Genomic DNA, 71,199 nt, shown 5'->3' with positions numbered 1-71,199 from the left:
TTTCACTCCACAGCAGGCACACAGCCTTCATTACATGTTACATTTGCTTAATTCTAGTGATTACTCTACACTAGATCCACAAATATGTTTGTTTAACAGGCCAAAAAGATGAAAAATGCTCCACACAACTCTATTTATTCTCACTTACACTTTGGTTTGAATATAAATATTTTTGAAAAGTTATTATTTCTTTAATTTTGCCTTGGCTCCATCATTATAAGATAACATGGGCCTATGTCCTGCAGTATTTGCTGCTGTTTATTTATTTATTTATTTTTCTAATAGGAAAAGTGGAATCAGTTCTTATGTTTTTAGTACAAAAGGACAACTGACTAATTAAACATCCGTGATGCAAACCAATACAATGCATAATACAAATAGAGAAAGCCAAGGTTAAGCCACAAGTATAACATAGTCATTGGCACTAAAAGCACAGTGAATATAAAGATGGGAAAATGTTGTTTTTCCACTGAATTGCTTGGAAGTTACACACTGCTTGAAATGACTTGCAGTCTTATTTGTGTGTACTTTCCTTTTAAATGCAGACATGCATGCACAGCTTAACATCACACTATTTAAAATGACTAATATTACAGTTATTTCTTCTTTCTATGATTTCACTGTTGTTTCAAACAAAACACATTAAAATCCCATTAAGTTCTAGGGGAGTTTGTATCATTTGGTCATGTGACATATTACAAAGCGCAGTCCTATAGTTCAGTCACACTAAAGTACAAATAGGATTGCAACCAGGAAAAATGTGTGATACATTCAAGTGTTCATATTCAGTATTCCAGTGCAGCGACCACCACAGTCAGAAGGCGATCGCTGTCCTGCAACAACTGCCTCGCTATTGATGCTAAAAAGTTCTGTTTCAACTTATGCTGGACTGAATTTAAGTAGTTCTGTGTTTGCAGAAATAAAAATAAGATATGTTTACAGTTTTTTTCCATATCATTAAAAACATTATTAGAAACATCTCATTCACAGCTTGAGCCCATTCAGTCCCACATTAACAGCAGACTGATTCTGTCTTATTGATACCAATCAAGACAGAATCACAGCCTCTTCAAATTCATCCATCCCACAGGCTTAGGCTTCAGTTAACGTCCCTCTGTTCATAACAATGTTACCATTTGGATCAATCAATTATAAAAGTTCTTAAACGAAAATGTCAAAATGAATCCTTTGAAATGTAACCTCATGGTTTTAAAACTATGATTTTTAAGCAAACTCAACCCTGACCCCAGTAAATGCTCTTTGAAGTAAGACGTAGATGTCATTCAGATTCATGTATAGGTATTTAAGAAACGTCTTTGATGTTCAGCTTTGAGAAATTCTGTAGTTTGATTGATGAAAATAAACCAGATGTGATTTGGGGATTTGATCAAACAAACACAATATCGTCTTTATTATTGAGAACTATCTGGTATTCATGTGTACGTTTAGCAATGATGGCTAAAGCTGCTGTTTTTTCACACTGCTAACCACTTAAAAGAGCTTTTGATCAACACACATGCACACAAACACAACAGCTTCCATCTGCCTGTAAATCTCTATAATCATATCCAGACAACATGCGTATATGAATTCTTCTTCTGGCTTTGGAGAGAAACAGATGTTTGTGGTGACTTTAGCAAATAATCTCATTTCATTGCCAACTGACATGAAAGTCTCTGTTTTGCATTCTTTCTCTATTATTCTATTGGCTTTGCTGTATTTGGATTAATGGATGTTTTTGCTGCAGTTTGGGTAATTGCCTTTTGGATATCCTCTAGTGATAAGCAGACACAGTTGTTCAGATGTAGTCATGCCCAATCTATCACCCAGATCAAGCGGTAAATGACATCTGCAGTGTAGATGTGTCTAAGTTCAAAGCTGCGTGTCTTAGAGTGATAAACTCTTTGAAACACATACTCTGCACAGAGACCTCGAGAACCCCCTGCGACAGCGAGAGGCCGGCTCGACACACGCATCCTGCTTCCACAAAGGTTTCAGAGCTCCATCTATATCTGCCGTCATCACTGTGTGAAGATGAGAAGCAGGACACAGACGGACGGGAGATGAGGTATGAGCACAGAGGCTGTTCTAAGTCATAGGAAACGATGAATCTGCATCACTTTCAGCTTTGTTTGGGATAAACATTTGTAGTTTTCACCCTCCTTTCCCAAACAGGTCTCAGAAGTGATGTCAGCACGAGGGTGGGGAGACAAAAACTATTTTCCCAAGCAATTAGAGCAACTGCAGTGCATGGAAAGTCATGTCCGCTGGGCCTAAATGGGATTTGTTATATCCATGGCATTATTCCATGCAACAAAGAAGGAAAAAGGATAAAGTTACAGGATGTTTTATAAAAAGAAGCTCTGTAAAATACCAGTGCAGTGACAGGGGGAGACCCTGGGATTCACTGGAACTGGGTGTTCATCAAGCACGTACAACATTGTCTTGTTTCTCAGAGCCAAGAGCAGAAATCCCACACAGCCGGGTGTAAGCAGAATGACTGCATATTATTCCCATCAGTGTGTTCAGCAGATAGGAGCTGATACTGGACCACGACAGAGCTGTGCTTATATAACATGAAACTGTATCACAAGAGGGTGTACGCAGAATTTAACCATTAAGAACATCTTCTTATTTATTTCAGTTTCTTCTTATTTATATTCTTGTTCTTGAGGAAGGAATATCTCAACCCAGTCGCTGGTAACATGCTGCCCCCTGCTGCTGTGAGTGTTTTTATTACATTTCTCAAAGGATCATCAGTAAAAAACAAAAACTTCCGAAAGGAACGATGGAATTATTGTACCATTACATCCTAGCTAGAGACGTTTTATTCCCGATGTGGTGAAGATCGGTGACAAACTAGAAAACAAAACATTAGTTAGCTTTTAAAAATAGTCTAAAACATCTCGTAGGAACAGCTAAGGTACTCCTGCATACGCACAAAAACATAAACTATACACTATGTACCACGCACACTTATCATACTGGTTCAAACTGGGACATACTCATTGTGTTTCCTTGCAGGAATTTGTCAGAGGAGACCAGCGGTGAAGAACGTGAGGTCAAACTAACCATCTCACACGTGTCACACACCAGTGAAGACGAGCCTAATCCAGGACTCAGCAGTCCACAGCACATCACCAACTGATCACAACCTTCTGAGCCAGTTTAACCCCAAAAGAATCACCACATGACCAGCGCACACAAACACACCTAATGAGGTGGTGTAGTTTCTCCTCAGATATATATCAACGCTCTGCTCTGAGAGCCGGGTGACCTCTGATGCACGACGGTGTTTATGCACTGCAGGGACACCTGAGAAAATGTCAAACTAATGAGATCTCTGTGGACAACCGACATGCCAACATATACTGTTAGTGGAGCAGGAGTGTTGTTTCAAAATGAAACCTGGACAAATGACAGCTGTAGCGACAAACTAGAAAAACGTAGAATGTGGAAAACGGAGAGCGTGAGGATGAAGAGAACAGGACACGGCTAACAAACAACCAAAGAGTTTATTAGAGCGATAGAAACCACAGAGTTCACTGAAGTCCTGTGACGAGCTGATCAAGCACTTCCAGACTGCAAACAGTCCGTTTGAAGGCCGTGTTACTCAGGTGTGTTCACCTGTAACTACAGCTACATAGGTTTGTCAATGACTTTGTACATTTTATTTTGTTATGCTCCACATTCAGCTTTTCTTCCATCCACACGGATGTTGGACTGATTTAGGATTCATGATTATTCAGTTTACCTGATTATGTGTTTTGTGTTGTAATAACTGAGAAGCCATCAATGAATAGAAAGAAGAATTTGTGTATTATTTTGTCTCGTTAAAGACGTTTGTTTCTTAGTATATAAAACAAATAACTCATTTGTTTTACTTGTATTTATAATAACTATGTGTGATTTTTCTGCGTCAGCGGTCCTTCTGGAAACAAATGATCCAAAGTACACAGTCCATGGTTGTCTGCTGACAGGCAGTCCGCTATCAGCTACAGCTGCTGCTGTTGGTGCACCTGGTGGTTATTGTAGTCACTGTTCTAACTTTAAGGCTTTATAAACCCAAGTGGCCAAGTTACAGGTTATTGCTGTACTTTAGTCTTTTAACATGAGAGTCAATAGGGACTCAGTGATGTGTCAGAAAACAATGAAAAAGCCTGTTTTTCAGTCACTCTCCTCTCTAAAGCAGCAGCCTTCTGTCAGGACAAGCAGGATGAGCAGTGTTCGATCAGTCATTACTCACGTACCGTCAGTCCTTTCTTTCATTACAGCTAAAACAGCGTCTGCCAAGTTTCTCTCATGACTGTTTGCATCCATCCTGTAAATTACTGCCATCTCGTGGCTCAATAAAAAAGGCAACCCAAACATGCATTTTCACATCAAATCTCTTGATTGACTGAATATTCTCAGTTTAAAGTCCCAGTTATTCCAGCAGCAGTGGAAAACGAATGAGCTGGAGTTACATTTCTTTTTCGTTTGATTTGTTAATTGTACAAAGGAAAACTTCTTGGCTCAAGTTAAAGTTCTCCTTTTAAGGTGACAGTATGTTATTGCTATCGTCACTGCTGGTTGTTAGTGTTAAAGTGTCTTTTATTAAGGATTCAACAAATCAGCTGTAGGGTCTGACTTGTTCTGTAAGAGGTGTGTGATTCTTCTCATTGTGCTTTAAGCACACTGTAGAATAGAGCCAGGCCGAGGCGAGCTGCAGTGTTCGTCGTCCTGCGTGCAATCTGTCGCATCTGTGTCGCGTCTTCTTGCTGGCCTCCTGTCGGCAAACAGGTAGCAGATCATGCACCACACGCTGTGCTCTGGAGAGATCTGGGCACCACTGCTGCTGCGAAAGGGTCTCAGTGCACAGGAGCCTGTCAGCAGGAAGAAGAACAGCTGGGAGCGGCGCTCGCTGACATACAAGCAGAAACAAGGATTTAGAGCAGACGAGAGCCTGAGCTTTGGGCTCACAGGGATTACTTCTACATCAACTGATGCCATTACTGGAAACTTGTTTATATGAGCATCTACGTTCCCCTCTCTCCGACAGAAGATGGGAAGAAACTATAAACTTTTTTTAAAACAAAACTTTGCACATTAAATGAAAATTAAATGAGCACGACCTGATGTTTGGACTCTGTTACTTGTATACAGTCTCACTATTTGCTTTGTATCACTTTCATCTTGAACAGTCGTGGACTTTGTGACATCTGATCTACAATAAACATCAGCACTAAACGATGTTGTTTTGAATCCAAGCAACACTTTCATGCTCCTGCTGAGGAGTGAACATGATGATAAAATGGAACAACATTTTATAAGTTGTTAGGCTTGGATTACTTATTGGACTCAAACCATTACCAAGGAGGAAGTATGCAGCTACACTGAAGGAGAGGATGATGAGGAAGATGGTGCCTACACCCAGGTCTCCCACGGCACAGGCATTTGGACAAGCACAGAGGCTCTCCACCCAGATCTGCAGGGGCTCCCTGCTGCTCAGGCTCTGCTCTTGGTTGACAGACGTGGACTGATTTGGATTACAGTGGTAATGCACGACTGTCATTGGGAGCTTGTTGTGAGCTGAGACAGGAGAAGAAGAAGAAGAAGAAGGGGTTGGCTGTATGGCAGCACAGTAACAAACATCTGTATATGTTGGATTAGTGTGTTAGTGAGGCTCACCAAAGTAGGAGACAGACAGCAGCTTTAGTGTGTCGTTGTAGTAGAACTCGTTCCCTTCATGGTTTCCATAGTTGATATACTGGCTGATGTGTCCGCCGAGCCTGTGATCCCTGTTCACAGAAGAACAGCAGAGGGATTGAGGCAACTGCCACATTTGTAAAGCAGAAAAACTTGTTTTCTTCTAGTGATAAAATAATCTCAAATTCTCTGTTTTAAAAGCATATTTAATAAAATACAAAATAAACCCTGTAGCGGTGAATGTTGTCAGGATCACAGTTTCAAATTCTAAGCATCCTCACACTTCTTTGCTGGTGTTTTTTAAGTACGAATTCAGTTGGAGGAGTTTAAACGTGTCGTGTATGAATTATGATTTTAAAACTTCATTTTTTTAAACATGTACTTTTCAAAGAGTTTACTACATGTCCACTCAGTTGGACAACTGATGTGTATGGAGTGACACATCAGTGTCCAATGTAGTGGTAGCGCTGCAGAGATGATATCTCTCGCTGGCCGGGAACGCCGTGGTGTTCCCCGACAAGCCGGAGGAGGTGTGTGGGGAGAGGGAGGTCTGGGCTTCTCTGCGACCCTGCTCTGGATAGGAGGAAGGAGATGGATGGAGACTTCACAGTGGCTTTCATTCTTTATTAGTGTTTGCAAAGATCTTACCAGTTTTAGGTACTAACTTTAACTGCTTGTCATATCACATGTTAGTGAGTAAGGTAAAGAACTACTTTCACCTCTCATTGTTAGTACTTTGAGCTACTGCACTTTACAACTTTTCAGTTTACCTGTACTGAAATAATGCTACAGTGTCGACACACACACACACACACACACACACACACACACACACCACAGCAATCGAATGAAAGACTTCAAGTCTAACCTGACAACATTTATGGGGAAAAACCCACTGACCTTCATCACAAATGACCAAACATCACTTTAAGAGGATTGAGAGGAAACAGGTTGTTTAAATTATCAGATGGAGACTTTTGTGAATTCAGTAAAAAAAAGAAAATGACCAAAGAACGCCTGTCACATCAAACCCAAAGAGGCAACAATTAGTCTACAACTGCATATTTTCAATGGCGAGAAAAACACATCCCATTAAAGGGGGTAAAATATAAAGAAACGAGGGGTGGGTTGAGAATTTTGCACAATATTGTACATTCATCCCCGAGTAAGACTGAAGGAAAGAGATGACTTCTATAAGACTATAACGTCTCTCAGTAAATTCCTTTAACTGGGCTGGTTCTTCAGCCACGGGCCTTTTTGACTCCCAAACACCAAGAACACACACAGTGCTGTGATCTCAGTCAGCAGCTGCACAGCCTCTTGAGTCACGACATGGTGTAGATTTCAGGCGGGAGCGCTGGGGACACACTCCCCCAATATTTAGAACACATACATTTACAACAGATGAACTACGACAACAGTCCTCAGTGAGGAACAGGAGGGTGTGATGAGCAGCGTTTGGAGAGTTTTTCAAGGTTCTTTCAGCTATTAAAACACATTTACTATAGCTGAACATGCACATTCATGAAGACACGAGACAAGCCTGATGTTAGACCAGTCAGCTCAATGCGTAACCATCTCTGGAAGGATGAAAACACAACACAGCACAACAGAGTCAAACATGTTTACAAAATAGGACAATCAGGATAAAATTACCTGAGAAACCTGCAGAGAATTTTTAAAGCAATCCAGAACAGAAACCTCACAGCAGTTTTTCCCAGTTTATGTCAGCCAGTGCTAATTTTGTTTGAGCATGCGTTCCTTTAAAGACATCGATACCGATGTTGGAAAAGGTCAAGTGGTGCATTAACAACTAGAATGTGGGAAACTTGCTGTCTTACACTTAAAATATCCCGTGCGAGACGTGTAAGGCATCCGTGAGTGCTCCAGAGAAAACCTATGCTCACATTCACAAAGCAGGTCTACAACTACGGAAGAAAGATGTTTAACATTTAATGTTTTCTGAAAACTCAATAAGCTGTGAGCCACGGCCTTGTGTTTGTGTTTCCTTTACATAAATCAAGACGTTTCCTTCAAAAATGACTGCAGGGTGAAGGAAACGAAGTGTCTACAGTTCAACATTTCCTGGGATTGGATGCCAACACAGAGTCCAAAGGAAGCCTTAATCAATGGTGGAAACCACTGGAGTTTATCGAAATGTTTACCAGAGGTTAAAACAGTCAGGTGGGAACTGTTCACAGCTCAAATTCACAGAGAGAGACGTGCTGAGGCGAATACAGTCTCTACAGTTGGTGTGACATAAATCTACATGCTCGTTAGAGTAATGCGTCTGTTCTACCTGACAATGAGGCATGCTGCAACATCGGTGCAGTCACTTCCTGTGAAGTCATCTGGCAGGGAGAAATGCTGGCAGGGGCTGAAGGACAGGAGGACCTCTGTGTCCACCGGGACCACACTGCCTGCTGCCACGGGCTTCAAACGACCCAGGAAGCCGTCTGCATCTTCCATAGCCTTCAGGTTTATAACTCCGCTGCCATTCTCCATGATGCATTTGCAGCTGTTGACTCTGAAGCAGCCTGCCTTCTTAGCAGATCTCCCATGAGAGGAGGCAGTCGGGCAAAACAGGCCCAAACAAACAGATAGTGTGAGGAAGACAGCGTTGGGGATCATACTGGCGGTGTGAGCCGCAGCAGTGGACAGGGGCGAGTTATGTGCTGTGAGGTACCTCAAGCGTAGCTGACAGTATGGTGAGGGTAGAAAAGTAATTAGAGTAAAGGTGATTACCATTCCTCACATTCCTAAGACTCTCTAAGCTCAGATTAATGCCCCTGCATACACAGAAATACACACAGACAAGCCCGGCGTCCTCATGGAAGAACTCCATCATCACACATTAAAACCATTTTCCTAACTTGATGTACACAGTAGACCAGCACTGATACAGCGCATACTTTACAGGACCTGTGAAGGTGCTCTGGCTTCAGGAGATTAGCACCAATTAGTACTATTACAGGTGCTAATTATTAATATCGTAGGCTCTTTACAGTATGAAACGCCTTGAGGCAACTGTGGCTGTGATTTGGTTCTATATACATAAGATTTAACTGAATTAAACTGAACCTGTGAACAAGGTAGAGCTTCTATAGAGTTTGGATCTGTCAATCAAACACATCCAACAGATACAACAGATACTGTACAATACCCTGTGCAATACTTTTTGTAAATAGTCAACAGTGCAATAGACCTCAATATTTGAAATGTGCAATTCACTTGTATTTTTATTTTTATTCCTATTTATTCTATTTATCCCCTTTGTATATTTTATTTATATTTGTCTCTGTATTTATATATGTGTGTGTGTGTATATATATATATATATAATATTCTGTAACTTCTGTCGGTGCTGTGCTTTTTTGGAAATCGAATTTCCCAGAGGAACCCACCCGAGGGATTAATAAAGTTCTATCTTATCTTATCTTATATGCTGAGATCGATGGAATCTGTAGATAATATGGAGAGCTCGTCTTCATGTTCCTCAAACCCTTCCCGAATAATGTTTTCAGTACAGCAGGGTGTGTTATCCTCCTGAAAGAGGCTGCTTGCAACAGGGAACATCACTGCCATCAAGGGTTAGATAGTTGTTTAGATAAGCTGTACGTGTAAAGTCGCATCAGCATGAAAGACAGAACCCAAAGTACATGAAGCAGGCGGTCCGGGAGCTGCATGTCATCAATTTTTGCCTTTTGTATTAATTCTAAACCACTTCAGTCTGATATGAATTGGTGATTGTCTTTTCAGATCTATTTAAATGTGTGTGTGTGTTTGTTTGTGGCAGAAATCATCATGTTGCCCTAAAAAACACAAAGTTAAATGGTTGTATAACTTTAAATAGTTTAAGTTCATATATCGTGAGGCACTGTTTGCTGACTAATGGTATACATGTATGTCCCCAAACACCGTGTACCAGCTCCTGTTGTGAAAAACATGTTATTGGTTGCAGTGAGACTTCCAGCGTTGTGCCAGTTAACCCAGCACCATCACTGAGCTGCTGTTGGTAGACATGACAGATCTGATATTAAGCAGATGCTACGACTAAGTTGTTCGTAGTTGCCACAGTGCCTTTGAAATAAAGACTTCACAAATTCACAGCACGAGTCATTCAGTATTTGGGATGTTACTGCCCTGACTGTGCTGCCCTCTAGTGGTGTTTTTGGCTATACACAGGTCATTAGATTGATAAACACAGAATGACCCTTTGAATTGCTGCTGAAATTAACTTCAGGCATCTCCTTTTTGACTGACTGTAACAAAGACACTAAAGAGCAGGCACACACTTCTGAAACGTTACTATAACATAGAAACATGGCCTGGTTCATGTATGTATGTATTTAAGTGTTTATGGAGAAACAACACAAACAGTACGTTCCAAAGATTTTATTTTGTTACTAGAAAATGCCTCTAAGCTTTGACGGCATATTTGCGGACCGAGTAGAGGAGGTCTTTCTTCTGCTGTTTCTTGGTGCGCAGGCTCTCTTCGTGCTTGTTGAGCCGGCGGCGCAGAGCTCTGGTCTTCTTGGGTCTCAGATCCAGGGGCTTGTACTTCTTGCCCTGCAAAAACGGTTATGTTTCAGTCAAGCTAAAAAGCATAAATCACAATAAAAATCCATCTGCAAGCACGGATGTGTCATGTTTTAGAGAGCAAAATGTTTTGCGTGAGGGTTCACTGCAAACACAAGAACTCAGCATGGCTGCATCCGGATGCATTAATGCATCAGAGCATCACACTGTGCTTACACTGACTAAAACCTTACAACATGTAACTGAACAGAGTGACACAGGAGAAGTTTCTAAATGTTATTCTGGCTCATGTCAAAGCATCACAGCTTTTATACCCTGTGCTTATGTAATCTTGGTAATCTTGTTGTTAATAACAGTGATTACTTGTTTTAGTCAAACGACCGATTGGCTGTTATGAATTTAATTGATGTTGGTGGAAACAAACTTTATTTTATCAAATTGAAGTAACAAAAACATTTAATTAACTTGTTATTCTTACTGGTACGAAGAGCAGGCTAATCACAGCCGTGCCTTGTTTAGAATTCTTACTTCTTAATATCAAATACAGTCACAAGTAATTTTGGTAATCAGCTGCGATGCATCAGCAAGAACCGAAGGAGTTTGAAGCAGGCAGATGTGTGTGTTTTAACATGGGAACAGCTGGAGGGGCTCACCTTATAGAACTTCCTCAGATTCTCCTTCTGTGTCTGGTTGATTACAGTCAGGACTCTGGCGATGGACTTGCGAACAACACGGCTGTGAAAAAATAAACCGCAAAGTCAGCCGTGCAACCACTTAGGAAAGTGTCCAAGACAAGAGCACATTAGCTGTTTTAATGTACTTAAAAACACTGCAATGATTCTAACAAATGTCTTGTTGTGTATGTATTTCAGGTCAGGCAACAAAAACAGAGTGAACCACACATCAATATACAAACACGCTTTTAAAATACTGGACCAAAGTCAATGTTAAGGCAAAAATGAAGACTTAAAGACAAATCCATGGGTCTTTAAACAATCATTTTTGGTTATATTGTTTCTTCATTTGCTCTTCTTAGCTTTTAAGTCATTGTTCATATTCACTCTCAGGTATTTCAATTACACATTTTAATAGAACATTGCTTCCTAAACACATTAAAAAGGGACACGGCCAACAAATCAGCCAGAGCTAAAAGTCTGAGCAGTCACATGTTACTCAAATGACTCAACATCCATGTAAACTTCTGTTAAACTACATGCAAGTTTCTCTTTAGATGGGGTTACCTATAGCAAAGAAATGTATCCCCAGGACAACTCTTTCATAGTGTGTGCCAACTCTGAACTTGCTGACTTTATGGTCAATATTTATTCTGTACTTCTTCAAGTGACAGCAGTGAGCCATGGAATCCAAACCTATTAGCCTATTAGCTAGATTAACCCAGCGAAACAACAGCAAAACTAAACATTTCTCATTACAACTGTGGTTGGGAAAGTATTTACTCAAGTGCTATCGGATGCTAAGTGAATGACATCCCATGCATCCCTGACTACAAGTATCTGTATCTGACCGGTTAAGGATCATCTGGGTTGGTTTGGTTCAGTAGGATTTATGTTCAGTACTCACATCTTGGAGAGTTTGGAAGCAGCTCCACCAGTAACCTTGGCCACTCGCAGCTGGGACAACTCATTTTTCAGGTCGTCGAGCTGCTTCAGCAGCTCCTCCTTCTTCTTGCCCCGCAGATCTCTTGCCTTGATTTTGGCCTGAATGACAGAAAACAAGCAAACACGTTGTAAGGAGAGCATGGGCATTAACACGCCATCGGTTCGGCTAACACTCACAACGCAACACTATCTAACATTATCATCCGTACGTTACACATTCGCATTACTTAGGGGAAATATTCAAGCTACTTGCTACCAGTATTAACAAGGATACGTTATTTGTACCAAATGCTTCGGTTCAACTACGCAGCAGCAGTAGATACTTGTCGCTATTTTTTCCACTAGCTTCAGGTTAGCAACTGAGCTGAGCGCCGCTGGTCGGTACGAGCGCTCCGTAATAAATCATTTTATTCTACTCTGGTAGCGGCCTGCCTGTCAACATACGCACTAACAAGTACCCAAGAAGTTTATGAACGCATATAGGACGAAACAGACGGGTTTCTGCGGCTCTTAAAGACCAAAAATTGGGCAGTTAGTCGAAGAGTGAGAGTCCCCCACCATGTTCCTTTTCGCTGCTCCGTCGGAAAGGCCGGACGCACCGCGTGCTCACAAAAAGCAGTTTCCGGAGATTTTTTTCTTCGTCATTTCAGTTTCTCACCGTGCAAACAGCGCCACCGTGGCGCGGAGGACTGAACAACACACCCACCCACGCAGTACGATCGCTTCCAGTGGAACACCCCCCGGAAGCAAAACGGGTACAAACAAATGAAAAGAAACACTTTTATATAACTTTGATATAATCACAGACCAAATGAAGCCGCTAAACAAAAAAAGTACAACTGTATTATTATCATTTCCTGATCTCAGGACATGGGACGTGTGCAAAATCTTTGCATATCAGAGTTATATTGCCACAGTAGTGTCAGAAGTGTGGGGAAAAATCAGGTAACGTTGATTTTCTAACCAAATGTGCAGAATTTGAAACAAATGTAGGCAGGTGCTGTTTTTCAAACCCAACTAAACAGCCAAACTACTTCACACAGACGGCTCTAGACTACGTGATCCTGTAATTTACCTTTACGTTTATCTTTCTTGTTTACTGCTAGGAAAAAAAACCCTGACACATCGACCAAAACATATCAGCCTTCCCCGGTATAACTCCAAAACCATTATCTGCATGGTCATCAGGGGCACCTCCAGACCTTTTTCATAAGACTGGCCATATGGGGGCCACTAAAAATATTGGTGTGTCACACCAAAAACAGAATTTCCAGTTTTATTACACTGTAGTCAAATATAGGTTACTTGAAAAATATGGCAAAAAAGGGAGAAAGAATTATGTGCCTGGTTAATTTCCTACTAAAGTTGAAATCACTGAAAACGGGTACATATGAAAACCAAATAATAATAAATAACAGTTAATGCTGTTAATGAATTGTTACAAACATAGGACAGTCTTGCTGGGGGGGGTGTCAATCTGAATGGGGTCTGGATAATTTTAGATGACCAAAACTAGGCACTGTGAATCCACCTTAGTTTATAAATTGTGGGCACACGATTGGGCACTTCTAATCTGTGTGGGTTTGCATTTTTCTTTTCCAATTTCCATTTTCTTTAAAGGGATAACAAACAAGCAGAAAAAACACTGAAGCTTTATAAGTTCAAACCATCACTGCAGTTCCTCTAGGGTCCACTTCTGCTGCCGCTAAAAGGAAGTCAGACCATGAAGTGTCCCATTTTAAAATGCCAGTTTTACAGCATTGGAAAGCCTTTGGATTAACACCCCCATAACACATAGTTTTCATTTTTTCATAAATTGGTTATTGGAATACTGATTAGGGATGCACCGATACCGATACTGGTATCGGGTATCGGGGCCGATACTGTAAAATGTGTGTGCACTCATACTCGTAAAAGTTAACCGATACCATGAACCGATACTAACTTATTTCATTAATCAGAGGGTGGCTTGTCATTTTTGTTGTAGTTTTTTAGATTGGCCACTAGGGGGACATCCCGCGCTAAACAGGCACAGGGTTAGACGAGTCAGACTGGCAGCTCCAGATAAAAAAACACTGGAGGCTGCTGTAGCTAGGCTAAACAAAATGTCAGCAGTGTGGACCGGAACAACTTTAACTCAGGTTTTGGAAAAGCGATGAAAAATGTCAAGAGAAAATCCACGGGCAGTTAAAACAACAGAGGCTCTGACTCATTTTATCGCTCTGGATGACCAGCCAATGCCGGCCGTGGAAAACATAGGATTCTTCTCAGCACACTCGAGCTGCGATATGAAATTCCCAGCCGCCCACACATCAGGGAGATAATGGTGCCAAAACTCTCTAAAGAGGTAAAGACAAGCAGTGTGTGCGCGATGTCAGTCCTTGGTTTAACGGCACAGTGGACTGATGATCCACGGGCAGATGAGGAGTTTGTTCGTCAATGCCAAATGCTTTCGTTATTTTGTTTGTTTGTTTACAATATGGACACTCTGCAACAATTTAAAAGTTTATTTTATTCTCAAACCTAATTTGTATTTATTTTATTCCAAACAGAAGTGTTTATTTATTATTCTGAAAGCTCGAGACAGTGCCAATAGTTCAGTGATATTTTGTTAAATTACAATGTGGAGACTCTGCAATAATTTAACAGAAGTGCTTATTTTTCACTTGGAAGGTTTTTTGTGGTCATTTTTATTAAGATATTATTTATTATCGGCAGAGAATAAAATAAAAACTGTCTTCCAATTCATTGCATTTGTGTGTGTGTGTGTGGTAGAAGTATCGGTTTTTGTACTCTGTATCGGCAAGTACTCAGATCCAAGTATCGGTATCGTACTGGTTTGAAAAAATTGGTATCGTTGCATCCCTAATACTGATATAACAGTTAGCAGCATGCTAACAACTGTAGCTGGTGGCACTCTACCAACTGAACTACAAGGATCACAGAACTGGAGATATTTTAATGGATTATCTGTTGGATTTTATCTGGTCTGGTACAGATCAGCTTTTTCTTCAGTTTTGGTAAGGGAAGTTTTTGTATTTCATTATTGTTTTACTTGTTTAGTGTTCATGTGTCTATAAAAAAAAATGGTGAGGCCTCATAATAATAATAAACCAATGGGTGATATCATGGTGGCCACAGTTTGCAACACATAATTAAGAGTGTTTTATGATCTAAATAAAGTGGACATTCACAGCTGTTGAAAAGCCGATGTGAATAACCAGACCAACGCACAGCACCAGCTCCACCAACTTTCACACAACAAACACGTCTTTCTGAATGACTTTGAGCTACTCTGTACCAGTGGTGCCTCCCAGAGTCACAGAATAAAACAGTCATAGAAACATCACTGAGTCATTAAAAACAAAAGGCAGAAAAGCTCTTTGAGTGTTTAACACAGCAGAATCAACCAGGTTCAAAAGTGCATTCGTCATTTCTTTGATTCTCAGAGTATAAAAGCTGACGGAGTGTCCATAACCACGTCAGTCTGCTACCTGTAATAATAAAACATGATGGCAAATCTGCATTCAAAGATGTGCTCTTGCTTTCTCTATATACAAACAGATAAAACTTCAAATCACATGACTGACACTCAGGACAAGACACCGTTATGGACAGTGTGACGAGCTGGGGCAGAAACATGTATGGGCTCAGGTCTATGATAACGATAAATATTATAAACGGATCACTGTTGACATTCACTGATTTATAAAGTTTTCAATGCATACAGTATGTACAGATTTCTCTTTATAAACAGCCAAGTGGAATGTACTTTGATTTACATCAGCAAAGGCAGGTGAAGGCAGAGCCTTTCCTTCATCATTTACAGAGCATTCACCTTTTTTATCATATACAGCTGTGGTCAGTTTACAAACTCTCATTTTGGACTTCAGTGATTTCTTTCAGCCGTTCTTTTTCCAGGGTGGACTGATTATACAGTGTGTCTTTAACAACTTAAAAAAAAAAGAAGAAGAATTGGGTATTATTATTTTTGATTTTGAATTGTCTCCAAAGGGCAGTTGGCTTCATGTCAAGTTTGCAGACGTCTATTTCGGAGCGGGGTCTTCTTTCTCGGTCAGCACTCTCTCAGTCCATGTTGATGTAAAACTCACTTCATTGTGGATGCTGTTATTAGCAGCTGTTAGCAGTTCATAGCAGACCTGACCCTTGGTGGTTTCTGGGTTGCTCCTGAACATCCTAACCAGTGTGTCTCATTTCAGAATGACAGCTCGACTCTTCTTCCAGACATCGGTGAGGTGGTGAGACACTGGAATAACTTGTACTTATGTACAATTGTTGAACTGATGATCTTGAAAAGTGTAGTTGTTTAGGAATGGGTCCAATGGACATTCACAACTTGTGTAAATTCACAGTTCTCCTTCTGCGACCTTCACTGAGGTCCTTGGACTTCCCACTGTTCTTAGTAATGGATGATGCAGTGAGTGCTGTCAAACAAAAACTTTATGCTGACAGAGAGAAACTAACAATTTTTGTCAATAACAATCACCAACAGGTAGGGGTAGGGGTGTGTGTGTGTGTGTGTGTGTGTGTGTGTGTGTGTGTGTGTGTGTGTGTGTGTGTGTGTGTGTGTGTGTGTGTGTGTATTTGAGCCTGACTGTATCCTTGTCAACATGTTTCAATGATTCAACCCTGGGAAAAAAAAAAAACTAGTTCAAAGAAATACAAACCATAAATTACTTCACATTCATGTACACGATGAATGTATGAAAACTTTGACCACAGTTGTATTATTTCAGTTGAATTTATATACAGCCTATATTTTTCACACTGGTGTTAAAGGAGAGAGAAAAAGAAAAACAGCGCGTGGAGATCAGACTCAGAGAGTATCAAACAGCTTTCACATCAGTCTTCTTCCCCGGGCTGCCTCTGCGAATCAGAATGTGACTGCACCACACTGTGGCACATATTGGTATTACACGGGTGAGCTTACATCTTTAATCCACCACAGTACAGAGAGCAACTACAGTTCAACATGCATGGAAGCTGGAGCAAGGTCAGCATTGCCATCTATTAGGAAAATGTTGGATTATGATGATCATATTGGACATTAATCACATCCTTGATTTCTTTGATTGTTGCGTCCCAAAGTGTGGTTAGTTGCAGCCTAGACAGCAAAGCAGGTACTGCAGGTGGACCACAGGTCATTTAATTCACCTTTAAAGTTTGTCATTAAAAATGTTCAACAAATTATTAAAATCAAATTAAAAATAAATAAATAAAAGTATTGATTAATTAGAGAGATTTCTATATTGACCAGTTTTTGAACTGGTTGTGTTTTCTCGGTCTCTGGGTGACTCAGTTGACTAAAAACCTCATCAGTGGCAGAGAAATGGAAGAAGAACTATTAATGGAGGATCAACAGCAAGAGAAGCAAAATGAATCCATTGAACCCAAACACCTGGGCCCAGGTTTGCTCTGCTCGGGGGCGAAAGACACTGTGTTGATTAAAGATGTAATCAAAGGTTTGTGTGACCCACAGAAGACTTTCAGTTTCCAATGCAGCATTCTTCAATGTGAGAACAGCTGGTCCTCTGACACCAGTGTGAACCATTTATATACCATTAAATAGACTCATTGATACTAAAGCCAACTGTACGGGTCAGTAAAGTGACCCGTTTTCATTAAATAAGCCCTCTGATTTAAAATGAAGTGATAAACAACAAGTTAACCCCAAACGAGACAACCCCAAAAACAACAGAGCGTTACTCCTGTGTGATGTCTCACATAGTAACTCACTTTTTGCTGACAAAAAAACCCATCAGATTAGTGTCATATGATTGAAGAAAACTCAAAAACGTCATTTTAAAAATCACCACTGATTATGAGTAAGCCTTCGTCCCTAAATGATGATGCGCAGCCCCTCCTCTGTCCTCACATCAGTACCTCCCACAGAGCCAGGGAAAAACCGGGAGGCTGGAGTCCTGCTCAGTGATGGGAGCTAGACAGGAAGGAGGTGCTCTGTCTTTTTCTCAGTCTCTCCATCACTTCAGCTCTTTCTGCTGTAAAATCAGCTCCAATGAGCTGATCCTGAGATAGAAGGGCGGACGATTCCCTTTGGAGAAGGCTTCGATCCAAACCAGGACATCTACAACACAAACGGGACAGTAATCATTAGCACAGACCGAGTATAAGGCAGCAAAGGTGACGACATGATAATACACGTGATGACATTTGGCTGTGTCGGGAGGTTGGTCTGCTCTATAAAGGCAAAGCACAGTGACTACCACAGACTGTATAGAGGAGATGGAGGTAGCTGCCATGTCTCCAGTCCCTCAGTCCAGTGACTGAGTCCGGAAAGGTTTTCCCACAGAGATTTGTACAGATGTCTTTTTGCAAAGAATCCGCCCACCTTGTACTCCAGAGTTTGCTTCAGCATGTCCTCTTCTTCTCGAGTGAAGTTCAGCAGCACAGATACAGCTCTTATCAGCTGGTATGCCTGTCAGAGCAAAACAAGCAGCGCACCTTCAGTCTGAGTGTGGAGCACAGCTGGGCTCTGACATGCAGTCAACACAAACCAGACTCTTGCAGAGCCACACGTTACCTCTGCCTCTCTGGATGACATGAACTTGAGGACGACGTGCTTGAGATACTCAAAATTAATTTCTCTCGAGTCATTGAGGTCCGAGGTGTTGGTCACTGTGGTGTTGGAGGTCGGGGGACTCGGGGTGGATGCAGGTGCAGGGTCAGGACAAACCCTCTCCGGTTTTTCTGCTCTGCTTTCAGGTAGCTTCTCCCTCCCTTCAGCTTCTGACTCAGGTTTTAATTTCTACAGAGCACGAAGAGAGAAAAGCACTCAAAGAATCAAATCATTCTGCATTTACACCCGATAAGCAGGCAGAATCCAATCAATAACAAATTTGACAATTAAGAAAGAACTTGATTGTTTTAGGTTACAGCAACAGTACAGGTTTGTGTTTCTTTGGAACCTGAGGCCTGTACGACACAGGACTCTGGCTTATCCAAGCACCTTCAGGGTTCACGCCTTACTAATTTGCCGTAATAACTTGTTCTGTGAAGCTAACGCGCTCTGGAGAAGTCATTCTTTACTCTGAAACCCTTAAACAGCACCGAGTCTGCAGCTGAGAGACTGAAACCTAAAACAGGCTGGAGCAGGTTATGTTCAGAGTTCTGTATTAAAAATCATCTGGACGTCGTTTGTTTACAGAATGTGCACGATCCTCTGCTGGGCTACGATCTGTGTGCACAGCCTAAGTGTGCTCTACCTAAACATATGAATGAAGCAATGTCACATGACCGTACGTGTTTTACTCCAGTGATTTGGAAAATGTATAAAATGTTATAATTCATTCTGATCTGCTGCTGTGGGACAGTAAGCTTTAATGCCACACTTCACTTCAGACATATTTCATACTTTTTATGGCTACAACTGACTTTACATTAATGGCAATCTTATGACAATAGGAAAGATCAGCACTGAACATTCATTGTCTTACCAGTTCTTTCTGCAAAGTCCTCTTCAGTTCTGCCAGTCTCTGCTGCAGCTGCTTTATGGTCTGCAAACATCATCAGAGAGTTTTATGTGTGGCGGTGAGTTTACCTGCCTTCATGCATGTAGTTTTTTTCATTCATAGCTAGAGGACCAAATGTGAGTTGCCAAAAAGCCTCTGACCCTGTTCTTGTCGCTGAGCTCTTGCTCCAGCTCTCTGTTGACTTTCTGGATGTGATCCAGGTCATCCACGGTCACGCTGCCGTTCTGATCCTCCTCACAGACTACACTATGACTGTGGAGCTGCTCGGTCAGGGTTTCCACCTCCACTTCCAGGTAGGAGATCTAGACAGTTCACACCAAGCATGCACTGTTAATTCAGTCTGATTAAAGTACTCAGTCCGTCTCAGTTTAACAAGAAACCCCATCAAGATAAAATAGTTCATGAGTGTGAATGCCTGGAAGTCACCTGCACACCGATCACATTATAAAATACAGCACAAGTATGTTCAAAGATGTCTGAGCGTGTGCAGGTGCTGACCCGAGCCTGGCAGCTGTCCAGCTGCTGAGTCTGTGTGAGCAGCTCCTCCTTCAGGCTGGTGACCTGGGAGTCTTTGTCCAGCTGCACCTGCTCCAGCTGGGCTCTCAGCCGCTCAGCCTCCTCCTGCACCTCCACCAGGGATGCCTGTCGCCCCTGCACCTCTGCAACGCAAACACAATATTTTGGAGACACAAAGAGCTTTAAACTCTTATTGTTCTAAAGCTCTTTATTAAGCGCCATCTCTTTAAAGATCTTTAGTGCACACGCGTGTACCATTCTGCAGGGATCTGATGTCCTCCTCTCTGAGTGCTAGCTTCTCAGTGACAGCGGTCACTTCCTGCTGTGAGCTCTGTAGAGCCGCACTCAGCTCTGCAACCTGACATCAAGCACAACACGCACACAAACAGTGAGGTGATGTACACACAGAGTTACCACATTATTTCAGCAGAGGTTTGTGTTTGAGTTTATCCACTGACCTGTGTTTGCAGGCCCTCCTTCTGTCGTCTGGTTTCTTCCAGAGCTTTGGCGATTTCTGTGCTCAGCGTCTGTCGGCTGTTTAGCTCCACCTGGGAAACACAGACAGACCAAAAATGTGGGCTACAAATAACCTCTGCTCACTTCAAAAATCATTCAATAAAATAAACTTTAAAGTTGTATTTTTCGTCTGACAGAGTGAAAAACCTGCGCCATTAAACAAATGATTACAACTTATGACTCAAGACGCACTAACGAGGCAAATGTGCCGAAGAATGTGAACACTGGTAATATTAGTGAGTAATACACGGAGTAACAGCGCAACAGAACGGTGAGCAGAAGCCTGCGCCAAGGCAGCCAGACAAAACAGCAACAGAAACACACGTGCGCTCATGAACATTATATGAAAATCTATTCCACGTGATACCTACAGATTTCTATCGACAGAAATAATAAAAATGAATTTATGACACAGACTAGGCTCAGAGTTTGGTAATACAGCCAGGTGTCCAAACCAGCCAGCAGCCTGTGAGCCTGCACGGCGGCCTCTTACTGCTGAGGGGCAAAAAAAAAAACCCTCATTTATTCAGCGGAGATGACAAATAATGTGAACGGCTCCATCATGAAGAATATGGAGGTTTCGAACCAACAGAAATAAGCTGTGTTTGTTGTAAAACAACTTTTTACTGTGTTGGAATTTTCTGATTGTTTCTCTTGTGCTCCATTTTCTGGACTGGACCGTTTCTGTGGTTGTTCAGCTTCTCTTTGTCCCAGTAGTTTTCATTTTGTCCCCCAACACCCCCACAATTGTCCCTGTTTAAATCAAATACATGTTCATATTCTTGAATAAAACAACCCAGCAGTGTGTTGTGGTTCTTACCCTGCACTGCTCCAGTTCTTCTGTCCGCTGCTTCAGAACAGAGTCCACCTCATTCACCTGCTTGTCCAGATCAGCCTGCCACATGTGCACATCACAACAAGCACTGATTAAAGTTGGCGGTTGGACGAATATATCATTTTTACGAGAGTGATTTATTTATTTGCCCATGAATAAGTTTGCTAATAATGTTGGTTGAATCTAAGAGAGGCAGTCAACAGAAAAACAGCTGTTTCAACTGCACCCTCCTCAGAGTGCGCCCAAACGCAGCGATGCATTTCAAAATGTCACACAATGGTGGGAAGGGAAACAAAGAGAAACGGGCTTCTTTTTTCCACTCTAAAAACGTCAAAAAGTAAGTTCAAAATCAAGTCTTTCATCTCAATAAATGATTCATGCAGAAAGTAGCTATAGCAACACTAAAACAAACAATAAAATAAAATATTCCCTCCAGACAAAACGTATAAATTCTAAACGCTCAAATCAAATGATTATCGTTGCTCCGCCCATCCAAAGTCTGCGCCCGAGTGAGTATATCCCACGTCGTCAGTTATCGGACTGACGACTGGAAACCTCATTACTGATTAATCCCTCTTTTGGAAATTCCATATGAAAAACATCATGTTCAGTCTGGGGTCTGCAGGTACAGATCAGACACTGGTTTATCAAACAGAATAAAAACAAATGACAGGAGGAAACATACCAGCCGGGTCTGTAGTGTCTGTTTGTCCTTCTGTAAAGAGGCGACACAGTCCTCCAGTCGGCTCATCTTCTCCCGACTCTGCTGCTCTAACAAAGACAGCTGCTGGTCCAGAAAGGCTTTCTCTGCACTCCGCTCTCCCTCCTGAGCACACGGACAAAAGTATGTTTGGACAAGCACGCTTTACCTTCACTGCAATCATGCTGAAAGTCCATGTTTTCCCTCCAAGAAACAAAAAACTGAGCACAAACATGATCAGACTTTGAAAGAGCACACTGTAGCCTTCAGTAAATAATATCAGGCTCCTTTCTAAAGGCTCAAACTGTGCTTGGAGTGGCACTCACCAGTTTCTCCATGTTCTGCTGCTTCTCTGCGATCTGCTGCTGTGCACTGCTCAGCCTCTCACTGCTCTCTACAACCTGCTGCTCCAGCTGAGCAATCTGAAAACCACAATTCAATCAATATGATATGAATGAATACTCATCGAGGCTTCAGCATACCAAATGTCACCATGTAAAGTCTTTTCGATTTCACTTTGCAATCTCAGATTAGAATCCTTTTATCTGCATTATTCCTCGGAGCCGGGTGTTTGTTGTCTCATCGCTTACTTGTGTGTCTGTCCTCTCTCTGTAGGCCCTGGACGAGTCGTCTTTGTGTCGCAGAAGAGTCTGCAGCTCAGTAATGGTGACACTCATCCTCGACACCTAAGGCCACAAAAAACACAACACTTAAGGTTGTTTTTTTTTTTTATATCTTCTTTTGTTCAAAGTAACGCGAGGAATGAAAACCAGAAAACAGGAGTAAATAAACATGCAGCTGTTTTAAAAAGAGGAAAATGCCACAGAAAGCAACAGAAATGAAGAAAAAAAACAACAACAACTTCATTACTAAAGTAAGAAGTTAAACATTTTAAAAAAACACAGCTTACACTGTTAGGCCCACTTCGATCTTATGTCCCCTCTAAAGTGACACAGTGCTGACTACATCAGACTATTACATTACATTGATTTACACAGGGTATGTGTATTTGGCCCCATACAATGTTCTCCATCGCGTATGAATGTGCTGTTTTACCTGAGTCTCCAGAGAGCTGACGGTATCAGCGTGGTCTGTCCGGACAGCCAGCAGCTCTGCTCTCGTCCCGTCCAGACTTTGCTCCAGACTAGACTTCTGGAAAGACAACAAAAAAATGAATAAACTTATATTTGTGCTTCTAATTTCTTTTTCTCATTAGGAAGCCTGACTATAAAGACATCTGTGGGCCCATGAAACACAACAACACCTCAGTGAGCATGTCAACTGCCAGCCATGCGCTACTGTCATAAAGTAGACCCAAGACTTGTTCTTAACCTCCTGCAGCAGCTCCTGTAGGTGCTCATCCTGGCTCAGGTTCCCCTGCAGTCGTCTCTCCAACGATGTTGCCTTCTTCTGAAGCTCCACCAACAAGCGCTCCTTGTCCTCCACCGTCACAGCCGCCTGATGATGGAGCAACAAGCCAACGACAGGTAAAGAACATTTGGTTTAAAAGACTGAAACAAGTGGAACAAACTAATGTGACCCATTATAAAAGAAGATTCAATTTGTTTACACGTCAACAACAACGTAAACGTGGATCAATAACAGGTTTTTGGGAGTTTTGTGAATTTAGTTCAAAATAAAAAAAGTTTGTCGAAGCATTTTTTGCAGGAACGAACAGCCTGAAGTCTTCTTGGACTCCAACTGAGCCGCTCCAGAATTTTCCCTGAGTCACGCAGTTGATTGTGCTTCAGGTCACTGCCTTAAACACTGAGCAAAGCTTTTCCTGCAGGATGTTGTTGCATCCGTGTTTCCCTCCGCTCCAACTGGTGTCCCAGTTTGTGTCACATGTACACAACCCCGCAGCATCATGTTGCCACTACTAGGTTGTGCTGAGCGTTTACTTTATGCCACACATACTGGTTGAAACTCTTTCATCACACCAGAAGACTGTGCATCTCATAGATACTACAGAAGCTTCTCAGACGAGCGGTGAAACGTCTTCAGGGAACTTGAAGAAGTCCGGTCGCTCTCATAGATGGACTTTGGCACCTTTTGACAAACTGTGCTGAAACTCTTAGTGAAGAAAAGGTTTTTCTGGTTTCTTCGCTGTAAATGTCCGATTGGCGGAGTGACGCACTAACAGCTGTGCTGCTGTTTATTTAGATGGATAGTCCAGGTTTATATTATTTTTAGTAAATAAAAATTAGTCTTGTTTTTGCTTTTCCACTGTAAAATGATGACGTAAAAAACGAGTATGAGCTATGAGCCAAAATGCAGAGGGTTCGAAAAATGATAACACATTATTTAAGCCCAGTTAGACACAGACTGTCGATGTTTAGCTGCAGGGCGTTACAGCTTTACTGCCCTCACGTTCTGACCTTTTGCTGCTGCAGCTTCAGAGCATCATGTTCTGTCTGTAATTCATGGAGGGACTTCTCCAACGTGGAAACCATACTCTGTGACTGAAAAACAAAGGCAACAAACAACAAGTGAATAAGCAGTTTTGGAGAGGATGGTGGTGGTAGTGTAGTGTGCTCAGTGCTGACCTTCTGGAAGTCTTCAGAGACCTGCTGGATGACTGACTGCAGCTCCTGGCATCGTCCCTCTAGCTCGCCGACCTTCTTGTCAGCCTCCTCTCTGAGCAGCAGCAGCTCTTCTCTACATGGAGCCAATAAATGCTCTTTGAATTACAGCGTCATGTCACAAAATAAATCACAGTCCCACAACAAATCCAAGCTCACTTCTAGAACAAGCAACTAAATGTTGAAAATGCTGACTCCCTCCACAAAAACCGAATGTTGCATTTTCCATACCGCTCTATCTCCAGCTCAGAGTTGAGTCTGCAGCTCTCCTCGTGCTGCCGTTCCAGAGTCTGGAGCTTCCCCCGAGCCTCGGCCAGTCCTCGCTTTGCCGACTGAATATCGGCCTCCTTATGCTGAAGTTCCCGCTCTTGCTGGCTCAGCAGTTCTTCCTTCCTCAGCAGCTGATAAACAGAATCCAACCATCATACCACATCGTAAAGTGTTTTCAAACCAATGTAGAGACTCGCCAGTCCTGCACTAAGGTACAATCAGTGTACGACTACATAACTGACTGCCATTTTTCCTTAATCGCAAAATGTCAGGAAGAAGCTGGCACACCACATGTACGCACCATGTGTTTAACTTTAGCGAGCTCCTGCTGCTGAAAGCCCTCCAGTTCATCCAGGTCGTCCCTTTTTTGAAAGAGTGCTAAGCTTTGTTCCATCATCTCCTCTAGCCGAGCTGACAGGGCAGCCTTCTCCTAAACAAACACACCTTTGAGGTAAATATCGTTTCTCACATGCACCATTTATTGGATTCATGCAGGTGTACAGAATCTTAAGATTATGGATATGACCCCGGTTCACTGATGGCCTCACCAAGAGCTCAAATACCAATACACTACCCCCCCCCCCCCGGCTGGCTACACTCCTGTCAGGACAGGGCCCACCTCGATACCTGGCAGACAGAGTCAAAACAAGCTCCTGCAGGAAGCCTGCACTGCGTAGTAACCTTCCAAGCCATCCAGTCGTGGTTTCATTTCTTAGGTTACATGTGAGGATATGGTGTAGGGTTACGAGTGACTTCTGGTTACATCATAAGTCACAATGCAGATTTCCTGCTGCAGTAATTCAAACATTAGAGGGACTTTCACCTGCTCTGTAGATGCTGTAGACACACCCAACTGGTAAAACCTAGCAAATGTGTGGGGTAAGACAGTTATGCAGAAACCTCTCAGAAACTCCCTTTAAGAGAAACCATGAGGCTGCCAGACACCTGCTAGTAAAAGCAGCTGCTCCTGCTATCCAAGGGAAAGACGATGTTTAGACACAGGCCTCGTGTGGTTTAGTCCAGGACACAGGTAACTGGTCCTCGTCTAAAACCCCGAGTCCTGTCCAGGTAAACCTACAATGCATGGACTGGACACAAGGTATGCAACATAAAACCAACATGGCAGGCTGTAATAGTGGCCAAATACACCTCGAAGGTGTAGAATGCCTTACTCTCTTCTACCTGAAGAAATGATGGGATCACGGCCATGAAGCACTGAAATGGGATGGCCTATGATTCAAATACGTTATGCTCATACAGAGTCCTGTAAGACCACGCTCTAGCACACAGAAGCTATAGCCATGATTAGCATTTAGGCTGAGTGTTACAAACAGTTAAAGAGCTTGTGAAGCCACCAGGTTAAAGCACTGAGAAGAATATTAGTGTTTTTCAGTTAACTTGGAGTAAAAAGTAATTGTACTTTTTTTTTTTAAAGATGTATTTCTTCCTGATAGAAATGCCAGTGGCACCTTAGCATCAGCTACAGGACAGCACTGCTACCTCTGGTGAGCCAATTTACAACTGAAATACTGGGAACAAAGAAGCAGTGGCAGAGTCTTTAGCCCAATAGTATACTTGTCACCAAGAGGTGTTTGAATAACATCTGAGGCTATGACACTATTATATAACACTGCTCTGGCCACTCCTGACACGAGTGTCACTGAGCAAGTGTAAAGGAGCCGGTGTGACGGTATTTGAGATTTTGTTGAGGTCACGCAGCCGGCGTCCCCCACAGTGAAACACAAGACAAATACCATGAAAGAACCAACTGTAAAGGTCTCTAGTATTACTATGCAGCTTCTTTTCTCCCCACAAGGAAAATTTCTCCTTTATCTTCTTTGTGATGGATATACACCAAACGCTGCACATTGTTAGCAATAACTCAGCATATTACAAAGTAATGGTATTCTAGTAGGAATGTAATGACTGAAACTCTGAGGAATATGAGTGTTAAAGAATGATAATTTGCCCAACTGCTGGTGTAATGTATTTTTCACTCTTCTTATTTTGTGACCAGTTTAACATTCATTCCAATCAGTGAACAGCACAGAAATATCAGCTCCCCCAAACAAACTGCTGGGCTTTATCGTTCTTGACCTGAAACAACTGCTCCCATAAACCCACCAGAGAAGTGTTTACTGAGGTCAAACGGACAAGAAGCCAAGGTCCAGTTTGCCATAGATCTTTACAACTGGACGTTTTCCTCTACTAGAGCGAAGACGTTACCGCCGTCAAGCCACGAGAAAGAATGCAGGCTAAGGGAATTCTGCACTGGGTCCAACCTTTAAACCTACAGACCACGTCCATCTTTTATATTTTTGTGGGGAGATTTTGCAATCTTCAAATTAAAGAATTATATTTGTTCTACATGTTTTAAAAGAAATGTAACTTACTTTGTCTGAATTGGCCATTTTCTCCATCCACTCCTGCAGGAGGAGGATAGAAAGTGTTCAGAACAAATCAGACCAGGCAATAAGTGAGACAGAACGCATCTTTACCTGATCTTTTTTCTCCAGCGCTAAAGCCATCCCCTCTGCCATTTTGGCTCTGCTGACCTGATGAGAGTCATTCTGTTCCTGAAGTTTCTTTATGGATGCTGAGCAGTGAGAGAGGGAGAAAGAGACAGACAGGACACAGAAAGGTTTGTATGTACCAAGCAGAACAGAAATGTTAAACAGCACAGAGAGCGGCGCCGTTAGTAGCTGTGAAAAGTTGGAGTCAGTTTAACAAGTGTTTTCATCCCAGAAGCAAAAACAGGCAGAGACGAGCAACGCGCGACACGTGGCAGAAACAGAAAGGTAGTAAAGATCCTAACACAACAAAGCCACCCTGAAGAAATGACGTCGTCTAGACTAAAAGCTTAGAACCCCCAGAAACTGCAGAGTTCAACTCACATTACTACAACACAAGACAAATAATCTTAGAGCAGCAAGTCCATCTTACTATGAAGGAAAACTATGCAGCAAGCAGGGAGGGACGGCAGAGAGGCCGCAGTGGGGCTTTAAATCGAGAGGTTTCAGGGAGAACTTTGAGAGAATAGGTGATAGTTTCAGTGCTAAAGATGAAATGTTTAACTCTTCCAAGATTCACTCATTAAGGATGTTGTTGACTGGATGTTCCAATAAGCTCTCATCTAACCAGTTCCTCATTTGCCACACGACCCCTGGTGCTACTGTCAGAAGGTTTACATCACTTATCTCCCTGAACTAGTCCATTATTTTTGTGAGGGACAGATATCCTTGTTTTCAAAAAAGATGTTTACCTAACGTTTAGGCAAATTAGTCAATATTATAGTACTATATATTAAATGTATTTTATTTTATCCATTCACTTTGCTTTTAATTTGAATGGTTAGTTGCTGCAAGCCAGCTCCATTGCTTTGCATCTCGTGTTTTCCTACCAACTGGTTGGTGGCCATGTTGCTGTTGTGGTTGTCCTCAATATCATGTCAGAGGATTCTCCAAATCTACCACCCTTGATAGCAGCTGGGGTCAGTGGATTCTGTTCTAGTCTTGAGCTCTGCTGTGAGCACGAGGGTCGCTTTACCTGAATCTGCATGACCCTCATGAAGACTGCAGAGCAGAACAAGGAATAAAATCAGCAGCTGCAATCCAAGATGCTGAGGTTGGAGTGTATTCAAAGGTAGAGACGGGACAAACTGAAGTGTTTCAGATTAGCTGAGTCAGTTTGCTAAAACAGATGGCCAAAAAGTCAAGTTTAACATTTAAAGATTTTGCAAATCACCTGTTACTAAACTTAAAAAAGGAGGTTCAGCCAGTGTGTTTAATGCTCGAGGCTTTTAGTGTGAACATATAACATTTGCATACTCCAATATATTTAGCTTTGCTTGTATTACAGCAGGTATAAAAACTTTGTTTGCATCAGCATCTGCCACACGCAGCAGCTACACACAGACCAGGTTCCCAAATCTTCCTCTCTAAACAAAGTGGAAAAATTCTATTGCTACACTTAATGAGTCACAAGCAAGTTGGTCTTGTTGTTCAAACCGTGCATTGTGGTAGGGTTTTGATATTTAGTTCATCACAGTGAATACAGTAACGTAAAACAATGTGAGAGACACAGCCCAACAAACGAGTATATAAATATATAGGTGGCTGCACCAGGTTTAATAGACCAGAATGTAGCAAATGTTGGGTGTGTACCATTATTACAACAAACATTCAAACACTGAGTGAGATTAGTCTGCCTTTGGAGCTGCTGCTATATTTTCTGGCAAATTTGAGAAACCACTTAGCAAAAGCGAACAAACTGAGAGCAAAGTGACAGACAAAGCATGGCTCTGGAACCAGTGCTCTGAACACTGCATACCAGTGGTTTGAAAAAAAGCCCAATCCTACTTTGGATTAAAAGAAAAGAAAAAGCACTTCCACAGCAACCCTCTGAAGATATTAGCATCTGGAACCCTGAACCATCTCTGTGAGCGATAATGTGTCAGGTAATGTTTAGTACAGCTGACAGACAGGAAACAGAAAGGAAGCTAATTGGGAGGAGAGTAGAGGTACGTACAATCCTGATGCCTTTCTAATGCAATTTCAAGCTTCTCCTTGGTCTTCTGCATAATTCGCAGCTGCTCAGCGTAGTCTAGTGTTGGGAAGTAGGGTGATGGGGTGGGGTACCAACAATACACACACACACAAACAAGGAGAAAGAGGCAGATGACAGTTAAGAGAGAAGCAGGAGAGGAGGTGAACAGAAGGAGTGGGGGAAAACAAAAGGGAGAACATGGTTGAGAAATAATGGAAGGTAAAAATACTGATGATTTGCTTATCTGAGAAAACCATAATGGTTTAAAGGCTGCGTGAGAATCTGCCACCTTTAACCTTTTTCTAGGGATTGAAAGTCATTAAAGCTACTAAAGGAAAAATATGCCATTATTCTGAGAAGAAAAAAAGAAGGAGTCAAAGGAGCTTGCAAAGAAAAGCGTCTGGACTTCTTTAAGTTGCTTGAAGACGTTTCACCTTCATCCGAGAAGCTTCTTCAGTTCTAAGGTCAAATGGTGGAGAGTCCCAGATTTAAACCCAGTGGGAGTTTCCCCCCACAGAGGGACAAAAGGACCCCCTGATGATCCTCTAATCGCCTGAGCCAAGGTGTGAAACTGGGTGTGGGTCCCAATTAGCCAGGGGTTTCGGGTGAGCTCATTGTGAAACCTGGCCCCACCTTATCATGTGATGTCCTGAGGTCAGATGGCCCAGGATGTGAGTGGGCGTTAAGGCCGTACATTTTGGGAGGGACACCCGTCAACTGGTGCGGGAGTATGAAAGGGAATCAAGGAAACTAGCGGATTATAGGAACCATCTCCGTTTCAACCTAAGATGCAGACAAAGCAGAGTTGTTCCTAAGAGCCTGCGCCTTGGATCCACTGTCAGAGGATACAGAGCAGACTTGATTCTACAGAGAGCACAAAATCAGCTTCTAAGTGAAAGGATAAGATTACAAGTTTGTGGACAAGGCTCAGCGGGCCCAACACTCTAAAGCAGGGGTGTCAAACTCAAATACACAGTGGGCCAAAATTCAAAACTGGAACAAGGTCGCAGGCTAACATTAATATTTATTGAAAAAAAAAAAAAAAAAATCTTCCTCCAGATTTAAGAATGAATCTTTTCTTATGGACTCAAACAAGTTTTGCTGAAAAACTGAATATGGAACAAGCAAAGCTTAATACTAAACAATATATATATTAGCTGTATAATACCAGTAGGCCAGCTCTAATAATAATTTGGTATGGCTTCGCGGGCCAAATGTAATTAGGCTGTGGGCCAAATTTGGCCCGCGGGCCAGAGTTTGACACCTATGCTCTAAAGGAAAAGAAAGACAACGCAGGAAATTTCACACCTTGCTTTCAAAAACACACACTCCTCAGTCTGAACCTACACAACCCAGAGAAGAAAACACACCTGAAGACAGTCAGGGAAATGGGTGAAGAACTTTTCAGACAGGAATCTCACTGAACCTGAAAAGAGAGTATTAGCCAAAGGACTCAATTTTGCCATTTCTCCACAACAGTTGCCCATAGTGGACCTCATCACAGCCACAGAAACCGCCATACGGATTAATACATTATCACAGACAGAAGCAGAGCAAATCATGATGCCACCCTCTCCAGTGCCAAAGTCCCTCCGTCCAACCTCACAATACAGGAAAAGAAGGCCGTCGCTTCCCTGAGCAAAGACCACAACATCACTGTTTTACCAGCTGATGAGGGAAGGTGCACCGTGGTCCTAAACACTACAGATTACAACACAAAGATCACTACTCTCCTCAGTGACAACAATACCTACGAAGCCCTAAAGCGAGACCCCACAAGCAGCTACAAAAAGAAAGTTATAGCTTGCCTTCAAGACCTTGAATAGGACAAAATCATTGACCGCCTTACATATCACCGCCTTTACCCAGGGGATGCCATACCCTGCATTTACGGACTTCCTAAGATCCACAAGGAAGCTGTCCCACTCAGACCCATAGTCAGTAGCATAAACTCAGCCACTTTTAACATTGCTAAACACCTTGCTACCATCCTTGCTCCTCTCGTGGGGAACACCCCACACCACATCAAGAACTCCACCGACTTCACCGACAAGGTCCAGAAACTTACCCTGGATCCAGATGAAACCATGGTGTCCTTTGATGTAGTCTCTCTCTTCACTTGCATACCCACCACGGAGGCCGTGGAGACGGTCAGAAAACGACTACAAGAAGACAGCTCCTTGGAGGACAGGACCAACTTCACACCCGATCAGATCTGCACACTGTTAGACCTCTGCCTCACAACCACATATTTCAAGTACAACGAAGGCTTTTACAGACAAAAACATGGCTGTGCCATGGGCTCCCCCGTGTCACCTATTGTAGCCAACCTTTACATGGAGGAAGTGGAAAGGAAGGCTCTTGGCTCTGTTAAAGGAAGAGTACCCAGCCACTGGTACAGATATGTGGACGACACCTGGGTCAAAATCAAGACACAAGAAGTGGAATCCTTCACTGCGCACATTAACGCTGTGGATAAAAACATCAAGTTCACCAGGGAAGACACAAAGGACGACTGTTTGCCTTTCCTGGACTGCGCCGTGCACATTGAAGAGAACGGCAACCTCAACATCGAAGTTTACCGGAAGCCCACACACACGGACCAGTACCTCCTCTTCGACTCCCATCACCCTCTGGAACACAAACTTGGAGTAATCTGGACCCTACACCACCGGGCAGAACATGTTCCCTCTAAGCCTGAAGGGAAAAAGAAGGAACACACACATGTAAAGGAAGCACTCAAAACGTGCGGTTATCCTAAATGGGCGTTCTTAAAGTCAGCAAAGAGGCAGAGAAAAGAAGACCAGACACCAGCGAGGGAGGATAAGAAGGACAGACGCAACAACATTGTCATCCCCTATGTAGCCGGTGTATCAGAGAAACTCAGGAGAGTTTTCTCCAAGCATGACATCCCGGTGTATTTCAGACCCAGCAACACGCTCAGACAGAAACTGGTTCACCCGAAAGACAAAACGCCAAAACACAAACTTAACAATGTGGTGTATGCTGTACAGTGCAGCGAGGAATGCTCAGACCTCTACATCGGAGAGACCAAACAGCCACTTCACAAGCGCATGGCACAACACAGAAGAGCCACCTCCACAGGACAAGACTCAGCAGTCCATCTGCATCTAAAGGTCAAAGGTCACTCTTTCGAGGATGCCAATGTTCACATTTTGGACAGAGAGGACAGATGGTTTGAAAGAGGAGTGAAAGAAGCATCTATGTCCACTGTGAGCGACCATCTTTGAACAGAGGCGGGGTTTACGACACCAACTCTCTGCCATCTATAATCCAGTTTTGAGTTCCCTCCCCAGACGCCTTAACGCCCACTCACATCCTGGGCCATCTGACCTCAGGACATCACATGATAAGGTGGGGCCAGGTTTCACAATGAACACACCCGAAACTCTGGCTGATTGGGACCCACACCCAGTTTCACACCTTGGCTCAGGCAATTAGAGGATCATCAGGGGGTCCTTTTGTCCCTCTGTGGGGGGAAAACTCCCACTAGGGTTTAAATCTGGGACTCTCCACCATTTGACCTTAGAACTGAAGAAGCTTCTCGGATGAGAGGTGAAACGTCTTCAAGCAACTTAAAGAAGTCCAGACGCTTTTCTTTGCAAGCTCCTCAGACTACGATGACCTGGATGACTGAGAACCTTCACAGAAAAAAAAGTAGTTCAATATTTATTTACAACAGAAAAACAAGCCACACACAGTTAAATAGTAAAAATAATATTCACACTGAGACATTAACACAATCACTTCATGGCCATCAGTCTGTGCACTGCAACATGGACAGCAGAGAAATCAGCTGCCCTGCTTTAAACTGGCCTATTAGGCTCTTCCTCATCTTCTGTCATATGTGTCACATATTAAGGTCAATGCATGTGCACGTAATCCCTGAGAGCCAAACAGCTTTGAAAAATCTGTTTCAGCCCCGCCCACCTGCTACTCAAACCTGTTTGCCATTTGATTGAAATGGGATTAAGCACAGACTTTTGCCTTAGTCATATACTTTACACGCACAATAACTCCAGTATTCATGCTGCCCAGCTTTGACACTGTGCAGTAACAGTCGTGCTGTGGGGCTCATAAACATGAAGCATTCACACTCTATTACCAAGACCATAAAAAGTCTAAATGCATGTTTGTATATATGATTTTCTTGTTGGTTTCCATGGTTTCTCCTGGCTGAAAGGCCTCAGTCTCATGCAGCTAATCCTCAAATTACCTCTACTCATTATAATTCTATATTTAACATATGCATCTTTAACTTGTGTGAGATAAAACTGAAATCCTTTAGATGTTCTCAGATTATTATAATTATTATCAGTTAAGACAGGGCGCACTTGCATTTAAATTGAACTCAGATTGCTCCTGAAAACTGCATCACTTCAGCTGCTTACACTACTCTTGTACATCATACCTGACAGCTTGGCCTCCAGCCTCCGGATCTGATCATTTCTTCTGAGGAGCTGGGCAGGAAGGTCATCCCTGGAGCTGCTGCCATCAGATGCCTGAAAATAAAAAAAATAATAAAAAAAAAAAATCAGACATACAGACGTTTATAGAAGTGGAACTGGTCAATCCATTGGTCCATTCATCAGGTGCTTCACAACAAAATAATGTTAGAACATAAAAACAAAAAGTTACACAAATACAAGTTTAAAAAGATGAGTTTTAGCTGTTCCTTTAATGTGATCAGCGAGTCTACAGATGCCAGGCTCAGAGGGAGAGTGTGCAGAGGCCTGGACCCTGTTGCAAAAGCTCCGTCTCCTTTAGGTCCCAGCCTAGTGTGATGGACGGTCAACTGGTTCTGATCACATGACCTCAGTGACCTGCCGGAGACGTATGGATGTGAGGGTTTTCTTATGCACACTGGTGTGTCCATGCAGAGCTCTAGAAGTCAAAACCAGAATCTTAAAGTTAACAGGGAACCAGTATAAGTAAACCAGCAGTGGAATTGGACAACTTTGTCAGAAGTCTCACAGTAACGCTCTGAACATCCAGTAAAAGAGGTTCCCAGGAGGTTTTGCTGACACAGCTAACTAATAATTATCCGGACAAAATAAAGTAAAAGCATGAATGACAAGGTCAGAGTGTGACACCAATATTGCCAAGCATAACTTGGTAATATTTCTTAAATGATAGAGGCGAGAACAAACCAGATTGTTAACATCAGTATCCAAAGTTAAAAGTAACACCAACAATCCTGATAGAAGTTTTAACAAAGAGCAGCGAGTTTCCATGACCTTCAACACAAATCTCACAGTGGGACAGATATGGACTGCTTAGTCTTCATTACGTTTAAAACATGGTCAGTTGTCTAACTTAATAGAATGTAAGCACTATGCAGGATTTGAAACTCGAGGCTTAAAACAGATATAACTACATAGTAGTTATATCTAGAAACATTACATGATACACCACAGGCAAGTGGAAGAGGACATGTACTTTGAAGCAGCAGCAAAGCCGGTGCCATCACACTGGAAGTCTGTGTGTAGTATCTGACTACAACAGGTACTGAACAAATGCTGACTGGCTGAAACGTGGGCTCACCATGAGGGAGAGAAACAGGATAAAGCACCAAAGGTGACAAACACCCTGAGAAGCATGGCACGACTTTAATGGTTTCATACTCTGTTTTTACATCACTACAAAGAAGACAAACAAACAAGATTAGCGTGCAGGACAGTCCACATATTTTTGACACGGCCCGCTGGTGTCAGTTAACAGCTACAACATGTAGATGACGGTCTGCAAAGCTCTGCATATGCTCTGGAGTGTGTCCTGACATAAACTCTCCAAGCCTCTGGAGCTCTGCTGCAGGGATGATGCAGTCATTTGAGATTTTGTCCAAGATATACCAAAGCACACCTGCATCCATGTCCGCACGAAAAGGCCTCTATGCTATCTGACATGTCATCAATTCTTCTTGTAACTGTATTTTCAAACAAAGACAACACTGACAGCATCTCAGTGTACCAGGACATCTACACTGTTATTGGAGAGTGTTGCCATTATTGTGTTTCTAGTTTTATTTTACTGTTTTGCCATCAATTCAGTGTTTTATTAACATAGACTTTGCCACAATGGTCAGACCATCGCAGACTCCTCGAGTCTTGACGTCTGTAGGTCGGGCCCAGTGCCTTTCAAAGTAGGCTAGATTTCTAACAGAAGGTCTGATTGGTTTCCAAGTCCCTCTTTAGCCTGTGGCACCAAGATAGCATTAGCCAACTCCCGACAGCACAGTTTATCCTACCTTTTGTGTAGTTGTAGATTGTAGTAATGATGTATTGTCATAAAATATGGCGGTGGCTGGACTTGACTCAGCATGCCATCTGAGAACCAGTGTTTTAAATCATGGAAAGATGTTCTGCTGGGTCACATGACAAATGCTGGTCAGCTGCAAGAAAGCTCCAACAAAATAAATTGGATGACAGAAAAATACATGTGCCAGCAGTAAGAGTTGTGCAGACAAGCTGGCCAGGGTGTGCAGCTATGCTACTATGTTTGTTATACTACAAACCAAAAACACAAAGTAACATATCAGCCGGCTGTAACGCGACTAAGCAACGTCACTAAATTATTTAGTCAGCTGTAACTGAGCCTCAGGAGTCTGGCTTCCTCTCTCTCTCTCGAGAGAGAGCTACTTATTAGAGCTACTAACACTGAGATGGATCTGATTAACAAACTATAATGGAAGCAATTGTCTTTAAAAAATTGTTCTTAAATAAGGAAAACAGTCAAGTACAATAACATAATATACACAGCATTGCAATAAATGGGTTGGTGTTAAGACTGGACTCAAATATGATCATGAAGACACACAATCAGTACAAAAGAGCCCATCTCCACTCTACCATCACCTTTACTATAGGCATGCTGGAAGACTGTTTACTTAGCCTGACACACACACACGCACGCACGCACGCACGCGCACGCGCACGCACACACACACGCCTTCGATGCTTGTTCCCTCCTGGAGAACACGGCGGGTTTGGGCCCAGCGCTGGAAAAATAGCTGCAGGGCAGGATGGCTGCTGTGTTTGCTTACTCCTCACCCCCTACCCAATCCAGTTGCTTGTCACGTGCTCCATAATGTTGTGCTGTGGACATCTATGTGCTTTCTGTGCAGAGGAGTTTTTTTGTTTTCTGTTCTCATGCTGTCCTCAGGAGCCCAGCATGAGTAGAGGTCTCTTTTTTCCCACTCTTGGACGTTCCCATTGTAGTGTGCATTTCAGTGTTTTTCCTGTAATACTACCGATCCCCGACCTGTCTCCCCATGTGATGTCCCATTTCACTGCAGGGCAACTTGCATGTGACAAATAAAGGTCTGATTGATTGATCGATCGATCGATGTCCATCAAAACTAAGGGCTGCTACCCAGGAATGGCTCTGCTGACAGCCAGAGGATAACTAATTTACCAGGGCCACAGTGTTTAGCATCAACAGGAGCTGCCAGAGAAGCACAGTAAGGCCTTCATATCTGAGCTTTGACACTGACAATTTACACACATACGCAATCCCACTAGTAGATCCACAACTGCAGAATGCAAAAACAGGAGCAACAAATACGTGAAATACAATATGAAACTAAAAAATAAGCATGAGTCAACATGAGAAAAACTGAGTTCAAAAGCATAAAGAAACAATGTGAAATGCATTTACTTTGTTGCTGATACAATACTTCTCAATCATCTGTGTTAAATGGTCATTTAATATTTAATGCAAAGCAGCACTCCAAGGACCTGTGAACACGTTAAAGTAATATAGGAAAACATATTGCAAACTGTTACTGAGTGACCACCCAGAGATGAATGTTTTCTGTCATGTTAAAGCAAAAAGAACAGGAACAAGTCTGAAGTCTACTCCTCCTTTTTTCTATTAATAAACTTGGTTTATGTTAGTAACCAAACTGTCAAAATTCTAAAGAACTTACAAAGTCATCCCCGGAGTCTGCTCCCACTGAGGTGATGGATTCCTTGCTGATGGTACGGGGTATGCGAACACCACTCCGAGGTGCTGTGGCGGCCTCCTCTGCAATCTTCTTTTTCAGTTTAGCAAACATATTCTTCTTTCAGTTTCTCTTCTTGGGTGCAGTTCAGTTTCTTCACCCAGTGCTCAGAGTTTAAGGCTCCCTGCTGTGTCGCCTCAGACAGCACCACTTCCTTATGCAGTAACACCTGAAAGAGGTTCCTGATAGTACTTCCATACTGCTACATCTACAAAATGAGAAAATAAAGTTATTAAATATCCAGGAAGAAGCTTAGTGCACAACATGTGACTGCGGTATGAGATGTTAGGAAATCACAACAGGGAAGGATATGTAATGTGTTATCTGTGTGTTTAACATGGAGACTATACATTCTTCAGAAGCCCAAGCTTGACAACTGTCACATTGCTGTAATGAGTCCAGAACAAAATCCACAGTTTTTGGCATCATGTGGTAGACGTGCTGGACTCGCATATCTCCTGGCGGCTTCATTTGGCTACACTACAGCCCACTAACAGCGCTATTTGACAAACTTTTACTGGCAGTAAAACAGACCGTTTGTCCATCAGACATGGCACGGGGAAGCCAGCATGGTTCCAACAGTAGTCCAATCATTTTGGTTACTCCGAGGAGACCACAGGTTTCTGTGTGGTTCCTGTTGCAAGTGCACCAGCCCTTTGAACGTTTGTCATTGATGTGGCTTTTCTTGCAGCTCTGAAAACCTTACAGTTACTCATCACAACAACTGTCCCTGACTCTGGGCAGTTCCTAACTAAATCAGTTCCCCTGGCCTGGCTCAAGAGTATCCTACCCTACTCAACCCAACAGCTAAAGAACGAGTTTAGTCGCAAACTGCAGCAAAGACAAACCTGGGGTTGAATTAATTAAGGGGAAAAACAAAGTACGACATGAGAGTCTATTCTGACAGACAGCTAGCCATCTAGCTCTTCTAACCATAACAATAAGAGTTAACATCACCACCGGTGGTGCTAGCTGACGTTACACTGCCCGTACACTGAAGTCGCCTTCCTCTTACCATTTTCACTTCGATTGAAAGTCACTTCGTGTGGTTCTCGAGGGTGAAATGCTTTTTGCTCTCTACAAACACTGAAAGCAAAGCTGGAGCCGTGGCAGTCCGTATTATGACCTATAGACTTTGTGTTTCCAACGGGATGCTAGCCAGTGCTAGTCAGCGAGCTACAGCTCATACAGGAGACTTTACACGTAATCACCCAGATGACTGAAGACGTCACGATTAGCCCTCTGCTCATTGGATAGAGGGAGTTAGAGGTGGGGAAATGTAGCGCCCCCTGTAGGCACCAAGAGCAATCACACAATCAGAAGCGGGGGATTCCCGGTGGCTTTGAGACAGACGCTCAATAAAAAAAATAAAGTGTATATATATATATATATTCTCAGCAATAAGAAGATAATGACATCCCACAGCCCTGTTTACACAGAAAAACCATCATTTTTTCATTCTGTGTCAATACAGCAAAGGCTGCAGCCCTTTAGTTAGCACTGCATAAAAGTAGCAAGCATAAATTAAGTAACATTTCTGGCAGATTTTAAATGCAACTTTTCATACAGCTAAATATATTGGAAGCTCAGGCAAAGTTATTTAACATGATGGGCCACATACAGTCCACTTTACCTTCAGTGGGCCGGACCTGTGAAACTCTCCTGTCTGTGTAAAGAAGTTTAACCTCACAGCGCAGCTTCAACAGTATGTCTCAGTTTTTCCAGATGATAAAGAAACTGCTTTACTAAAGGAATAAATCCGTCAGCTCAACTTTTTGGGTTTAATTGTAAGACATGAATGTGCAAAAATCATAGAACCCCCCCTCCCATACAGTGCGTGATTTTTTTTGTTTTTTCCTGATGACTTCATAAAAACAGTCTTCTGTGTATTTTTTATGGAGTTGGTGTCATTTAAAAGCATGAAACTCAAAATGCTGTAACTTTTACAACACCTGTGTGTTCAGGCACTCAGTATAAAATGAATTGTAACACAGTGCCTGAGTTTTGGTTTTTCTTTTACTTAAATAAATGACACTTGCATTTCACAATATCCAGGATATACCATAAATAGCACTAATACCAAAGATGTTAAGCTCATGAGTACAGATGAACCGAGGGGTCATTCTTGGCTCTTCTTCCAAGCAGCAACGTGAAATCAGAATTTTTTGGACTTCTTTATTTAAAGCAACACACAGAAAAAATATAATTACAAGAGCAGATTGTTGAAAGTTTGGGTACCATGGATTTAACAATACTGATATTTCCAACAAGATAGGAAAGAATACATTTTATTTAATACATCAACTCTCTGGTTTACATATTTATTCATTTATGATATCACATGAGGAGGACACCTCTTTTGAAACTTGGTTGGACAGATACAACGTTTCTGTTTGTGCAGTGCGTTCTCCTCTGACACGCAGCTGTATTTACATAAGAAGCTACAATAGAAGAGTCTTTAGGACACTGCGCACAGTTTGCTTAGCAGTGACAACGTATGTTGATTTATAAATATGAATATTTTACAGGGGTTAGCCAACTTTCTTCTTTTCTGTTACACACCAGCAGTGTGACACTGCTCAGCAAGCCTCCTTTGCTGTACTGATTTAAGCTGCAGAATAATGGTATTGAATGCACAGAGTGGGAGTAGCAATTGACAGTTGGCACCAAAAATGCACTGTAGATACTCTAAATGTATTAAATGTATATGGGCTCTCAAGTGCTGATGCAGCTGTCCCCGTCAGCACTGTGCACTGCACAAATGCCTGTGTTTGAGCTTTGACCTGCTTACAGGAAATAAGGTGTTGTTGTTCGGGGCGGGATGACTCTTTCAGAGTCGGGCACTGCTCTGAACAGTTTGGGCTCTCTCGTGTTAGCGTCTTTGAAGACCATGATGGAGGCTATGTTGCCACAGCGGTAGCAGTAGTTGGGAGCTGACCACACAGTTACCAGCTTCTCATCGAACATGAACTTGTAGCCCTCATGGACGAGTTGATGAGCCCTGCAGATCAGCTTCAGGTTGTTGATGTGGACGAACTGCAGTTTTTTTAAAGAAAGAAATGAGAGAAGAAAAGGAGGAAAAAAATGATTACAATCCCAAAACAAGGCTGCAGTAAACCTGTGCTGCTGCCATGAACTAATTCGAGTGTGAAGTTGATTTTGAAGGGAAATTTCTCCAAACATAAAAAAAAAAATCTACTTCTCTGCCACAAACTGTTTTTACACCTATACAAACAGGTAAACAGTGTTTCACTTCAGCTGTTCACATGATATCGCTCTCCTCATGTTCACTACATCATTTACATAAAGTTGAATTTAACGCGTCTCTGGCACGCTGTTAGTTTTACAAGTACTTCAAATACAGGAGTACATGTTCATCCAGCTACGGTGGCCTGCTGATACACCAAGTCTGGATCCCAGTTAACCTCAGACTGGTCACAGTTTGTGTCAGCAGAGTCCCGTGGCTTTGAAGAGGCCAAGGGTGACAGCTCATTATGAATAAAGTTTAGCAGCTGACCATACTGCTGTGGATCAGCTTGATCTCTGCCATTTGTAAGGGGAAGGGAGTATAGGTAACGCGTAGCTTGGGGCCTGCTACAGTTTGAATGTAGCAAGAGGATAAAATTGTAATGAGTTCATACAGATGGGAATCCAGCTGTGGCAATAGTAATCGACTGCATATTTTCACAGCTATCATTTTACACCTAAAAACACATTTTCATGTAGCAGGACATTTATTACATCAATATCATCAAAAGTAATCAAGCATAACAAACCAACCTCATTTGTGACCTTGGCACCAAAAAGCCAACCAGCTCCTCTGGGGCTGATGGCCCAGGTATCCACATCTTCAGGGTCTGACCACACCAAATCACAAAAAGCTCCTTTGTGAGGGATTTCCTGGTTCCGCTCAATGGTTCGAATTTGGTCCAGGGTCTTTATGTCTGGAGAGAGGCCTCCATGGACACACAGGATTTGCTCGTCCATCAGCTGAAAGAAAACAAGCCAAGAAGAACAGTTTGGAATCACAGATGCATTATAGGGTCATACTTCTGAGACTTTACACGAGCACAGAATAACGTGCGAGCCAGTGTTCACCGTCATGTGGCGCAAACAGGCACCCAAACACAAGAATTTAACATTTCAACCACTCAAGTTGAAGAGTTGCATTTCTGACATGGTGCACCGTGACATGGAGAGCAACCGTGTGTGACAGGCCGACTTCCATCCAGTGCTTAGAGAGCGACCAGAGTGCTGCGAGCTGTGCATGGCTGCACTTAACACGGACATCAAAGATAAGGACATTTTTTAAAAAGTTGTGAAATACTAAACCTGGTTACTTAGGTCTCACAGTGACTGAGGGATGGGTGCTTTTCAGAGTTTAAAAGACTCCTTGGTGGTTAACGACAGCAAAGTATGAACTACCACGTCATCAGGAAGGTGACACTGTTGGCTAAGAAAAACGTTCTCAGCAGAACATTGGCAAACATTTGCTGTTTGATCTTTTTCTAAAGTTGGGTTGCTAGCCCCTTCCCTTCCTGTCGATGCTGTAAAAGATGAGATGGCCTCACGCTATCATGCTTCTTTGTCTTTGACCAAGTGCTCTCAGTTTTCACCCCTGGTTTCATTTTTTGTTTCGCATCTTGTCTGTCTTAGTTTAATCTAGCGTTTCACTGTATCTTCATCTCTCTGTTCGGCGTTTCCCTGTTTTGTTGCTTCATGTTTTATTTTGACAGTCTGTCTCTGGTCCATTTGATGTCGTTTTGCTTGTCTTGTCTCACCGTCTGACTTGTTTCAGCCGTGGTCTGCACCTCTAACCTCTCCCTTTGGTATCTTGTGATAACTGCTGGTGCACATCATTTTAGTGTGCACAGCTGCTGATGCAGACTCTTTGGCTTCACTTCTGGAGAGCTGTCATTCCCTACATACAATCACTTTGAAAGCATAAGCAGCTGTCATGTACCTGGAAAGATGTAATAACAGTACAAATTACATTAACAGTGTAATACTCACAGCTGCAACTGTTAACATGTCAAAGACTTTGGTGCAATAACGCCAGGCATTAGCATTCCCATACTTGGTCTGGCACTCATCTGTAAGAATAAAAAAGAGAGCTGAGTGGTACAGAAGCAAAGTCATCTGTTGATTTCATTCTTCTTCTGCTTCTTTTTCTACTGTTTTTACTTCGTTTTGTTTAAACATGTTTTTATATTAGACAAAGAGTTTTTAAATAACAATTTCATTTATTGAGAGAAAAAGCTAACTAACCCTGTGTGTGTGTGTGTGTGTGTGTGTGTGTGTGTGTGTGTGTGTGTGTGTGTGTGTGTGTGTGTGTGTGTGTGTGAGTGAGACAGAGAGAGATATATAACTAGCAATGAGACCTTAAAGTCGGGAATTCTGGCCCACCATTCTCTGCATAGTTGTTTTTTCATCAAGCCATAATGAACATCCTGCCCAAGGTTATGCAGAAGCACCTCAGTCTGACTCCAGTCAAGTCTCAGCAAGCCTCTCCAAAACCTTATTTGTTATTTCTGAGCCATTCAGAGGTGGACTTGTCGGTGATGAGACAGCTTAAGGCCACGAAGTGATAGCAGACTTTCTCCTTCAGGTTTTTTTTCTTGTTTTTGTTTTGTTTGTTTGTTTTTCAGATTTTGGTGAAGAGCAGAATTCAAGGTTCATTCAAGTACGGCAAGTCGTCCGGCCCCTGAAGCAGCAAAGCAGCCCAAGACCATCACACTACCACTACCACCACATTGGACTGTTGGTGTGATGTTGTCTTTTATAAAATGCTGTTAGTTTTACATCAGATTAAACAACAAGATGAAAACCTTCCAGAAAGTTCAGCTTTTGTCTCGTCAGTCCACAGACCATTTTCAATTCAGTTTTACAGTGGCTTGCAAAAGTATTCGGCCCCCTTGAACTTTCCCACATTTTGTCTCATTACAGCCACAAACATGAATCAATCTTATTGTAATTCCACGTGAAAGACCAACACAAAGTGGTGCACACGTGAGAAGTGGAACGAAAATCAGACATGATTCCAAACATTTTGTACAAATAAACAACTGCAAAGTGGGGTGTGCGTAATTATTCAGCCCCTTTGGTCTGAGTGCAGTCAGTTGCACATAGACGTTGCCTGATGAGCTAATGACTAAATAGAGTGCACCTGTGTGTAATCTAATGTCAGTACAAATACAGCTGCTCTGTGACGGCCTCAGAGCTTGTCTAAGAGAATATTGGGAGCAACAACACCATGAAGTCCAAAGAACACACCAGACAGGTCAGGGATAAAGTTATTGAGACATTTAAAGCAAGCTTAGGCTACAAAAAGATTTCCCAAGCCTCGAACATCCACGGAGCACTGTTCAAGCCATCATTCAGAAATGGAAGGAGTATGGCACAACTGTAAACCTACCAAGACAAGGCCGTCCACCTAAACTCACAGGCCGAACAAGGAGAGCTGATCAGAAATGCAGCCAAGAGGCCCATGGTGACTCTGGACGAGCTGCAGAGATCTACAGCTCAGGTGGGGGAATCTGTCCATAGGACAACTATTAGTGGTGCACTGCACAAAGTTGTGCTTTATGGAAGAGTGGCAAGAAGAAAGCCATTGTTAACAGAAAACCATAAGAAGTCCCGTTTGCAGTTTGCCACAAGCCATGTGGGGGACACAGCAAACATGTGGAAGAAGCTGCTCTGGTCAGATGAGACCAAAATGCAAAATGCTATGTGTGGAGGAAAACTAACACTGCACATCACTCTGAACACACCATCCCCACTGTCAGATATGGTGGTGGCAGCATCATGCTCTGGGGGGGCTTCTCTTCAGCAGGGACAGAGAAGCTGGTCAGAGTTGATGGGAAGATGCATGGAGCCAAATACAGGACAGTCTTGGAAGAAAACCTCTTGAAGTCTGCAAAAGACTTGAGACTGGGGCGGAGCTTCACCTTCCAGCAGGACAACGACCCTGAACATGAAGCCAGGAAACAATGGGATGGTTTAAAACAAAACATATCCATGTGTTAGAACGGCCCAGTCAAAGTCCAGATCTAAATCCAATCGAGAATCTGTGGCAAAATCTGAAAACTGTTGTTCACAAACACTGTCCATCCAATCTGACTGAGCTGGAGCTGTTTTGCAAAGAAGAATGGACAAAGATTTCAGTCTGTAGATGTGCAAAGCTGGTAGAGACAGACCCTAAAAGACTGGCAGCTGGAACTGCAGCAAAAGGTGGTTCTACAAAGTATCGACTCAGGGGCTGAATAATTACGCACACCCCACTTTACTGTTATTTATTTGTAAAAAATGTTTGGAATCATGTCTGATTTTTGTTCCACTTCTCACGTGTGCACCACTTTGTGTTGGTCTTTCACCTGGAATTCCAATAAAACTGATTCATGTTTGTGGCTGTAATGTGACAAAATGTGGGAAAGTTCAAGCGGGTCGAATACTTTTGCAAGCCACTGTATTTATACAGCACCAAATCACAACAATGGTTGCCTCAAGGTGCTACATAAATAAAATTGAACTGAATTTTTCCCAAAAGTCCTGAGAAGCACCAAGATCAGGGCAAATGTGAGACAAGCTGTTGTGTTCTTTCTGGTCAGCAATGGTTTGTGCCTTGGATGCCATTTCTGCAAAATCTCTTTTCACTGCAGAATTTTATTACTGTTGTATCATGCACACTGAGCTAAACTGAGGCGAGTGAGGCCTGCAGTTCTGTAGATGATGCTGTGGGTTCTTTTGTGACCTTCTGGTCATTGATGTGCTCTTGGAGTAATTTTGGGAGGCCTGCCACTGTTCACCACTGACGTTTTCTCAATTCGTGGATAATAGTGCTCGTGGTTTGCCTTAGTTTGCTTTGTAACCATTTCCAGTCTGATGTCAGCCTGGAATCAGGCCTGGGTGTGACTGTACTCACCTTTCCATAAAGGTGGATAATAAGACAGAGCAATGACTTTTTCACACAGGGACAGGTACGTTTGGATTGTCAATAAATAAAACCAGTTTAACAATTGGGTTGTCTTTGTCTAATATAAACATTAGCTTGATCTTAAACACTTTAGTGTGACAAATATGCAAAAATATTATATCAGGAAGGGAGAAAAATGCTGAATGAAAAGTACTGTGCATGTCATATAAACGAAATATTGTGAAAAACAGCTTTAAAAAATATTTAGTTTTTGGTTTGATTTCTTTGGTCCTATTTCAACACAATGTATTTGTTAGTTCTATATTATTATTATTTCATTTGTTGTTTTCCAAAGTAAAAAAAGGGGCTGCTCCTCATCAGCTCTGTGAATCAAAACTCACCATAAAAGCCGTAAACTTGGGTGATCTGCCTGCTCTCATGGTTTCCACGTAGAAGAGTGATGCGGTCAGGCCATTTGGCCTTCAGCACTAGCAGATAGGTGAACGTCTCCAAGCTGTAATACCCTCGGTCGACGAAGTCGCCCTACAGATGATGGAGGTTTATTACAGACACTGTGCCAACATACCTGTTAAACAGAACCAATTAAGAAAGCTGCTTCTAAAAATGTGTTCCAAACTTAATAAAAGAAACAAACCATGAAGATGTAATTTGTGTCTGGAACCTGGCCACCAGTTCGGAAGAGTTCACAAAGATCATAAAACTAGAACACAGACAGACACTCGGGTATTTATTTAAAACCCAGACCAACATTAAAAAAGGTGAAAACTATGTTAAGAGTCAGTGTAAACATGTTGCTGAGAAACATCAGTGATCAGGGTGTTTTGAGACTCCATTTTTACCTGTCCATGTATGTCCCCACACACTGTTACAGGAGTGGAGACGGGCTGCACGTTGGACTCCTCCAGCAGAAGATCACACACGTAGTCACATAACCTCTGTACAGATCACAGCATAACAGACAGAAAACATAAGCCACTCAGTTTGTAAATAAGACCAATTTCATAATAGAAGTATGAATCTAAAGCATTTCCTAAGCGACAGGAAAGTTCAACTACTTTCATTCTGCCTGAGCTCTGTTAACCAAGTGGTGTTCAAGAATAGTTCACCAAGCTTTTTGGTGCATGCTAATGCTCTTCCGTGGATATTTGCTGCCTTTTGTTACTGTTTCAGTCACTGCTTTAATAATGTTGACATCTGGCCTCTGAGGAGGTAAATTGTAAATGGTCTGATTCTTTTATAGTGCTTTTCTTCTTCTTTTATTGTTTATTGTTTCCTTTCACAAACCGCTGATCAGCTTGACTAGTCTCCCGGTTTCACAATGACTACAACAACCATGAAACTGTCACTGGCTACTACGGGGGAGTGTAACTGAGTTTGAAAGGATGGGAAGGAACGGTACTCTTGGTCACTGCAACTACTCTTAAAATCGTTTGAAACCAACCAAGACTGAGTACAGCTTTACACCGGTGAGAAAAACCCAGCGGTCAGCCCATATGATAACAGCTAGCAGCATCGGCTCACTGCTGATATTGTGGTACCTTCAGAAAAATAACAATCCCTCAGGCCACTGTCGCTCCTGCTCCCATACCATCTCAGAGGATGTTACTAAACTTTAACTGTGCCATGACAGCTAAGATACATTATTATTTTACTGTCTGAGAGATTGAAATCAACAGACTAGCATCACTAGCTAGCTATAGCTAATTCTGCTATTCCAACAGACAGCAGGAGTGAGTGCGCCGTTATTATCAGCCCACAACACGGATTCAGCAGAAACACGTCAAGAAAGTGACATTTACCTTCAGATCGTTTTCTGGGAGGTATTTACACTGCTTTGCAATCTCTGCATATTTATCCAAATCTAGAGGCGCCATTGTACCCAGACAGTTATATACGTCACTTCCTGCAACACTCGGGAGGAGTGTTTTCCTCTAACGCCATTTCAAAGTCGTCACAAACCGAAATATGATATGACTGCAGCTCTGTTACTTTACAGGTCCCCCGCCATCTTAGAAGACATAAATTCATTAACGATAATCCAAGCAACACAGCACAGCTGGCCAGATTTCAAAACTTCTTTTATCAATGGAGAAAAAGACTTTCCATGATCCAGGAAAATCACTGGATGAGATGAAATTCAAGGTTGGTATTGAAAGGAGCAAATATTAGGGCTAGGCAGGAGTGAACATTATCCTAACAACAGAAATTAAAACCTTAAAACACGGACAATTAAGAGAAGGTCCGTGTTTTAAGGTTCTTGAAGTCTTTTCTTTCATCATTGCAACTTAAGCAGAGTGGTGGCCCATGTACACCATGTACACGTGAATAAAAGTGTTATTTCCAGATTAACTTTCTTGCTGTATTTTATCAGTGAGAGTGGGCTGGAACCGATGAGTGGTACAGAACTCGGCAACGTCGGCATGTGGTACATGTGAGCCTGTGCATGCAGTCGCCGAGTCCACAAACGCAGAGCAGGTCCAAGACCACTGGAGAGTTGGTGTAGTTATGACTATTTGGTTTCAGTGGATAAAATGTGTTTGTTGCGAATATTAAAACTTAATCAAAATGTGTAACCAGCAAATGAAGTGCTACTATGGATGCCTACAGCAATGAAATGCCGCTCCCTCTGAAGGTAAGGGAAGTTTAGGTCTAAGTACCCCTTATGGTTTTAAAATATAAATTTAAAATAGAAATAAGACAGAAATCAATAAAATGAGGTACAGTTGGTTCCCTAAGCTGATGGACACGTTCTTTGTAATTTTATTGTATTTCTGTCTCTGTACACCTACACCACCACAATGGATTTTAAAAAATTAATCAATCAATATGTGATTAAAAGTGTAGACTTTCAGCTTTAATTCAAGGATTAACAGAATCACCACATTGTAGCCATTAAATGTAGTCCATTATTTTCAGAAGCTCAAGGTTAAGGACAGCGGACAAACATTTTAGGGCAGGGTGTCCCCTGACATTTCAAGACATACTATGGTGCTCAAGGATGCATGCTCAATCATTAAGGTAAGTAAATCCCAAAGGTTGATTCTGTTCATCTGGACATATTGTTTTCAGTGGGGAGAAACGTCACGAAACGCTGCGTCCAGACGAACAGAATCAACCTTTTGGGACGACTTGGCTAATGATTGAGCATGCATCACAAAACTTGTATTCACTTATCTTTTATCACACTTGAACACTGAAAATGTATCAAATGTCAAAATGAGACAATGTAATATTAAAGGCGAACATTAGCTCATTTTGATATTGATGGTAGCAACACACCTCAGAAGTTGGGAGAGGGTAGCATCCCTTCTTTTAACAACAATCAACAAATGTTTTAAAACTGAGGAGATCAGTTGCTGGATATTCCAACAATTTTCTGCTTCTTCCAGATAAAAATGCTGCTCAAGCCCGTGATTCAAGAAGAGCTCCCATAAAAAAGGTGGTCCAAGGCTGAGGTTGCTGCAGTGATGAAGCATTTTAATGACCACATAAACAAAGGGAAACTGGCCACCAGAAATGAATGCAGTCATTGGAAACTGGCAGAGGAACCAGTGTTGGCAGGAAGAACAGTTCAGAACATAAAAGATTTGGTAAGAAACAGAGGTTTATCTGCAAAACAGCATAAAGGAGAGTGTTATATCCACTAGCATTACTGTTAATGTTAATGTACTGTAATTAACTCTGTTAATTACCTTTTTTTTTTTATTCAACTTCTTCTTTGAAATGATCAGCACGTTTGCATTAGTGGAAATAGAGAAAAGCTCTGTTTTATCACTTTGAATATTTTTTATCACATTTGTTTGATTTTAAGACCTTTGAACTTCTCTTAGCTGTGATGTAGAGGCGACCAGGGGGTGGGACTTTAACCCCAGGTCTCATGACACATTACAGGGACTTGGAACTGAAAACTGGGTTTTGGTGTATGGTTATTCTGGAAAAATGTGTTTGGTGCTTTGTGGTGCTCTTGTGGTCCTTGAGAAATGGTGCTTATAAGTCCGCTATAATCTGCAACTCATTTGCACAGGGGGCCAAAACTCAAGGCACACTTTAGGTCGTTGGCCAAACAAGATAAACATTCACTGAACAAACTAAAACAATGTTTTTCTTAAAAAAATATATATAAATATGAATAAAAACGGACATGAATATTATTCCAGAATAAATAAACTTAGAAAAAATAAACTTTAACTTTAAATATTTTGCTCTCCATAAAATATATCCTGTCAAAATTATACAAGTTAGAAATGTGAAAATGCTGCCAAAACCCCCAGAAAAAATACATGAAAATTGTGCGTCTAAGTAAACGCTAAAATAACAACAAATCAAAACAATGAGATTTTGTTGCTATTATGACAGTTTATAAAAAATAAAATAAACTTAAAATATTTTGCTCTTCATAAAAATATCTCCTGATACAAATTGAAAATATAAACATGATGCAAAAAAACAAACTGGAAATATAAATAAAATTTCTGCTTTTCCGCAAAAGTGAAAAAACAAACAAACAACAACAACAACAACAAATCATAACAATCAGTTTTCTTGGCTCTCATGCCACTTTGTCAGAGCTGGATGCTTGGCATCTTTTTTTGGCAACAAGTTCGTTTAAGTTTGGTGTGAGGTCTTTGTTGTAGAGATTCTCAGGATGGACTGCAGGTGTTCATCGGTGAGACGACTCCTGTGTGCTGTTTTGTTAATCTTCAACACTAAAAACAGCTTCTCACACAGGTATGTGCTACCAAACATACACAAGGTTCGAGCCGCATGTAGATGGAGCTGGGGCATTGCTTCAGGAATTGAACTAATAAACTGTGCGGGCCCTTCAGTGTCGTACTTTGCCTTGAGGGTCCCATCACACTGCAGCTCAGTCAGCTCCATCTGAATCTACACAGGTGCAGTTTCCACGGCAACTGTAAATGGGTTGCGAAGCAGCCCGAAATTCTCTTTTTGTGCTTCAAAGTCACCAAAGCGCCGTGCAAACTCAGTGCGCACTGCACTCAGCTTATCAGCAAGGTGCGCATTTGGGAAAATTGTTGCGCTGACTTGGTTCAACATTACTTGGCAAAAGGGAAAGTGAGGCAAGTTGCACTGGTTCATTTGTGACTCCCATGAGAGCAGCTTCACTTGAAATGTCTTCACCGCATCATACATGCCATGTCCATGAACTGACAGGTTTCCTTGCTGAGCTCAAAAAGTTGATTGAGAACTTTTCCCCAACTCAGCCAATGGACCTCTGTATGATAAGGAATGTCGGCAAACGCTGAATCTATTTCCCACATAAAAGACTGAAATTGCTCGGATAAAATTTACAGTTTGCGTTACGGTGCTCATTACATGCTCCATTTTTAGGACTTTACCACGCAGTGTTTCCTGGTGTATGATGCTGTGATATGCTGTTAACTCACCGGTGCAGTTCTCCTTAAGCTAGTCCACTTTTTTTTAAGTTCAACAAGTTTGTCCCAGGGCAGTTTCATGTCGGTTACACTTTGACATAGGTTTTAAAAAATGTCTTTTCCTGTCGTTGTCCCGTGCATCGATTTAATGCCCATATTTCCTCTCCACGGATGAAGATGGCCAGCTGTGCAATGTCTATCATGGCTTCACCTTGGCAAGTGCCACTCTCATGTCATTTTCACAGCAAAGTCTGTTCCTTTTCTTCGTTTTTATGTCCAGCATCCTCGAAAAGGATTGCTCACAAAGATATGTTGTAACAAATGGTATAAAAAATAAATCCAGGGCTTTCTTAGCAATAACTGGATACTCGTCCATTTGTTGACACCAAAACGTTGAGAGCGTTGTTGTTCTGAAGAGTTGCTGTTGAACCTAGCTTTGCTGAATTTCAATGATTTTGCCATGGTATTCATCATTGACATCTGCTGTTTCAACAGCAAACGTGAACAGTTGTCTCACCCATGCTGGATATGACTCTTGTAGGAAAATATTTGTCGAGAGACTTTGCTTACAAGCTCATCTGAGTGCGTTGCAATTGTTTGCTTCAGTTATGTGGATACAGAAATATCTCCGATTCCAGACACATCTTCGATCTTACTTACACAGTTGTCCAGAAGGGGGAAGTTTGCGAAGTAGTTGTTCTCTGTTTGTCGTTTCCATAATGCTAGCTTTTTTTGAAAAGCCTTCAGGTGTTTTTCTGCTTCTATGACATTGACTCTACCACCCTGCATCTGCTGATTGAGATGATTGAGAGCTGCGAATATAACAGCCATGTACCGTAAAATGAACTCAAGATTTTTGAAGCAATCTGCATGACAGTGTTGGTGCTCTTGCAAAAACAGGGCTAATTCCACACGCATGGCAAAAACACGATTCAGCACCTGTCCCCGGGATAACCACAGAACATTAGAATGGTACAGAAGTACCTCGAATTCAGAGCCCATTTCTTTACACAGCTCACTGAAGATGCGGAGCCTCAGAGCACTATTTCACACATAGTTCACACATTCCACCACAGTTTTTAACACTTCTGCCATTTTTGGAGGCAAGGTTTTTGTTGCCAACGCATGCCTGTGCAAAATACAATGCGTCACCATGATGTGTGGTGCATCGGCTTTTACTAGCACACCAAAACCAGAGTTTCTTCCCAGCATGACTGGAGCTCCATCTGTACAAACTGCAACCATATCCAATGAAAGATTGTTGTCTCTGAAGAAGTCATCCACAAGCTTCTTCACATCGGCTGCCTTAGTTGTTGTTGTAAGAGGCTTGCAAAATAAAATCTTCTTTTATCACGTCATCTTTCACATAGTGCACAAAAACAGCAAGCTGGCTTAGATTAGCAGCGTCTGTGCTCTCATCAAGTTGAAGGCTGAATTTTGCCGGGCTTGAAATCAGATCGGCGACTACTTGAGCCAAGATGTCTTTACTCATGTCTTCTATTCTTTCGCTGATGGTGTCATTTGAAAGAGGAATTTGGGATAATTTACCTTCGGCCGCTGTTCCGAGTATCAGATTCGCCATCTTTAACTCAGCTGGTTTCACGAGTGTTTCACCAATGGTGTATGGCTTGCCCTACTTTGCGTTCAGGTAAGCAACTTCGTACGATGCTGTGAGGATCGGTTTGTTAACGGGTACAAATCCAAGAGCAGGCAGAGTGGGCCTTTCATCGAATCTGTCTCTCTTCACCTTGAATTCAGCAAGTGTTGTGCTCTTGTATCCCCCGTCTCCATGCAGCTTCAAGAAGTGTTCCTTTAGTTTTGCCAGTGCGAGACTAGAGTTGCTCAACTTATGGCAAGATGGCGCTGGAGTGACGGCAGCCTTTCCAAGTAGCTCTGCAACACCGAACTTGTTTCTTAACTTTCAACTGTTTTAGACTAGTCTTTCAAACTTTTTTTTTTAACTTCCTTTAGTCACTTTACTTTCTACCTCTTAGATATACTATGGATAACGCACTTTTTAAAACTTCTGGAACCAGCTCCTTCATCTACTCAAGAGCGGAGCTGCTGGCACTTAACACAAAGACACAGAACGGCATGAGATACAATATCCCGGACGAGCTAAAGAGGAGCTACAGAGGTTGCAAGGCTGGAGCGAGGAAAGTGGATCACCGGAGGCGATTCAAACCATCAATCCCAACAGTGATCATGGGCAACGTGAACTCGTTACAGAATAAGATTGATGAACTGTGCGCTCTGAACAACCACCGACTCTACCGTGAGTGCAGTTTGTTTATCTTCACAGAGACGTGGCTAACCGAGCTAACGCCGCAGGCTAACGTAGACCTATGTGGATTCACATCCATGAGAGCCGATAGGGACACACAGGCCAGCGGAAAAAGCAGAGGTGGGGGACTCATTGTCTACGTTAACAACAGATATTGTAACCCTGGACACGTCTCCGTTAAAGTATCTGTATGTCGTTCGGACCTGGAGCTGCTAGCTGTTAGCTTGCGGCCATATTATCTACCTAGGAGTTTAGTCATGTGATCTGTGTGTGTGTTTACATCCCTCCGAGGGCCGACGCAACAGCTGCCTGTGAGAAAATACACACAGTTACAGCAAGACTACAGACACAACACCCTGAGGCTTTCATTATTATATCTGGAGACTTTAATCATGCCACACTGGATTCTACTCTGGCTGCTTTTCACCAGTTTGTGAATTGTCCCACACGGAGCAACAGGACAATTGACCTACTGTAGGCTAATGTGAGAGATGCATACAGAGCCACCCCCCTCCCCCCACTAGGGAAGTCAGACCACAACCTGGTTTACCTACAGCCACAATACACACCCCTCGTCCAAAGGCAGCCTGTCACAACGCGCTCCATCAGGAGATGGACCCCAGAAAAGGAGGATGCTCTGAGAGACTGCTATGACACCACAGACTGGGATGTGCTCCTGAGCCCACATGGTGAGGACATAGAGGGGGCGACACACTGTCTGATGGACTACCTCAACTTTTGTGTGGACACGGTCACCCCTGCTAAGACAGTACGGTGTTATCTTAATAACAAACCGTGGGTAACACAGGAAGTCAAAGCTGTCCTCAACATGAAGAAGAAGGCTTTCAGGAGCAAAGTGAAGGAGGAGATGAAAGCAGCACAGTGGGAGGTGAAAAGCTGCCTAAGGGAAGCAAAGGACACCTACAGGAGGAAGGTGGAGCAGAAGTTGGAGAGGAACAATATGAGGGAGGTCTGGAATGGTGTGAAAACCATCACAGGCCACAACACCAAGAAAAGCACAGTGGGGGGGGACTGTGGAGAAGACAAACGAACTCAACAACTTCTTCAACAGGTTTGACCGGCCCACAACCCCCCCACCCTCACCCCCACCTTTACTACAGAGCCCTCTCCCTACTCTCCTACCTCCCTCGCTTCCCCCCCTCCCTGACACTATGACACCCCCCCCCCCCCCTCCTCCTTCTCCAACCCCTCTCTAAACAGCACGACAGCCTCTCTCCCCCCCTTCCAATCATCTCCCAGTGTCATAGTGGATCAGGTCAGGAGACAACTGAGGAAGCTTCGCCCCAGAAAGGCAGCAGGCCCAGACAAGGTGTGTCCTAGGATGCTAAAGGCATGTGCTGTTGAACTTGGGGAGCCGCTACAACGAGTCTTCAACCTCAGTCTGCGACTGGGGAGAGTGCCCGCCCTATGGAAGACATCCTGCATCGTCCGGTCCCCAAAAAGAACCGGCCCAATGAGCTGAATGACTTCCGACCGGTGGCACTGACATCACATCTTATGAAGACTCTAGAGCGGCTCTTCCTCAACCTCCTCCGACCACAGGTACAACATGCCCAGGACCCACTACAGTTTGCATACAAGGCGGATGTCGGAGTGGAGGATGCCATCCTGTACCTCCTGCATAGAGCCCACTCACACCTGGACAAGGGAAAAGGCACGGTCAGGATCCTGTATCTTGACTTTTCCAGTGCCTTTAATACCATCCGGCCCTGTCTGCTTCAGGAGAAACTAAACAGGATGCAGGTGGACCCCTGCCTGGTCGCTTGGATCTCCAACTACCTCACCGACAGGCCACAGTACGTCAGGCTGAAGGACATCACGTCGGACACTGTGGTCAGCAGCACAGGAGCACCACAGGGAACTGTGCTGTCCCCACTTCTCTTCACCCTGTACACCTCTGACTTCTGCTATAACTCTGAATTATGCCATATTCAGAAGTTTGCAGATGACACGGCCATCATGGGGTGTATCTGGGATGACCAGGAAGAGGAGTCCAGGAGTCCGGTGAGGAACTTTGTCACATGGAGTTACACAAACCACCTGCAACTCAACACTTCAAAGACCAAGGAACTGGTTGTGGATTTCTGTTAGGTAAACTGACACGGATGGATTACGTGGCAGAAACACACACGGACACCAAATAGTTTGTGATGCAAGTTTATATACACGAGTAGGGAATATTTAAAAGGGAAGGGGCTATATACAGTGATAGATAAAAATGTGCCAGGAGATAAACACCGAGGAGATGAGACGGAGCCGAGGCATGCAGGTAGGCAGGTGACGCACCGGAGCTACCTGACAACAAGGAACAAAACAGAGTTTACGGCGTACCGTTGATAGCCGAACGTTAAACACAAGTGGACGGAGAGAGTTGGAGAGCTTACTTGACACACAAACCATAGCTGCTGCAGTGACCGCAGCCTGATGGAACGTAGCACTCCGTCGCGGATCCACAATAGCCAACACAAAATCCTAGGCAGGCAGGCAGGCAATGGAACAGGCTAAGACAAAAGAGAAGCAGTCAAAACGTGGATCCTTAAAACATACAGCTCCACAGCGTAGAATCAACAGATTCAGCCTGTGCTAACTCGTTACCACTTGTGACAGCGACAATACTCCGACACCAGACGTCCGTGACTCTGCTCCCTAAAAGCGCTCACTGATGACGTCCGATGCGTCGCAGGTGTGTCGGAATGCCATCAAGCCCCGCCTCGCCTACCTATAACGAAAAGGAAAACAAAACCCAAACAACAACAATACACCTACCCACCACCTCCTAACAATTTCGGGAGGTCCAGACCAGGTCCACTGCCAGTTCAGATAGAGGGAGAGGAGGTGGAGGTGGTCAACACATACAAGTACCTCGGGCTGTAGGTGGACAACAAACTGGACTGGTCATGCAAAACGCAGCACCTGTATAAAAAAGGCCAAAGCCGACTGTACTTCCTCAGGAGGCTGAGGTCTTTCAACATCTGCAGGAAGCTCCTGAGGATGTTTTACCAGTCAGTGGTCGCAGGAGTCCTTTTCTATGGCGTGGTGTGCTGGGGGAGCAGCACAGCAAAGAGGGACTCATCCAGACTGGAGAAACTAATCATGAAGGCGGGCTCTGTGGTCAGCATGAAGCTGGACACTCTGGTGACAGTGGCAGAGAAGAGTACCTTAAAGAAACTGATGGACATTATGAACAATGCCAGGCATCCTCTGCACACGGTCGTAAACAATCAGAGGACCCTATTCAGCGACAGGCTGCTTCTCCCAAAGTCAAAAACCAACAGACTTAAAAACTCCTTTGTCCCACACGCCATCAGACTGTTTAACTCCTCTCTGGAGGGGAGAGGGAGGAGAAACAGGGGGACAAGGGAGGGCGGGAACAACTGAGTTGTAGGGGCTTTTCTACACTGTGCAATATTTGCAATATTTGTTTTTTGTTTTTTGTTTTGTCTTTTTTCTTATATTTGACTGTGCAATAATAACTGTGCAATATACTCACTCAAATGAGCAATCTTATTTATCCATATTGTATATTCTGTATCTATATATGTGTATATTTGTATATATGGTGTATTTATGCTTATATCCTTACTCTCATTCCCCTTAATGTATCTGTAACATGCAACTTCTTACAGTGCTTTGCTACTGGAAACTGAATTTCCCGGAGGAACCCACCCGAGGGATTAATAAAGTTTCATCTAATCTAATCTAATCTAACTTGGCGTTGCAAAACGTGCAGATAGGACGCTCACTCCCATCACGTTCCGTGATACATGTGAATCCATATTGTACATATTTGTCCAACCACTTTCTTCTTTTGCCCGTCATGGTTAGTATGGATTAAAACATTAACAAAAAAAATCACACGAAGTACTACCATGACAGTCACATGTTGACTACTGAGCGCGCTAAATTCCCCACAGCACTGATTGGCCAAGCAGTGTAGCATGATCATCTGCAGCCAGTGATGGCCAAATGGGGCGGCCCCTAGGGTTCGGTCGAACCCAGGTTAAGAACCTCGGTTTTAAAAGCTTCTGAAATGTCCCGAGTCTCAAGTTCTGTTAACAGTAAATCCGATGGAATGAACTCATATTTAGAACAAGAACAGGGGAGTTTAGGTGTTTTAAATCCTAATGCTCAGACATTCAAACCTGTGTTACCAGAGCGAACCTGTAAGGGTGTTGATGAAAGTGATCATCAAGCGCAGCATGTATTGGATGTAAGGCCCAAGGTTAAAAATATTTCTCAGCCCAAGGTCGTTTTGTTGGAACAATCAGAGACGAAGTTACATCAAGTATTTCCAGGTGCAGTTTCGACTACTCAGATAATGTCGCAGTTGAAGGCACAATCAAAACATCTTACACCTACAGCACAAGGTAGTGAGGGTCATGATCATCTAGTTACTGGTTTGAAGAAACAAAATGAATTTACAACTTTATTGGCTGAGCAGCAGTCTCTGTTTTTGCTACCAAGGCGTGACATTCAGTTCTTTGATGGTGATCTTTTGCAATATCAACCCTTTATGAGAGTTTTTGAGCACATGGTAGAGAGTCAAGCTCGGAGTGCTAAGGATTGTTTATATTTTCTCGAGCAATACACCAGAGGCCATCCAGAGAAGTGGTCAGAAGCTGTCAGTATATGCCTGCTGAGTATGGATATGCTAAAGCTAAATCTTTGCTCCATGAAAACTTTGGCAATTCGTTGAAAATTGCTGCTGCCTACATTGAAAGGGTCAATAAATGGCCACCTATAAAATCTGATGATGTGAAGGCTTTGCAGGAATATGGGTTTTTATTAAGGCAATGTTGTAATGCAATGGGAGACGTTGAGTCCTTGCATGAGTTGGATGTCTCTGCTAACATGCAAGCAGTTATAAAAAAGTTGCCTTATAAGCTCAGGGATAAATGAAGGAATGCTGTGTGCGATCTGCAGGAGAGGTTTCAACACAAAGTGGTTTTTAGCGATATTGTTGAGTTTGTCGAAAGGCAAGTGAAGATCGTAAGTGACCCACGGTGAGAGATGCCAAACGCAGGTACCGGGAACGTGTGGAGTCCCGCTTCCACCAGGGCGACACACGGAGTATGTGGCACGGACTACGCACCATTACGGACTACAAAGCCAGGGACACTGCGCCGATCAACGCCGACTCTGCATTCACCAACGAGCTGAATCGGTTCTACACCCGTTTCGAGGTTAGCCAGGCGGCTAATGCTATCTACCGCCTGACTACCGAGGACAGTGACGTCATCAGCGAGAGACCGGTGACCAGCATCGCGGAGCATGACGTCCGAGCGGCACTGAGGAGAGTGAACACAAGGAAAGCGGCGGGGCCAGACGGCATCACCGGCCGTCTGCTGCGCTGCTGTGCTGACCAGCTAGCAGGTGTGTTCACTTACATCTTCAACGAGTCCCTGGCGAAGTCTGTGGTCCCCACATGCTTCAAAAGATCCACCATCATCCCTGTGCCCAAGAACAGCAAACCCTCATCCCTGAACGATTACCGGCCAGTTGCACTGACCTCGGTAGTAATGAAGGTGTTTGAGAGGCTACTGAAGAACATCATCTCCTCCTCCATCCCAGACACCACAGATCCGCTGCAGTTCGCCTACAGATCCACAGAGGATGCCATCGCCCACGTCCTACACACCACTCTCAGCCACGTGGACAAGAAACAGGGTAACTATGTGCGAATGCTGTTTGTTGATTACAGTTCAGCGTTTAACACAATAGTGCCCTGCAGACTGTTCACAAAGCTGAGGATCTGGGACTTAACAGCCGTCTGTGTGAGTGGGTGTTGGACTTCCTCACTGGCAGAACTCAGGTGGTGAGGGTGGGCAGGTGCTTCTCCAACAGCATCACCATCACACAGGAGCACCTCAGGGATGTGTCCTCTCGCCACTGCTCTACTCCCTCTACACTTCGGACTGTGTGGCCACCCATGGCTCCAACACCATTGTGAAGTTTGCTGACGACACAGTGGTGTTGGGTGCCATCTCCAACAACGATGAGGCGGCCTATATGGATGAAGTGAAGAATCTGGCATCGTGGTGCCAGGACAACCACCTCCAGCTGAACGTCAGCAAGACCAAGGAGCTGGTGGTGGACTTCAGAAGGGGTCAGCACAGAGACTACAAGCCCATTATCATCAATGGAGCTCCAGTGGAGAGGGTGCAGTCCTTCAAGTATCTTGGTGTCCACATCTCCTCAGACCTGACATGGTCTGCCCACATTCAGGTCCAGACCAAAAAGGCTAGGCAGCGCCTGTATCACCTACGACAACTGAGGAAGTTCAGGGTCTCTCCAAAGATCCTCAGGATTTTCTATACAGGCGCTGTGGAGAGCATCCTCACACAGAACATGACATCGTGGTTTGGGAACAGCTGTGTGAAGGACCAAAAAGCTCTCCAGAGAGTGATCCGTACAGCAGAACGCTGCTGCAGGATTGCTCTCCCCCCCGCTTCAGGACACCTACACCAGGAGATGCCGGACTAGAGCAGCGCAGATACTGAAGGACCCGTCCCATCCTGGCAACAAACTGTTCCAACTTCTGCAGTCTGGTAGAAGGTTCCGCATCTTCCGGGCAAGGACAGAGAGACTCAAGAGGAGCTTCTATCCCCAAGCCATCCGTGCCCTAAACACACACACCCACCCTCTCACATCATCTAATTGACTGAGTCAGGACTCTTCCAGACACTAAACCAAGGCACAATGTACATTTCAATTCCTTTAATTTTAAATATGTTTATATTGTCTATCCTGTAAAATAGTCAGATATCTATTCATATTAATGTACAGAATTCACCTGCTTGCTGCTACTACTGCACATTCACCCAGTGTGTATATACTGTGTGTGTGTGTGTGTGTGTGTGTGTGTGTGTGTGTATTAGGGGTGCAACGATATTCGTATCGATATTGAACCGTTCGATACAGTGCTTTCGGTTCGGTACGCATATGTATCGAACAATACAACATTTGTAATTTATTTTATCAACTTTCCTTCTGACGATGCTGTCTGTGTTGAGCGCTCAGTGAATCTGCGTTCGACTACTCTGCCTAGGCTGCACTGTCGAGCGCAGATCCACTGAGCGCTCAACACAGACAGCATAATCAGAAGGAAGAGCGCAGGGCAAGCTAGCGAGACAGAAGTTAAGCTCTCCTTGCAACATTCAGATCTGGCGTTTGGAATTATTTTGGTTTTCATGTGACGTATGACCCTGAAGGTAAGCGAGTCATGGACTAAAGTAAAACAGTATGTTGGATGTGCCATGCAATGCTCAATTACATGGGTGGGAACTAGTGTGTTAGCGCAGTTAGCTCGTTAACGTGTTGGCCGTCTAGCCCCATGCACAGGGCGATCGGCGGTAGCTCGTTAACGGAGATTTGCCGTGTTGTGGCGTTAACGTCATTTCAACGAGATTAACCTGAAAGCACTAGTGGGAACACAACGAATATGACTGCACATTTACGCCGACATCATCCTAGTGCAAAGACAAGTGGAAGCAGACAAAAACAACAAGCATGCTACTAACTTTAGCCGAGTCATTTAGACAGCTGTTAGCACATGATTCTCCTTATGCTGCTGAGAATATAGCCCAGAAGAAGCGGATAGTATAGCTTTTATTTTGGAAAGAGACATTTCTCTGTAATAAACTCTCTTTTCCAAAGATGAGTGATTCCTCAATCAGATACAGGGCTTGCAATATCGCTAGCCCGACGTCCCGGGGCTAGCGATTTTTTTTTTTTTTTTTTTTTTTTTTTTTTCAGTCGGGCTACCAAAATCTATCTCTGCCCTGCCCGTCGGGCTATTGTAGGAAGGAAAAATATATGTCAATGCTTTTGCATTCTTTCAGAAATGTAGCTGGGTAATTATGTCATTGGCATCGGTGACCACTGTCAATATGTGACATATTGAAATCGCGCTTGAATTTGCGCTTGGTTTTTTTGCTTTCACTTTGCAATCGTGTGAACTGTGTATAGAGAGCGACAGCACTGATCTGTGAGTGATGATAATTTGTGCACCAATTCCTCTGACATAGTCTTATTAATCGTTAGCTTACTATGCAAACATGACAAGTGAAATCTCCCGCAGCAAGCTTAAACATGTGAGAGGTTGATCGCGCAGAGAATCGCTGAGCATTATGTGAGTGCGTGTGTAAAAGCAGCAGGATATATATTTTAGTTCTGCTGAGCCAAATAAGACAGGTCAGGGTGAAGAAGTGACAGCCAAAGAAAAGCTTACCACAAAACGGAGAAGTTATGACAAATCAGACTATAAGGCAAAAAGAAAGTGCAGCTTTATGGTTTCATGGACAAAAGAATTTCTGTGGCTGCAATATGACGAGCTAAATAACCAGGGCTGCACATAAGTGGTCTGCAGGTGCGCATTCGCTGTCAAAATAAAAAACACGCACAAGGGTTAGGGTTAAATTTAAAAACTGTACTTTTGAGTTAAAATATATATTTATAATTTTAATAAATGACAAATTAAAAAGGCATGAACATTTTTTTTGTATCGAAAAAATATCGAACCGTGACACCAAAGTATCGAACCGAACCGTGAATTTTGTGTATCATTGCACCCCTAAAGTGTGTGTGTGTGTGTGTATGTATATATATATATATATATATATATATATATATATATATATATATATATATATATATATATATATATATATATATATATATGTGTGTATATATATATATATATGTATATATATGTGTGTGTGTGTGTGTGTGTGTGTATATATGTGTGTTCTTCCTCTACACGCCCCCCCCCCCCCCAATTTGTGCACATGTCGAGGAGCGTGTCAGGTTACATTTCACTGTGTGTTATACTTGTATAACTATGCATGTGACAAATAATAAAGAACCTTGAACTATATGTATTAGCATGACATACTAATGCATACAATGTTCTATTTCTGCTTCTACAGATAAACTCGAGAAGCAACCCCAGATCGGATCAAAAGTAAAATTGTTTTTTGGACGGTTGGGTGGATACATCATTTCCATAACTGGCCACCGAAAGGGTGTGGCCATCAACATGAGTATTGAGGAATAGAATATTTAGATGTACAATGAGAGAGAGAGAAAATGAAGTATTGCACAGTGGGAGTTTATAGAGGGAAAGCCCTTGGAATGGGGGGCTGTGTTATCAGTGAATCAGAGGGGGTTGAAACGGCAGAAAAAAAACTAAGCATGGTGCCCACATCATCCGTAAGTACGAAAACTATAAGAGTTATAGTTACCTAAGAGGCATATACATTGTTTAGTCAGCTGATCAGAGAGAATGAACATGTCTTTTGATTTATTATGTTGAACAGCACAAGACTCAAAAGTACCATGGGCAAGCAGCAGTCCCTCTATAGGAACGAGCACGCCTGGTTGCAGCGTTACAGCTATTAGAGGAAAATATTGAAGGCAGTTCGGAGGCATCTACTTTTCCCCCACAGTTCCAATGGAGGTGTTCATCATAAGCTACCGGAAATCTCAAGGCAGCCTGGGAGAAGATGAATATGGGGACTGCACCCACATTCAACATGCTATATTTCTCCAGTAGCACTTATGTAAGAAAACCTTTAATTTTTTAGACATACTATGAAGTAGGGTTGAAGTGTCATGGAATTTATTCATCTGGTTTCTTTTTAAAACATTAATTATTCTTCCCGGCCCAGCAACAGTTGGGACGTAAAACTTAACGACACAGTGGCAACATTTATGTGCTGTGATGCCATCACAGCCAAAAGGGTTTACCCAAGGTTATTTAAACAAGCTAAAGTCAGACCTGTTTATGTTATACATTTATCTGTACACTTACATTTATTAATAATTAGCAATATTGCTTTGCACAGCTAAGGACCCTGCAGAGGACACCCTCCAGAGCTGAGCACTGACAACGAATGCATTTTCAACATATGCAGCAAAGAAAGTGAAAAGGAGAGAGGACAGAGAATCTATGCAGGACAAAGACAATCAAGGATCTGACCAGGAAGAGCAGGAGTCATCAGGACCAGAGGAGCTTCTAGAAAGATGGCTCTCCCAGTGTCTGAATAACAAGGTATGTGTGCCCCGAATCCCAAAAGTGAGAGTTTTGATTGGTTGCACTCCTTTCATATATAATCTTTTAGTCCAACATGAACAAACGGCAGCACTACTAAATCCCTGCCCTGGTTAACAGAAGCTATTCACAGCTTTAGGTGAATTTGCCGTAAAACTAAGCGCCTGTGGAAAGCCACAAAACTTGAGGTTCATAAGCTCCACTATTATCTACCTTCAAAAACATGGTGAAAGATGCGAGAGCCACTTATTTCTCTGAACTACTCGCAGTAGGAAAAATAAATCCTAAGGTTCTCTTCGACACAGTAAATAACATAGTCTCCCCCACAACTCCGTGCACACCTGTCTTTTCAGATAAGCACTGCAATGACTTTCTAGGATTTTTCCAAGATCAAATCAGTGGAATCTTGGGATAATTTTTGATCAATCACTGTCGTTTGATGCTCATATCAAGTCTGTGACCCGCTCCTGCTTTTTTTTTTTTTTCATCTAAGAAACATTGCCAAACTCAGGACTATTGTATCCAACGGTGAACTGGAGATGCTTGTCCATGCCTTCATCTCCTCTCGTTTAGATTACAGTAACGCACTCTTTTCTTGTCTGTCTAAGGCTTCCCTAAATCGCCTCCAAACGGTCCAAAATGCTGCAGCAAGGCTTTTATCCCACAGTCATAAATTCTCCCATATCACCCTGTGTTAAAATCCTTGCACTGGCTTCTGGTTGAGTACAGATATCAGTTTAAAATCCTCACTTTTACATTCATGTCCCTACAAGGTGAGGCCCCACTTATATCACTGAGCTTCTCCAACCCTACTCTCCAAACCGGCTCCTTAGATCCACTGATAGTGGTCTTCTAACCATTCCACAGAGCTGTTTGAAAACGAAGGGAGATCGCTCTTTTCAAACCTTCCAATATTGTGGAACAGTTTACCTCCCCTGCAGCTACTTTAAAAAAAAAAAAAAAACAGCTCAAAACACATCTGTTGAGACAGGCATTTAGGTAATATCCATGAGTAGTAAACAGTTTTATTGGATATGCTGTTATACCCTCTTTATAGTGTTTTATGGTTTCGATTGATATGCTTTTATTCCCATGTGAAGCACTTTGAAATAACTTCCTGTTTTTAAAAAGTGCTATATAGATCAATTTTACTTACAAACATATTTATATTCATATTTGTACCAGATGGGGAGCCTCCCTCAGGATGAAGGTGCTGGTGGTGCCAGAACCACATTACCCACACAGGAAGACAATTCGGAAGAGGACAAAGGACAAGTACGGATAAGGGTTCCTAAGACAGCCACGAAAAAAAACCCTGGGCGTCCTGTGTGTCATATACTGGGTTATGTTAGTGCCTGTGTTGAGCTGGGGGCATTGCAGCTTTACGCCATCTTTGCAGCTCCTAGCTGTTGCATGCATTGTTGTGCCGTTATAACTGATACCACAGGCGCCTGTAACTTTTACCTGCAGGTAGGGGGCTGAAGTCCATTCCCGGCAGTTTGATTTGTATTTAAACCATAAATACCAACATGAAGCTGCATTTAGGTTTTGGTTTTTTTTGTTTTTTTAAATGTACAGGACAAGCCAATATTGATGATTACCAGTCCAATACCAAATTCCAACCGTGACTGAAGTTAGTCAGTCACTCTCAAGACACACGTAAGAACAATTCCTTACAAATGTCAACAAATGTGTAAATCACATGTTATTAAATTATCTTTTACAATAAAAGGACTTCTGTTTTGAAATTAGATCTTTGCCTTTGTGTGTACCTGATTCAGTTTTAAGTTTTCCTTCTGCTGAGGGATGCAATCTCAAAAGTTCTTAAACAGTTGTTTGACCATTTCCCCACAGAAAGACGAGGTTGTAGTAGTGTAAGTGCACGCCAGTATAACAAATCTGAACATTACAGCTAGACGAGCTACAGTTGTCACGGATCTGGGTCGGTGACCCTTTTTTTTTTTTTTTTTTTTTTTTTTTAATAAAAAAAAAAAAAAAAAAAAATTATTTAATTTAAAAGGGGGACGATAGATATTAATGAACATTTTAACAAATGTAAATATGCCAGATCATGGCTGTCACGTCCACTCAGACCCACGTGACGTGAAGGAAGGAGTTCAAAACTTTATTTACAGTACGTCACAGAACAGACAGGAGAAAAATGCAAATAAAAACGATGCTTTGGTGAGATTACGTGATTTGGCGTGAACTCAGGATGACAACTTAAATATAGACTGGAGGCTTTCAGATCATTGTAGACTTCAACCAATAGCTCAACTATCATCTCTGATCAATTATTAACACGTCGTGCTACGAAAAAGCTGAGGCAGAAACAGCCAACAACTATGAATGTCCCTGAGACAAACTATGAATGAGAGGTAAGCTCAGATTTCCTACGACCTCTGAATGTTACACGAGGATAACACAAAACACTCAAGACAAATATCATTGATGCTGTCCTCTTGGGAGAAGCACTACGTGGGTCACACAATCAGTATTACACATGAAATGGTCAGTGAGGGAGTACACGAGGGAGGCGTGGCTGTCATGGAGATGGAGATGGGGGGCAACACTGGGTAACATCCAGAGCAGGAACCCCGGAATTGGGGTGGAAGAGAAAGGGACGTCACTGAAATAAGGACACAAGGAGGTCGGTTACATTCCCAGATGCAGATCCCAGAAAAAGTCAGATTGGTAAACGGTCTCAGGCTACACACGTACACGGGTATCGTTCAAAACGCAGATTTTTCTATGCGTTTGGGCCTTTCGTCCACACGTACACAGCATTTTGGGGTCACTGAAAACACTTTTTTTTTTTTCCTGCCAGTGTGGAGATTTTCGAAAACTCAGTTTTTGCATCAAAAGGTGTGCATCATTTTTGACGTCATTCTGTGCGCCATGTTATTGTTGAAATGAGATAAATTTCTACAATGGCGGGCTTTAGACAAAATACTGTTGCTGTTAATCTGACCATCTGCAGTTTTACATGCTTACATATACACACAGTTACTGTCACTATGTAGAAAGAGGCGTCAGAGTGAACTTCTTACGTGACTTCTACATTCAACACAGACTCTCTCACAACCCAAATCCCGATGTCGGTTTTGAATAAATTCACTTTAAAAAAAAATTTTTTTTTAAAATTACATTTATGTATGCTGTATGTATTTTGTTCATTCCTAGGTTGTCAGTGTAGATGAACCAAAATACTCTCTTTGGTCATTAACATTTGAAGCACTGGAACATGAAAAGTAACCCAAAATTATCTCCCTTTTAAGAAAAACAAAAACTTTTCAGAAGCACTTCAGGTTGTGAGGGCACAAAACTCTGTTTAGACTTTCATTTTAGTGTTTTCATGTGGACGGAGATTTTTTTTTTTTCAAAACTTCACGTGTGGACGGGAGTTAAAACAAAACACCCTGAAAATCTCCATTTTCAAACATACTCATGTACGTAGCCTTACTCTCTACAGGCGGAGGCGAAACATAGAGGGGGAGACGGTCTGCGGGAAACAAAGAGAGATCTTAGTGCACGGTCCATGTGCTGGGCAGGTGAGCATATCTAGTGGAGCTGCAAGTAATCCAGTGGTCAAACACAGTGAGGTAAAGGCAACCTGTCATCTGGAGGCTTGACTGTGAGCAAAGAATTAATTCCACTAAACCAATGGCAACATTCAACTACTGCAATAACCTTCACTAATGCAGATTCACAGACAATCTGGCAATGGTGGATTGCTGGTCTTATATCTCTGCAGCCTCATTGCTCACAGGTGCAGCTAGTCGGTGGAAACGAAGGGGCCCCGCCCAGGGGTGAAGACACCAGGAACACAGGTGCTTCACCCAGACCATAACAACAGCTTTTGGCTCATTTCCATCAGCAGACCCTCTGTATAAAAACATACAGATCATTTACAGACCATGTATATAGAGACAAGGACAAAAACAGTGATCACATTATATTAGAACAAACAATGACAACAAGAGTGGACAACATAGGCCAATATAGAAAACAATAATGGAAACACACCAGTTATATTGCACATAAGTCCTGTCCTGATATTGCACTGACCCATTACACTAATAACTGTGTCCCTTTTTGTAATGCTATAACTCTATTTCACGTGCAATATATAACCATGATTAATTAAACATGATCACAGCCACCCTTTTAAATTACTCCTAAAAATAGGGAGGCTTGTCCTTTCCCTCACTGACAGTGGAAGACTATTCCAGTAGCTCACTCTCTGATATGACAGAGCATTCTGTGAAAAGGTGGTCCGTCTAAATGCCAGTTCATAATCACCTCTCACAGTGGCTCGAGTCAGTCGAGACCCGGCAACACTGCTAGACTTTAGATTAATAAGATCACTCATTGGTGGAGGCGCCCCACCATGTATAACCTTGTAGATCAGACAGGCACATTTAAATAATTTGAAATTGATAAAATTTAAAAACTTGTATTTATCTAAAATTTGACAATGGTAGTATGACAAAGGTTTCTTGTCTAATATTTTCAATGCTCTTTTGTAGCATACTTAAATTGGCCCAATAGAAGCAAGACTCGTATAAGACCAACTTGTAATACAGTATGGAGTATGAGCCAGTATCATAGAGTAATGTAATCGCTGCTGTGTCTGTTAATGAAGTGCGAATATGTCTAAAGTTCCGTATATTAACATTTACAGTTTGCTACTTTTTAACGGTTTTTTTTAAAGGATAATTTCAAGTCTAGTAGCACTCAAAAAATACTTAAATTCCTCAACATTAATTAGTTCTTGTGCACCCAATCAAACTTTTATGCAGCCACGGTTGTTTTAGGTTTACTAAAACACAATGATACGTTTTTAAAAAATTAAGGCACAGGCATGAGTCATTCAGCCATTTTTGTAAATCACGTAATTCCAATGAAAGCTGATGGGCTGCAAAATTAGCAGCTTTGGCTTGTGGAAAAATTACCGTATCATCAGCATACACGATCGCGTCCACATTTTTGCACACATTGGGCAAGTCATTTACATAGAGTGAAAATAACAGGGGGCCTAGAATTGAACCCTGAGGTACACCTTTCGTACAGTGAAGATGGGGTGACTTACTATTCTTTATTTGCACGCATTGTTTTCTATCTAATAAATAAGACTGTATCCATTTATCAGTGTGATTACTAAAGTTAAATGTTGACAGTCTAGAAGAAGAACTCAAACGCATGCTTAAAATCAACAGAAACAGCCGCAACATAACGGCTCTTGTCTAAATAAGACTTCACCATCTGAACAAAAGCAGACAGCCGTTTCAGTTGAATGAAGAGTGTGAAATCTGAATTGCATAGGGTGCAAACCGGGTTGGAATCATTAAGATGCTCATTGATAGAATTCACAACCCACTTTTCCGCTATCTTTGAAAAGATAGGGACCAAAATACAAGATTTACAATGCTTAAAAAAACTGGTATCACAAACAAACTCATCCCTTGCTTTAGAACTTTTTAATTTTGAGATATACTTTCTATTTCATTTTCTGTAATTTTTTTGAATATTGAACTTTGAGTCTTGAGAAGAGACATCCATTTTGGGGTCGGTATTCCCCCGGTATTTTGTTGAGAGTGACGTGAATTATAAAACAATTGTGCAGTTTCATTAATGGTACTTTGGAAGAAATCATTTAACTTAGTTGCTAGGCTAGGGTGAGAGGCTCTGATACCAATTCATTGGCAAATTTAAGTTCAAGGTCTTTATCTGTTTTGTGTTATTTATCCTAGATTTCATGATGTGTCGTTGCTAGTCTTTTAGTTTTGGTTTCTCTCTCAAGTATTCCTAGCTCAGTATTTTCTGAGTTCTAGTTCTTAGGTTTGGTACCTTGTTCGGTGTCGAGTCCGTGTCGCTGTCCCTGTCATGTGCTTCCTGTTTTATTTTGATAGTGGTGTTTTGTGTTCAGCTTCTGTTCCCCGTCTGCCTGATTACTTCCAGCTGTGTCTCCCACTCCCTGATTTCTTCCCAGTAGTGATGTGTCGGTCGCGAACGAAATGGCTCTTAGAGCCAGATCTTTGACGTGAACGACACGAGCCGGATCCTTAAAGCGTAGTGATGGGATTTCCAGCTCTTTTTAGAGAACAGACAGTTGTTGTTGCATCGTACCCTCACACAGGTGTGTAATTCCTCCGTGCTCCTGGTTAAAGTGTAATTTGTTAGTTTTTTTAGTCTTTAGTTTCGTAGGTCTCAAGTTTTCATGTTAGTTCCCTATTTCCCAGTTTATATGTTCTGTTCCCTGCATTTTGCCATCTGAGTTTTTCAGCACAGTAAAGCTGCCTCTTTCAGTTCATTCCTCCATGTTCCGAGTCCTGCGTTTAGGTCCTTGCAGCAGGCCTATGTAAGCCCAAACACAGCAAGGATTTTGACTAAGAATTCAGAAAAAATGTGATTCACCAAACCAGTTTGTTGAAGATGCACATTGTTCTGCAGTCAAGTCTCTTTGAAGTCACCATACTAATATCTGTTTAACTGGGGAAAAAACAGTTATGAAAAAAATACACAATTAAAAAGGCTTTTAAGGTGAAGTGGCATTTATTTATTTCTGATATGGTTTTAGGTCACAACAAAAAAGACCAAGTTGGATTCACACCTATACCAATAATCGACACAGGTACCCACCCACTTGAAAAGTAAAGGCAAGTAGGCGGAGCAGTTAGTACTTTGTTTGTGCAGATTTGTGCAGGTAAAATTATCGTTTGTGCTGCTTTGATTTTTGAGATATTACACTTTATTTTATAGGTCATTCAAAGGTCAACATCCCAGACTGCTCGATAATGGACCAAAGTGGTCTACTCTTGTGCTGTAAGGAGTGTCATGGCCAGTTAGAAATGTCATGTGACAGACAGACGGCAATTAACAGTCCAATTGAACTCCAGTGTTTCATGAGAAATACAGATCTCTCCTTGCACACTTGCCACTCCAAACAGTTCATGTCTGAAAACCTGTGTGAACAAATCGCTAAAGAGTTGTGTGAGGGCAAAATGGAACCAGCTGTATGGAGGTCAGCGCAGGCAGCAGATTTGATGGATGTTGGAGATCCTGAGCCAAGCCACTTTCCAAATTTGGCCACTCTGCGAAAAGCCAAACAAGAGAGAATAGACTCGGACCCCATTGCATCTCTGCAATTATTAAAATATAGTGTTCCTCACAGTGGTAGCATCAGAGATATTGGGCTGGACAGGTTTTCTGTCATTACTGGAGTCAAACTCAGATGCATGTTTACAAGACATTGTCAAAAAAATCTCCCCCAACTGTGTGTTTGATGCAAGTTGTGAGAAAACCGCTGACACCAAATGGCCATATCTTCCTTTATCAAGGCATTCTGACAGAAAACAATTGCCTCAGTGTCCCAGTGGTGCAAATGCTGTCAGAGAAACAGGATGTTAATGCCATCACAAACTGGTTGACAGAATGGATTCGTGCAGGTGCACCTGTGCCAAAGGAAGCTGGGAGTGACTTTACTCTGGGAGCTCTGGTCAAGGATTTCCCTGCTCATCCTGATCTGAAGTCCTACCTTAATGAATGCTTTCATGTCCTTCTTGGAACCCAGTCTGCCAAACTCCCCCCTTGTTTTATCAGGGTTGATGTTGTGCACTGTATCAAGATGATATGCCAGTGGGACTGCCTGAAGAAGAAAACACATCGTGTTAAAGATTTATTTGTCAGGTCATTAGCAAAACTTCTTCAGTCACAATACTTGGACGATGCAAAATAGCTCCTACGTGCTATCACTGTTGTGGCCCTCAGTGAGGCAGAACATGATGAAGGAGCCCCTCTTCCTTCAGAAAGCTGCAAGAAATACCTGAAAGCCCAAATTCCTCAAGACTCCATCATCATTCCAGATGAACAGACAGAGGAAAGTGAGAGACTGGATTCAGTTGATGAGATCCAGACTGACCTACGACACTGGGTAACAGAAATATGTGAGGAGAGCAGGTCACCTGCTGCAGCAAACGGGGACAGAGATAATATTCACTTTCTCCCTGAGATTATTCCTCATATAATAAGACTCGCAAGTTACTTGCCACTCTGGACAGGAATAATGGTCCCTCTCTTCCAAAGCACCAGCATCACAGCAAGTTCAGCCACTGTTGAAGCTGAGTTCAAACACGAAAACTTGCCTGTTTGTGTCAATCCCTTTATTGCTCGT

General features: G+C 42.5%; 4 protein-coding genes and 1 long non-coding RNA gene across 7 annotated transcripts in view; 2 read left to right on the top strand and 3 right to left on the bottom strand.

Moving 5' to 3' along the window:
- LOC120743020 overlaps positions 1 to 4,368 on the top strand; it is an 8,903-nt gene extending 4,535 nt beyond the window's left edge. Inside the window, exons 4-5 of the mRNA XM_040046577.1 lie at positions 1,927 to 2,068; positions 3,025 to 4,368. Of these exons, the coding sequence (XP_039902511.1) occupies positions 1,927 to 2,068; positions 3,025 to 3,148 (266 nt within the window). The 3' untranslated portion in view covers positions 3,149 to 4,368. The remainder of the gene's footprint in view (positions 1 to 1,926; positions 2,069 to 3,024) is intronic.
- A 5,700-nt stretch (positions 4,369 to 10,068) lies between these two features.
- Positions 10,069 to 12,535, bottom strand: rpl35 (ribosomal protein L35). Its single transcript, XM_040046515.1, has 4 exons — positions 12,405 to 12,535; positions 11,809 to 11,945; positions 10,881 to 10,962; positions 10,069 to 10,257 (listed from the first exon to the last, which is right to left on the bottom strand). Exons 1-4 carry the CDS (start codon positions 12,405 to 12,407, stop codon positions 10,108 to 10,110), a joined length of 372 nt encoding a protein of 123 aa, XP_039902449.1. The 5' UTR covers positions 12,408 to 12,535; the 3' UTR covers positions 10,069 to 10,107.
- Positions 12,536 to 15,223: 2,688 nt separating this feature from the next.
- On the bottom strand, positions 15,224 to 38,574 carry golga1 (golgin A1). Of its 3 annotated transcripts, XM_040046510.1 has the most exons (24): positions 38,360 to 38,573; positions 37,270 to 37,552; positions 33,754 to 33,844; positions 29,304 to 29,378; positions 27,275 to 27,372; positions 27,170 to 27,202; positions 25,078 to 25,206; positions 24,738 to 24,907; positions 24,471 to 24,582; positions 24,303 to 24,386; positions 23,257 to 23,382; positions 22,981 to 23,076; positions 22,515 to 22,610; positions 22,251 to 22,346; positions 21,910 to 22,050; positions 21,210 to 21,284; positions 20,332 to 20,421; positions 20,129 to 20,231; positions 19,856 to 20,016; positions 19,498 to 19,659; positions 19,322 to 19,381; positions 18,409 to 18,633; positions 18,217 to 18,303; positions 15,224 to 17,952 (listed from the first exon to the last, which is right to left on the bottom strand). In XM_040046510.1, exons 2-24 carry the CDS (start codon positions 37,396 to 37,398, stop codon positions 17,875 to 17,877), a joined length of 2,517 nt encoding a protein of 838 aa, XP_039902444.1. In that variant the 5' UTR covers positions 37,399 to 37,552; positions 38,360 to 38,573; the 3' UTR covers positions 15,224 to 17,874. The 3 variants fall into 3 exon arrangements, with proteins under 3 accessions (XP_039902444.1, XP_039902445.1, XP_039902446.1); XM_040046511.1 differs by lacking the exon at positions 29,304 to 29,378 and having other exon boundaries at positions 38,360 to 38,574; XM_040046512.1 differs by lacking the exon at positions 25,078 to 25,206 and having other exon boundaries at positions 38,360 to 38,572.
- A 1,075-nt stretch (positions 38,575 to 39,649) lies between these two features.
- On the bottom strand, positions 39,650 to 47,210 carry LOC120742976 (serine/threonine-protein phosphatase 6 catalytic subunit-like). Its single transcript, XM_040046514.1, has 7 exons — positions 47,077 to 47,210; positions 46,117 to 46,212; positions 45,912 to 45,977; positions 45,658 to 45,799; positions 42,358 to 42,437; positions 41,125 to 41,334; positions 39,650 to 40,380 (listed from the first exon to the last, which is right to left on the bottom strand). Exons 1-7 carry the CDS (start codon positions 47,149 to 47,151, stop codon positions 40,132 to 40,134), a joined length of 918 nt encoding a protein of 305 aa, XP_039902448.1. The 5' UTR covers positions 47,152 to 47,210; the 3' UTR covers positions 39,650 to 40,131.
- Positions 47,211 to 61,810: 14,600 nt separating this feature from the next.
- LOC120742978 lies at positions 61,811 to 64,984 on the top strand. The gene is made up of 3 exons (XR_005698009.1): positions 61,811 to 62,535; positions 62,821 to 63,026; positions 64,212 to 64,984. It is a non-coding gene; the product is annotated as an uncharacterized LOC120742978 (long non-coding RNA).
- Positions 64,985 to 71,199: the final 6,215 nt, after the last annotated feature.

Source organism: Simochromis diagramma, unplaced genomic scaffold, assembly GCF_900408965.1.
Source record: "Simochromis diagramma unplaced genomic scaffold, fSimDia1.1 OVJJ01000005.1, whole genome shotgun sequence".
Lineage (NCBI taxonomy): Eukaryota > Metazoa > Chordata > Actinopteri > Cichliformes > Cichlidae > Simochromis > Simochromis diagramma.
The sequence above is the reverse complement of the archived record's forward strand: the minus strand, read 5'-3'. Positions and strand labels throughout refer to the sequence as shown.

Coding starts and splice junctions, on each gene's coding strand:
- rpl35 (XM_040046515.1), bottom strand. Junction 10,963..11,808: donor GCTTCCAAACTCTCCAAGAT/GTGAGTACTGAA, acceptor ATTTTTTCACAG/CCGTGTTGTTCGCAAGTCCA. Junction 10,258..10,880: donor ATCTGAGGAAGTTCTATAAG/GTGAGCCCCTCC, acceptor CCGTTTTTGCAG/GGCAAGAAGTACAAGCCCCT.
- LOC120742976 (XM_040046514.1), bottom strand. CDS start 47,151: ATGGCGCCTCTAGATTTGGATAAATATGCAGAGATTGCAAAGCAGTGT. Junction 46,213..47,076: donor TCCCAGAAAACGATCTGAAG/GTAAATGTCACT, acceptor TGATCTGTACAG/AGGTTATGTGACTACGTGTG. Junction 41,335..42,357: donor ACATGTTAACAGTTGCAGCT/GTGAGTATTACA, acceptor GTTTTCTTTCAG/CTGATGGACGAGCAAATCCT.
- golga1 (XM_040046510.1), bottom strand. CDS start 37,398: ATGTTTGCTAAACTGAAAAAGAAGATTGCAGAGGAGGCCGCCACAGCA. Junction 25,207..27,169: donor AAATGGCCAATTCAGACAAA/GTAAGTTACATT, acceptor GTGTTTGTTTAG/GAGAAGGCTGCCCTGTCAGC. Junction 22,347..22,514: donor GAGAGAGGACAGACACACAA/GTAAGCGATGAG, acceptor TGTGGTTTTCAG/ATTGCTCAGCTGGAGCAGCA.